This window comes from Schistocerca piceifrons, chromosome 5 (genome assembly GCF_021461385.2).
Source record: "Schistocerca piceifrons isolate TAMUIC-IGC-003096 chromosome 5, iqSchPice1.1, whole genome shotgun sequence".
NCBI lineage: Eukaryota > Metazoa > Arthropoda > Insecta > Orthoptera > Acrididae > Schistocerca > Schistocerca piceifrons.
This window is the reverse complement of record NC_060142.1, coordinates 592,239,396-592,311,484: the sequence shown is the minus strand read 5'-3', so window position 1 is coordinate 592,311,484 and position 72,089 is coordinate 592,239,396. Positions and strand designations below refer to the sequence as shown.

General features: G+C 40.7%; 1 protein-coding gene across 1 annotated transcript; it reads left to right on the top strand.

Moving 5' to 3' along the window:
* The first annotated feature begins 27,275 nt into the window (after window positions 1-27,275).
* LOC124799156 (uncharacterized protein CG45076-like) lies at window positions 27,276-71,762 on the top strand. Its single transcript, XM_047262694.1, has 4 exons — window positions 27,276-27,281; window positions 28,822-29,088; window positions 70,684-70,887; window positions 71,385-71,762. Exons 1-4 carry the CDS (start codon window positions 27,276-27,278, stop codon window positions 71,760-71,762), a joined length of 855 nt encoding a protein of 284 aa, XP_047118650.1.
* The last annotated feature ends 327 nt before the right edge of the window (window positions 71,763-72,089 follow it).

Genomic DNA, 72,089 nt, shown 5'->3' with positions numbered 1-72,089 from the left:
CTTCCAACATGATAGTAGAACAAATAGGTGTCTATTTGGAGGATATAAAGGATCCAATATTAATGTCAGAAATTGACAGGGCTTTGATCAAGCAAAACAGATGGGATCATTGACATTCCTTCAAAAGTTCTCAACTCATTGGGGAAGTGGCAGTCAAATGATTATTCACATTAGTGTGTAGAATCTGTCAGACTGGAGATATACGATGACGCTTTCAGAATAGTACTGTCCAGGCAGTCTCAAAGACAGATACGTGTGGGAACTATCACACAATCAGTTTCACAGATCATTCATAGAAGGCTGACCAGAATAATAAACAGAAGAATGCAAAAGAAAATTGAGGATGTGTTGAACGAAGAGCATTTTAGCCTCAGGAAAGTTAAGGACACCAGAGAGGCAGTTCTGACATTACACTGGCTCACAGAGGGAAGACTTCATGTGATCTGTTGACCTCAAGAAATCATTTGACAACGTAGAATAGTGGAACGTATTTGAAATCATCAGAAAAAAGGCGATATACTACTAGAAAAGAAGGATAATATACTATACGTCAAAGATAAAAGTGATTCTGTGCTGTAAGCGACACGTACTGCTCTCTTTTCATCACTCTCAAAGTTATTCAAGTAAAGTGTGCCATATTGTGTGAATGGAAGAGTGTGGGTGTTGGACTCCTTAAGGCTGAATCTGCTCAGCTGTTGTACAACATCCACTGAGTTGCGTATGTGATGTTGACATGTGCCCACATAGGTCCCTTTATACCCCAAACCAACAAACTATAGGTGCTCCACATGTTCTTGAAGTGCCTGGTAAGTATGTAGGTGGGGACACTAGTGTCACTGATAATAGGACTTAGTGGTACTCTTTCTTTGAGGACCTTGGGAACTTCATCAAGTCTTAACGGAATAAGTGCATGAGTACATAGCTTTTTTATAATCTCGTCAGACAGAGCCAAACTTTTGAGGAGAGCCACAGCCATTGTCTCTAACTTCATTCAGATCAATATCAGCCCCTTGCCATGCCTCATTCTCCTTTATTTTCTCAGTTTAGTCTTTATGGAAGTGGACCACCTTAGAATTGTGCTTGACTACCAGTAAGACCACCATAGCATTCCCTTGTATGCCAATAAGACCAACATACCTGTAGCTCTCATGTCCTAGACGCCTGCTCTTTCCTTGTTGGCGACAGTTGGTTTACTGAGTCTAATCTGTAACACCACACAGCAATTTCCAACATACTACTTCTGCTGCTTCTGGAGAAAGACGCATTGTAACTTGTTCTACTGCGCAATTGGCAGACAGTATGCTCTACTGAAGATTGCTACCAAAGGCACCAACAGCAAATTTGTGTAATGCAGCTCAACAAGTAAGAAGTGTGTGGTTTCTCAATGTAACAGGAGCAATGAGTCTGGCTACTCATATGGTCAGAAAGGTGATATCAAACTTCATAACTTATCAAATATAGTGTGATGTCCCCCAGTATGCCAGTCATATTGTAATCTTTGGTGGAGACTTTAATCATCGAACAATCAAGCGGGAGAATTACAGTTTTGTTAGTGGTGTGTGTGACAAGACATCCAATGAAATGTTACTAAATGCCTTCTCTGAAAACTACCAAGAACGTATACTGAAGAACCTCACTCATGATAGGAACATATTGGGTCTAATGACAGCAAATAGATCTGACCTCTTTGAGAAAGTCCACATCGCAACTGGTATCAGTGACCATGATGCAGTTGTGCAACAATGATTACCAAGTACAGAGGACAAATAAATAAGCAGAAAGATATATATGTTCAGTAAACTAGATAAAAAATAAATAGTGTCATATCTCTATGAAGAACTAGAAAGTTTCAGCATAGGGCAGGAGCATTAGAGGAACTTGGCTCAAGTTTAAAAGAATAGTTGACCATGCACTGGATAGTTAATGGACCTAGTAGAACAGTTCATAATGGGAGGGAATCTCCATGGTATGTAGTCTCTGTAAGGAAACTTCTAAAGAAACAGAGATTACTGCAAAATAGATGTAAAACAAAGCATAGGCCTTTAGATAGAGAGATGCTGAGTGAAACACATTTGGCTGTCAAGAGAGCAATGAGTGATGTTTCAGTGACTACCATAGCAGAATATTGTCAAATGATCTTACAAAAAAACCAAAATAAATATTTTTTTAAAGGCTGTTAATGGAACAAAAGTTGGTGTCCAGTCCCTAGCAAATGAGACAGGAACTGTAATTGAGAAGAGCTAAGTAAAAGCTGAAATGCTTAACTCTGTTTTCAAATGTTCCTTTACAAAGGGAAACCCAGGAAAATTGCCCCAGTTTGGTCCTCATACCACTGAAACAATGAATGAAATAAGTATTAGTGTCAGTGGTGTTAAGAAACAGCTGAAATCATTAAAACTGGACGGAGCTCCAGAGCCCAATGGAATCATTATCAGATTCTATACTGAATTTGCGGCTGAGTTACCTCCTTTTCTAACTGTAATCTGTTGTAGTGCTCTCGACCAAGAAACCGTGCCCAGTTCTTGGAAAAAAGCACATGTCACAACCCGTCTACAAGAAAGGTAGTAGAAGTGATCCACAAAACTACTGTCCAATATCCTTGACATTGATTTCTTGTAGAATCTTAGAACATATTCTGAGCTCAAACATAATGAGGTATCTTGAACTGAATGACCTACTCACTGGCCAACCAGCACGAATTTCGAAATACTGATCATGTGAAACCCAACTTGCATGTTTCTTAATGACATACTGAAAGCTTTGGATCAAGGCAACCAGGTAGACACCATATTTTTTGATTTCTGAAAAGCATTTGACTCATTACTGCACCTACACTTCATGTCAAAGCAGGATTGTATGGGGTATCAAGTGAAATTTGTGATTGTAGCAATATTATGAAAAGGAAAGTTGCTACTCACCATATAACAGAGATGCTGAGTCCCAGATAGGCACAACAAAAAGACTGTTCCAAATAAAGCTTTTGGCCCGTAAGGCCTTCGTCAAAAATAGATGACACACAGTGTGGCTAAAGTTACCTTGGACTGCAGTCAATTGTGTGTGAATTGCATTTGTGTGTGTGTGTGTGTGTGTGTGTGTGTGTGTGTGTGTCGTCTATTTTTGAAGAAGGCTTTATGGGCCGAAAGCTTTATTTGGAACAGTATTTTTGTTGTGCCTATCTGCGACTCAGCATATCCGCTATATGGTGAGTAGCAATATTCCTTTTCATAATATTGTTACATTACAGCCTGGATTTTACATTGTTTGAAATTTGTGATTGGCTTGAGGACTTTTTGATAGGGAGACACAGCATGTTACCTTTGATGAAGGGTCATCATCAGATGTAGAAGTATCTTCGGGTGTGTCCCAAGGAAGTGTGTTTGGACCTCTGTTGTTCATGTTGTATATTATTGACCTTCCAGACAATATTAATAAGCTTGCAGACGGTATTAATAGTAAAATCAGGTGTTTTGCAGATGATTCAGTTATCTATAATGAAGTGCTTTCTGAAAGAAGCTGCATAAATATTCAGTCAGATCTTGATAAGATTTTAAAGTGGTGAAAAGATTGGCAACTTGTTTAAGTGTTGGAAATGTAAAACTGCGCACTTCACAAAATGAAAAAACTGTAGTATCCCATGACTATAATATCAATGAGTCACTGTTGGAATTAGCCATCTTATACAAATACCTAGGTGTGGTTTCAGCTCTCTGAGACTGCAGACATGTGTGCAAGTTGCGTTTGCGTGAGTGTGTATGTGTGTCTACTGGTGACAAAGGCCTTAATGGCCAAAAGCTATAATTGTGTGAATCTTTTTGTTGTGCCTATCACAACTCAACATCTCCGCTATTTGGTGAGTAGCAACTTTCCTTCTCTGGTATTGTTACATTCCATCCTGGATTTTCCATTGTTTGATGGGTGTAACACTTTGTAGGAATATGAAATGAAACAATTACATAGGCTCAGTCATGGATAAAGTAGGTGGTAGACTTCAGTTTATTGTTAGAGTACTGAGGAAGTGCAATGACTCTACAAAGGAGATTGCTTACAAATCACTCATGCGACCTGTTCTAGAATATTGCTCCAGTATGTGGGACCTATACCAAATAGAACTAAAAGGGGATATTGAATGCATACAGAGAAGGGCAGCATGAATGGTCACAGGTTTGTTTAATGCATGGGAGTGTGTCGCAGAGATGCTGAAGGAACTTAACTTGAATACTCTTGAAGATGGATGTAAACTATTGTGAGAATGTCTATCAACAAATTTTCAAGAACTGGCTTTAAATGATGACTCTAGGAATATACTGCAACCTGCTATGTGTTGCTCACATGTGGACCATGAGGACAAGCACACACACGGGCATTTGATCAGTCATTCTTCATGTGCTCCATATGTGAACAGAATGGGAAGAAGCCCTAATAACTGGTACAACTGCCATGCACTTCACTGTGGTTTTGCAGAGTATAGATGCAGATGTAGACAAACTAATCAGTAAACCATGGGCTGTGCACATGGTTTAGTTAGGACAAAGAATGAGACATTCATCAAATATATGGAACTAACTTCTGAGGTTGAGGGAGCCACTGCTACTAACACATACTGTGTAGAGTGAACCACAGTAAAAGCTCTGACATTCATCGTATCCATGCGCTTCTGGGAGTGGATTACGTCCAGAACATGGGGTGGGAGGTGTAGTGAGGATATGTGACCCTGAGCCACTAACTGGCCAGTCCATTACCACAGCTACTGATGGCAATAGGCTTAATCACTGTAATATCATTCTTTTTGGACAGCAACGGCTGGCAATACATGGAATATGACCACACCAGAGAGATCCTTAGAATACAAAAATTATAGGTTGGAATTTACGGGAAAAATAATAAAAATGTGTGAGGTTATTAGGTACAGGTTATAATCTGATAAAAGAATATTCACATTAGATAGGAAGCCATAGCTGGCTGCATCAAACCAGTCAGAAGATTCGTGACAAGAAAGCTGTTTTTGAGATATTTGTTTATTTTTTATTAGTAAATATGAGTTTAGTCTGCATCGTGTTCCATAGTCATGCATTGAACTGTCTATGCAGCAATTATCAAGTTGTTCTTTTCCTCTCCTTTGTTTTCATATCTGATTGGTAAATGTACACACTTGATACTTAAACTCCTCAATACACTGACTAGCATGAAAAACACAGATAATAAATGATATGTAATCATGTATTTAATCAGAGTGTATCATTTTATCCTATATTTTTAAATGGAATGAGTTGGCATTGCTTTGGACCAAACGGTTGTATCAGTTCTTTATTGCAATAGCTTTAGCTGTTATTTCACACACAGCTTGAAAAACACAACACTGAATGTGAGGCAATAGTGTTTTTCTGCTCTTGTACTACTTTTTGTAGTATCTTATGTTGTTCCCCATTTTATCACATACGTTTGTAGGATATTTCTGTTGTTATCATAATATGCTTTCTGGAGTAAAAATGCCATTGTTATTGTTAGTCATATGGCAGTTACACATCACTCTAGAAATACAAATAAGTATGTACATAATTTACAAATTCACAGATATATTATTTATACAATTAACCACATCTGAATGATCTGAATGTGCAGATCAATTTCCCATGGTTTGTTGTTGACTAGGAGATGCATCCAAACTTCAAGGAGATTGAAGTTATTCTCCTCCAAGTTGATAGCTGTTTTGGGTGGGAGATACATTGAGTGGAGTCCAATGGCTTGAATAGTAGGTTATGTCCTCATGAGTTACTGGCTCCTGGTTGTTACAGATTTTCTTGATAATGAAATCTTTCACAATGGCACCGTTCTATAAAACATTCTCAGACTTCTTGCTGTGTCAGTTCAAGGTAAAACCTCAAGCTTTTGATGATTTCCACCAACATCTTAGTCAGGAGCAACTGACTGTCAAAATAGCCCAAAGACAGTTTGTAGTTGGTCGGTAGTTATGTCATACCATCGCAGATGGTATCAGTGTCTGCACTGATGATGCCCCCACTCCCACCATAGCATAAACATTGCGACAAATATCTCTGGCTCTTCTCTGCATTCAGAGCTCACTTCCATGAAATGCTAAGATTATATCTGCCATCACGGTTGAAGGTTTTCTCACAAATTCTTATTTCTGCAGCCTCTTCAATTATAGAGTCACAGTATGTGGAGTCCTGGGATAAAACTTGTTTCATCAAACAGTATTTCATGTTTGTGAGATTGTGCTCAACAGTTGCAGATTTCTCCAGTTCTCAATTTTTAATGTGCCGTTGATGTTTTGCACAACGGTCGGAAATGATGTGGATGGACTGACTGAAGTAATTGCTTCCACACTCACATAGGATGTCTTAATCCCAGGATTCATAAAGCTAAGGATGTCCTTCACAGGCCGTAGCATCTACTTTATCTTCTTAGGAGGTCAGAAAACAGATTTGACACCTTGTCTTCCCAGGACTCTGCCTATTTTGCTAGATGTACGCTGCGGAAGGGAAAGAATGCAATCAGTTGATCATCACTTGCATGATCCACATTTTCACATTTCCTTTTCTTGGAGAATGCTGATTTGATATCAGGTGACCCGTAGCTGTTCTTTCGGAACTCATGCTTCATATGATTAATTTCAGATTCCAAATGATCCTCCTCGGAAACGGTTTTTGCTCTGTGTATCAGTGTATTTAGAGCTGCTCTCTTCTGGGATGGATGGTGAAAACTCTGGAGGCTAAGGTATAAATCAGTGTGCACTGGCTTGAAGTACACTGAGTGGCCAAGACATCCAGCTGACTTTCATTGTACCTGAAGATCAAAAAAGGGCACCTTCCCTCTTTCTCTCTCTGTCAACAGTGACCTGTATGTTTGGGTGCTTACTGTTCATATTTTCCTGGAAGTGCTCAAGAGCTTCTATGCCATGTGGCCACATCACAAATGTTTCGTCAACATAGAGTTGGCCATTGCTCGAGACAATGGAGAACAAATAGCCATTCCGCCTATCATTTCATAAAATTTACTGCCAAAGAACCAGGTGGCCATCATAAAATCTCGGAACAACTTTATTGTTTCAGGAGGAAAATGCTCTGCCAAGAGTTTCACTGTGTCCTCCACAGGAACTTTTGTAAATAGTGAGACCACATCTAGGCTGACTAAAACATCGTTTCGGCCATATATAATTTGTTTTTGTTTCATGAGAAAATGCACTGCTGAGACTTTAACTGTGCCCTCCACAGGAGCTTTCGTAAACAGTGGGACGACATCCTGGCTGACTAAAATATTGTTGCGGCGAAGTATAATTTGTTTAATTTTCTCAACGAACATTTGAAAGTTTTTGATGTGATGTTCACGGTGGCCAACTACTGGAGTCATCAACTTAGTTAAATATGTGGCCAGCCTGTAGGTAGGAGAACCAATGGCACTAACAATGGGCCTCAATGGAATACCTTGCTTGTGGACTTTAGGTAATCCAGACAGGACAGAAGGGCAAGGAGCTCGTGTTCTAAGATTTTTGATGACATCCTCTTGTAGACCAGAATTGTTCAGGAGCTTGACTGTTTCTCTGCTGTGTGTCAGAGACAGGTCCCATTTTAGGTGTTTATATGTGCTATCTTCCAACAACGATGGCACTTTGCTGTGATGTTCAGTGGAATTAAGAACAGCTATAGCATTTCCCTGGTCAGCAGGAATCACCTCAAGATCTTCATTTTTCTGCAATGCATGGAGCCCCTCTCTCTCTGCTCCACTGATGTTAGACTTGGGCAGCTTGGCTGGGGCTAAAATGTGACTAGTGCTTATGTCTTTGACACTGTTTTGTAAAATGCCACACCACCTGTTCCACTCTACTAACGATCCCCACCATAAATGCAGTGCATGGTGTAGGAGGAAAATTCAGTCCTTTATTAAGGGCCAAGATGACTCCTTCATCCAGATTCTTGTCTGACAGGTTGATGACAGTGCATGCCATTCTATGGGATGACACAGATCTTTGCGTGGTTGCAAATGGCTCAGATTTCTTTTGTCTGTTTCGGTGTTGTATTACTGTGGTGTGCTTGTTGATGAGCTGCTATCAACAAATCGACCCACTCTCAGTCAACAGATGAGAGGCCTGCAGGTAAGAGATGGCAGTTATATGAACTGTGTGTATTAGTATCCACTTTGTACCTTGTATCCTTTCTTTGACAATGCTCAGGCTAGTGATTTGTAAAATATAATTCCCTCCTCCTGACCATATGTGGTGCTTTACCCCAGCAAACTTGGGCACAATATTATCCTGACAACATTGCAGAACTGCCAGATTATTCCACAACTGTGCATATTTTGCATGCAGCACCTCCAATTGATGAACCTGGCCTGCAGTGTCCTCCTCATAGAGGAAAGTTATATGAAATCTTTCACAATGGCACTGTCATATAAAACATTTTTGGGCTTCTTGCTGTGTCAACTCAGGGCAAAACTTGGAGTTTTCGATGATTTCCACCATCTTCTTCATCAGGACCAATTGACTATCAAAATTGTTGCTGTGGTGACCTTAAATAGCTCAAAGATGGCTTGCAATTGGTCGGTAATTACATCATGCTGTTTGCAGATGGTATCAACGTCTGTGCTGGTGGTGCCATCATCCTTGCTGTAGAATAAAAAATATTGAGACGAGTATCTGTGGCTCTTCTCTGCCTCAAGAGCTCACTGCCATGCAGATTATATCTGCTGTCACGGTTGAAGTTTTCTCACATGTTCTTGTTTGTACAACTTCTTTAATTACTGCATTTTATGGACTATAGGACACTGTGGACTATGAGAAGCATTTTAATTTTTAAGCAATTTAAAAAAAGAACACTTTTACCATTTTTATTGTTATATTGCAAAGACAGGTTAAAAAATTCTTAGTTTATAAAAAGAAACTGACCTTTAAAATCTGTGAAAATCATAATCTGAACTTTCTTCTTCATCTTCTTCTTCTTCCTCTTCATCATTATTGTTGCCCTCTTCATATGTATGTTTTTACTGCCATTGAGAGCACTACTTGTGCCGCACTTCTTGAAAAATTTAACAATAATGTCTTCTCTCACTCTAGACCACGACTGATTTATCCACTGGTACACTTGTTTAATTGTAGGTTGTTCCAAAACTCCCATGGTGCGAATTCATGTTGGGTTTCATCCACCATCCATTTGTCCCATTCCTCTCTCATATACAGTTTAAAGGTTTCTTTATCGAGACTTCAAGTGGTTGCAGTTGTGATGTCAGTCCTCCCAGAATAGCAGCAAGCTCTGTATTCCTCTGTTTCAATTAGTCTTTCATATAATTTTTCAGTTGACTGGTAAACTGATTAGCTCAAGATGAGAACTCTTCTTCAAAAAAGCATTTCCCCTTCTCTCCCACACTCTGTTAATCATTATTTCATACCAGCCTTGTCCATCCAATCCTTTTCATGTACGTGAACAACAACACCTGGTGGTGTTTCAGAAGGTTTTAACATTGTTTTGCACTTGAAAATGATCATTGGATTAAGTTTAATATTATCAACACAACATGAAAGGACAACACTGTAATGCATTTCTTCATGTCCACTTGTTTTTATAGTTAAAAGTTTTAGCACCTTTCATGGCAATAGTTCTGTTACTTGGCACATCAGATATCAGAGGAGTTTTGTACATTTTCACAATTTGAAGTAGTTCCACACTTGTTTTCTTTTGATGTTAAATAAAAAAGTGATGGAAAGATAATATTTTCTTTTCATAAGCTTGTAGAATTTTTTGGGTATTTTGGTTTTGATTCGCTTACTAAGCCCATGACACTTCATAAACCTGTAACACCAACCAATTCCACCCTGAAGCCTATTAAGTTCCACTGTAATGCTAACTTACAAGTGTGTATTTGAATCATTTTTATATTAATTCAAATGCCATTGTGACAGTGTCCTGGAATCCATTTCAAGCTGCCATCTTCTAGTTTTGGCCATTTTGCATTAATTCCTCTAATTGCACATTTAGTCTTCCTCATTTTTTTTCAGTTTTTCTTTACTAGCTTGTACTGTTCCCATGTTCTTCTTATTTTCATTTTATACCCCACATCATATGAATACCTTTTATTTTTTCCATTATGAAACTTGCTACTAACAAAAATATTGTACTACCAAGAACACAAATCACTTTCAGTTCAAGTTCACTGGCACCATAGACTGCAGTGACGCATCATAGGCTAGATAGTGTTCAGGTTTGTGATGGCAGGGTGGGAGGGAGAAAGAGTTAGCAAGTTTGTGAATACCCACAACTCACGTTCGTCGCATCAGTACACTGTCACTGCTGGTTAAATTCAATTTTTGAGATAGAGATAGGTTTTCTGCTACGTCAAATATATGGCTATTTTTAGACGGGTAGGAATTTTAAATCAAACACTGTGCATTTTTATACTAACTTAGAGTATAATATTCACCTGAGTTTTGGAGACAATTTTTTGAAGAAGAAAATGTATCTTATAGTTTTTAAAATATGGTATAGAGCCCCAGTATGTGGGGGGCCTGCGTCATAACTCTTGTTTCATCAAACAGTAGTTTATGTTTATTTGTGAGACTGTGCTCAGCAACTGCACATTTCTCCAGTTCTCAATTTTCAAAATGCCGTTGATGTTCTGCACAGCAATCAGAAATAGTGTGAATGGACTGACCAATGTAACTGTTTCCTCACTCACATAGGCTGTTATAAATCCCAGGAATTCTGAAGTCAAGGCTGTCCTTAACAGGGTGTAACATCTTCTTTATCTTCTTAGGAAGTTGGAAAATGGATCTAATACCTTGTCTTCCCACGACTCTGTCCATTTTGCTGGATGAAGTGCCATATGGGGAAAGGAATACAATCAGTGGCTCTCATGTGAGTGATCAATATTTTCACAATTCTTTTCTTGGACAACGTTGACTTGATATCAGGTAATCTATAGCCATTCTTTCAGAACTTATACTTCAGATGATTAATTTCAGACTCCGAGTGACCCTCATCAGAAAACGTTTTTGCTCTGTGTACCAATGTATTTTTAGTTGGTCTCTTCTGGCCTCGGTGGTAAAATCTCTGGGGGCTAAGATATAAATCAGTGTGCATTGGCTTGCAGTACTCTGGGTGGCCGAGATGTCTATCTGACTTTTGTTCTAACAGAACATCAAAAAATGGTAGCCTTCCCTCTTTTTGTGTCTCAACAGTGACATGGATGTTTGGCTGCATGCTGTTCATATGTTCCTGGAAGTGCTCAGAAGCTTCTATGCCACGTGATCAAACCATAAATTTGTCACCAGCATAAAGATAAAATTCAGATTGATGAAGGGGAGCCAAATTTAATACATGTCCCTCAAGATTGTTCCATAAAAATGTTGGCCATTGCTAGAGACAATGGAGAACCAAAAGCCATTCCATCCATCATTTCATAAAATTTACTCCCATACAAGGAGCCGGTGATAGTCATAAAATGTCGGAACAACTTTATTGTTTCAGGAGAAAAATGCTCTGCCGGGAGTTTCACTGCATCCCCCACAGAACTTTTGTAAATAGTGAGATGATATCCAGGTAGACTAAAATATCATTTGGGCCAAATCTAATTTGTTTAATTTTCTCAATGAACATATTAGAGTTTTTGATGTGATGTTCATGGCGGCCAACTATTGGAGTCATCAAATTAGTTACATATGTGGCCAACCTGTAGGTAGGAGAACCAGTGGCACCAACAGTTGGCCTCAATGGAATACCTTGCTTGTGGACTTCAGGTAATCCAGACCACCTGGGAGGTCTAGGAGCACCTGCTATAAGACTTTTGGTGACATCCTCTGGTGGACCAGAAATGTTCAGGAGCTCCACTGTTGTGTGAGAGACAGGTCCTGTTTTAGACATTTGTACATGCTTTCATTCAGCAATGACGCCTCTTTGCTGTGACATTCAGTAGTATTAAGAACAGTCATGGCATTTCCCTTGTCAGTAGGAAGTACTACAAGTTCTTCATCACTGTACATGCACAGAGACACTCTCACTCTCTTCTGCTGATGTTATATTTCAGTGGCTTGGCTGGGATAAAATGTGACTGATGGGAAGTCTTACATCATCACCATTCTCTAGTGAGATATGCCACACCATCGGTTTCGCTCCACTAATGATCTCCACCAAAGGTGCAGTGCATGGTGTAGGAGCGAAACTCAATCCTTTATTAAGGACTGAGATGGTCCCTTTGTCCAAATTCTTGTTCGACGGGTGGATGACAGTGCATGCCATTCTATGAGATGACACAGATCTTTGTGTCGTCGCAAGTCACCCAAATTTATTTGTGTGTTTTGGTGTTGTATTGTTATAGTGAGTCTTTGATGGGCTGCCATCAGCATATTGGCCTACTCCCAGTTGAGTGATGAGAGGCCTGCAGATAAAAAGAGATGGCAGTTATATAAACTGTATGTGCATTAGTATCCAGTTTGTACTGTGTATCGGTATTGTTTCTTTGACAATGACTAGGCTGGTCTTTTATAAAATATTGTTCACTGACTTTATGTGATGTTTTACCACAGCAAACTTGGGATGATATCCTTATCCTGACAGTGTTGCAGAAATGCCAAATTACTCTGCAAGCATGCATATTTCACATGCATCTCATCCAGTTGACAAACCTGGTGAGCAATGTTCTTCCCATAAGAAAAGTTACATGAAAGCGAAATCTTTTGCAATGGTACTGTCATTCTTGAACTTCTTGTTTCATCTGTTCAGGGTACAACCTCAAGCTTTCAATGATTTCCATCATCGTCTTTGGCAGGAGCAACTAACTGTCAAAATTGCGGCTGTGGTGGCCTTATATAGCCCAAACATGGAATCTAAGTGGTCGGTAGTTAAGTCATGCCGTTGCAGATGGTATCAATGTATGCTCGGTGCTGCCATCACTCCTGTCATAGCGTGAACATTGTCACGAATATCTGTCGCACCATCAAGAGCTCACTTGCATGCACTGCTAAGATTATATCAACCTTCATGGTTCAAAGTTTTCTGACACTTTCTTATTTCTACAGTCTCTTTAATTATAGTGCCCCAGTATGTGGGAGCCTGGGACAAAACTTTTATTTCATCAAACAGTATTTTATGTTTGTCTACATCTACATTGATACTCCGCAAGCCACCCAACGGTGTGTGGCGGAGGGCACTTTACGTGCCACTGTCATTACCTCCCTTTCCTGTTCCAGTCGCGTATGGTTCGCGGGAAGAACGACTGTCTGAAAGCCTCCGTGCGCGCTCTAATCTCTCTAATTTTACATTCGTGATCTCCTCGGGAGGTATAAGTAGGGGGAAGCAATATATTCGGTACCTCATCCAGAAACGCACCCTCTCGAAACCTGGACAGCAAGCTACACCGCGATGCAGAGCGCCTCTCTTGCAGAGTCTGCCACTTGAGTTTATTAAACATCTCCGTAACGCTATCACGGTTACCAAATAACCCGGTGACGAAACGCGCCGCTCTTCTTTGGATCTTTTCTATCTCCTCCGTCAACCCGACCTGGTACGGATCCCACACTGATGAGCAATACTCAAGTATAGGTCGAACGAGTGTTTTGTAAGCCACCTCCTTTGTTGATGGACTACATTTTCTAAGCACTCTCCCAATTAATCTCAACCTGGTACCCGCCTTACCAACAATTAATTTTATATGATCATTCCACTTCAAATCGTTCCGTACGCATACTCCCAGATATTTTACAGAAGTAACTGCTACCAGTCTTTGTTCCGCTATCATATAATCATACAATAAAGGATCCTTCTTTCTATGTATTCGCAATACATTACATTTGTCTATGTTAAGGGTCAGTTGCCACTCCCTGCACCAAGTGCCTATCCGCTGCAGATCTTCCTGTATTTCGCTACAATTTTCTAATGCAGCAACTTCTCTGTATACTACAGCATCATCCGCGAAAAGCCGCATGGAACTTCCGACACTATCTACTAAGTCATTTATATATATTGCGAAAAGCAATGGTCCCATAACACTCCCCTGTGGCACGCCAGAGGTTACTTTAACGTCTGTAGACGTCTCTCCATTGATAACAACATGCTGTGTTCTGTTTGCTAAAAACTCTTCAATCCAGCCACACAGCTGGTCTGATATTCCGTAGGCTCTTACTTTGTTTACCAGGCGACAGTGCGGAACTGTATCGAACGCCTTCCGGAAGTCAAGAAAAATAGCATCTACCTGGGAGCCTGTATCTAATATTTTCTGGGTCTCATGAACAAATAAGGCGAGTTGGGTCTCACACGATCGCTGTTTCCGGAATCCATGTTGATTCCTACATAGTAGATTCTGGGTTTCCAGAAATGACATGATACGCGAGCAAAAAACATGTTCTAAAATTCTACAAGAGATCGACGTAAGAGATATAGGTCTATAGTTTTGCGCATCTGCTCGACGACCCTTCTTGAAGACTGGGACTATCTGTGCTCTTTTCCAATCATTTGGAACCCTCCGTTCCTCTAGAGACTTGCGGTACACGGCTGTTAGAAGGGGGGCAAGTTCTTTCGCGTACTCTGTGTAGAATCGAATTGGTATCCCGTCAGGTCCAGTGGACTTTCCTCTATTGAGTGATTCCAGTTGCTTTTCTATTCCTTGGACACTTATTTCGATGTCAGCCATTTTTTCGTTTGTGCGAGGATTTAGAGAAGGAACTGCAGTGCGGTCTTCCTCTGTGAAACAGCTTTGGAAAAAGGTGTTTAGTATTTCAGCTTTACGCGTGTCATCCTCTGTTTCAGTGCCATCATCATCCCGTAGTGTCTGGATATGCTGTTTCGAGCCACTTACTGATTTAACGTAAGACCAGAACTTCCTAGGATTTTCTGTCAAGTCGGTACATAGAATTTTACTTTCGAATTCAATGAACGTTTCACGCATAGCCCTCCTTACGCTAACTTTGACATCGTTTAGCTTCTGTTTGTCTGAGAGGTTTTGGCTGCGATTAAACTTGGAGTGGAGCTCTCTTTGCTTTCGCAGTAGTTTCCTAACTTTGTTGTTGTACCACGGTGGGTTTTTCCCGTCCCTCACAGTTTTACTCGGCACGTACCTGTCTAAAACGCATTTTACGATTGCCTTGAACTTTTTCCATAAACACTCAACATTGCCAGTGTCAGAACAGAAATTTTCATTTTGATCTGTTAGGTAGTCTGAAATCTGCCTTCTATTACTCTTGCTAAACAGATAAACCTTCCTCCCTTTTTTTATATTCCTATTAACTTCCATATTCAGGGATGCTGCAACGGCCTTATGATCACTGATTCCCTGTTCTGTACATACAGAGTCGAAAAGTTCGGGTCTGTTTGTTATCAGTAGGTCCAAGATGTTATCTCCACGAGTCGGTTCTCTGTTTAATTGCTCGAGGTAATTTTCGGATATTGCACTCAGTATAATGTCACTCGATGCTCTGTCCCTACCAACCGTCCTAAACATCTGAGTGTCCCAGTCTATATCTGGTAAATTGAAATCTCCACCTAAGACTATAACATGCTGAGAAAATTTATGTGATATGTATTCCAAATTTTCTCTCAGTTGTTCTGCCACTAATGCTGCTGAGTCGGGAGGTCGGTAAAAGGAGCCAATTATTAGCCTAGTTCGGTTGTTTAGTGTAACCTCCACCCATAATAATTCACAGGAACTATCCACTTCTACTTCACTACAGGATAAACTACTACTAACAGCGACGAACACTCCACCACCGGTTGCATGCAATCTATCCTTTCTAAACACCGTCTGTACCTTTGTAAAAATTTCGGCAGAATTTATCTCTGGCTTAAGCCAGCTTTCTGTACCTATAACGATTTCAGCTTCGGTGCTTTCTATCAGCGCTTGAAGTTCCGGTACTTTACCAACGCAGCTTCGACAGTTGACAATTACAATACCGATTGCTGCTTGGTCCCCGCATGTCCTGACTTTGCCCCACACCCGTTGAGGCTGTTGCCCTTTCTGTACTTGCCCAAGGCCATCTAACCTAAAAAACCGCCCAGCCCACGCCACACAACCCCTGCTACCCGTGTAGCCGCTTGTTGCGTGTAGTGGACTCCTGACCTATCCAGCGGAACCCGAAACCGCTGTTTGTGAGGCTGTGCTCATAAACTGCAGTTTTCTCCAGATCTCAATTTTTAATGTGCCGTTAATGTTCTGCACAGGGGTCAGAAATGGTGCAGATAGACTGACCAAAGTAATTGCTTCCACACTCACATGGGATGCTGTAAATCCCAGGAATCCTGTTCAAGGCCACCCTTAACTGAGTGTAGCACCTGGTTTATCTTCTTAGGAGGTCTGGAAATAGGTTCTAACATTTTTGGACGATGATTTAAGTGTGAAGTAGATACCCAAACTTCCACTTCTTTTATGAGATGACTTACTTGAGATACTCGGCCAACCTTCCTTGCTGGCTAGCCTGCTGCTGCAAACTCTCTTTCACTTCTTCTCCAAAGTATTTATTTATTTATTCTTTGCCCATGGACTCCAGCTGAAAATCCAGCTGAGAGTATTGGGTGTGTCATACAATAGGCTATTAACATCAAACTTGATTTCATTATATATAAATGAAACAAATAATTAAACAGAAATAGTTTATAAGCATACAAAGGTATTACATGTTTCACATTATATATACACACAAATCCAAACAACATACAGAAATTATAATTTTTAAAGGTACATTTCAGTAATGATATAACATATTTAAACACCATCTTAGTATTCACTCACACTGTATATACATTTCTCCGTGAGACATAGTTTCAAATTATTTTTAAAACATTTTAGGTCTGTTTCTTTTTTAATGATTTTGGGGAGTTTATTAAAAAACCTTTTGCCTGCTTCTTCAGGGGCAGTCATAGACAGTTTTAGATTTCTGTTTATAATGTAGTAATTTTCATTTCCTCTTGTACCGTGTTTGTGTACAACTTTATTTAGGAGGTGTTTATCGCTTGACCTTACTGCCATTATGCTTTGGTATATGTACAGTGAATATACTGTCATAATATTATACTGTACAAAAGCTTGCCTACAGGTCTGTCTTGGTGGTATTTTTACAATGCATTTCACTGCCCTTTTCTGAATTGTGAATATTCTTTTTAAGTAGCCAGCTTGTGCATTTCCCCTTATATAGGGATCTCTTAAGACTCTTTCTGCTTATAAAAATAAGTAGACATACTAAGTTTCATTTGCTTCGACTAATGAACTTCAGACATTTTACAAATCCCACTCTTCACATAAATATATACTGTTTAGTAAGTCTCTTGTGTCTCCAAATGTAAAAAACAAACTAATTTACATATAAGAGAAAGGTGGCTTAAACGCCCTGTCCATTCTCAACATGAATTAAGATACACGTCTTCCCTTCAACAAGGCTAAGAAGAGTTTTTCTCAAGATTACCTTCTCAACTGTTCGTGTTATTCTTTTTTACATGTACTTCAGATGTTTAATTTTGGGTTGAAGCAGTCCTCATCAGAAATATATGTGTTTAGAGCTGCTCTCTTCTGGACTGGATGATGAAAACTCTGGGTGCTAAGATATAAATAATCATGCGTCAGCTTGCAGGTCACTGAGTGGCTGAGATGTCCATTTGACTTTTGTTGTACCAGAACATCTAAAAACGGCACCTTCCCTCTTTCTCTGTCTCAACGGTGAACTAGATATTTGGGTGTATACTGTTCATATGTTCCTGGAAGTGCTGAAGAGCATTTACACTATGTGCCACCATAAACTTGTCATCAGCATAATGATAAAACATAGATGGATGAAGGGAGTTGAATTTAATGCACTTTCCTCAAAATGTTCCATAAACAAGTTGGCCATTGCTGGAGACAATGGAGAACTGATAGTCATTCTGTACACCATTTCATAAAATTTACCACTTTTCAAGAAGTAGGTGGGCATTATAACATGTTGGAAGAACTTAATCGTTTCAGGTGGAAAATGCTCTGCCAAGAGTTTCAATGTGTCCTCCACAGGAACTTTTGTAAATAGTGAGACCACATCGAACTGACCAAAATATCATTTGGGCCAAGTCTTATTTGTTTAATTTTCTCAATTAACATGTTAGAGTTTTTGAAGTGAAGTTCACAGTGGCCAGCTATTGGAGTCATCAACTTAGTTAATTATTTGGTTAGCCTGTAGGTAGGAGAACCAATGACTCTGACACTTAGCCTCAAAGGAATACCTTGCTTGTGGACTTTAGGTAATCCAGACAGGCTAGGAGGTCTAGGAGCTCGTGCTCTAAGATTTTTGATGACATCCTCTGGTAGATGCGAATCGTTCAGGAGCTCCACTGTTTTTCTTCTGAGTGACAGAGTTGAGTTTCATTTTACGGATTTGTAAATGCTATCTTCCAACATTGATGCCACTTTCCTGTGGCATTCAGTGGTATTAAAAACAACTGTGGCATTTCCCTGGTCAGTAGGAAGTACCACAATATCTTCACCTTTCTGCAATGCATGGAGACCCTCTCTGTCTGCTCTGCTGATGTCAGATTTGGGCACTTTGGTTTGGCTAAAATGTGACTGGTGGGAAGCCTTACATCTTCAGCATCATCTTGTGCCACACCACCTGTTCCACTTTACTAATGATCTCTACGATAGGTACAATGCATGATGCAGGAGCAAAATTCAGTTCTTTATTAAGGTCTGAGATGGCTCCTTTGTTCGGGTTCTTGTCCAAAGGGATAGCAAGGTACAGGTGGGGGGAGACAATACACCTGTCTGGCAGAGCATGCAGGGACTAGTCAGAAGGTGCCGTAATAGAGGGGGGGGGGGGGGGGAGGGGAGGACAAGGGCACAGAAACTGTTAAATGGACAGTGTGGGGACAATATGGTACCGCATGTTGAGGCAGAGATAATTTTAGGAGTGGACAGTGAGTTGTAAGGGTAACTCCCATCTGCACTGTTTATGAAAGCTGGTGATGAAGGGAAGGATCTAGATGGCTTGCGTAGTGAAGCAGCTATTGAAATAAAGCATGTTATGTTCAACTATATCTTGTGCCACAGGGTGGTCTACTTTGCTCTAGGCCATAGTAGGTGGTAGCCATTCATCCTGGTGGACATCTGATTGGTAGTCATATCAGTATAAAAAGTTGTGCAGTGGTTGCAGCAAAGCTGTTATATGACATTGCTGCTTTCACAGGTGGTACGGCATCTGATTGGGTAGGATAAGCTTGTGACAGGACTGGAATAGGAAGTGCTGGACTGGTCAGGTCTTGCACCTGGGTCTTCCACAGGGACATGGTTCCTGTGGCAAGGGATTGGAGTTTGGAGTGGCATAGGGATGGACTAGGATGTTTTGGAGGTTGGATGGAGATGGAACACCACATTAGGAGTGGTGGGATGGATCCTGGGTAGTATGTCCCTCATTTCAGGGCATGATGATAGATAATCAAAGCCCTGACGAAGTATTTGTTCAGTTGTTCCAGTCTGTGTTAGTATTGGGTAATGAAGAGAGGGCAGTCTTTTGTAGTTGGCTCTTGGGAGTGGTGGGAGGATTGGTGGTGTGGGGGCAAAGGCACAGGAAATCTATTTGCAGGTGAGGTCAGGGGATAGTGCCTGCCTTTGAAGGCCTTGGTGAGACATTCAGTATACTGAGGAAGGAAGTGCTTGTCATTGCAGATATGCCATCCCTGGGTGGCAAGGCGCCCTATGGGAGGAATTTCTTGGCATGGGTGGGATGGCAGCTGTCAAAATGCAGTTTCTGTTGGTGGTTGGTAGGTTGAATGTGGACAAAGATGTGGATTGGGCCATCAGAGAGGAGGAAGCTAGTACACTGGTTGAGGAGGATCATGCTAAGCAGACGGGAGAGAAGGCATTGAGGTTGTGAAGGAATGAGGGTAGGGTATCTTGGCCCTGAGTCTAGATCACAAAGATATCATCAATGAACCTGAATCAGACCAGTTGTTTGGGGTTTTGAGAGGTTAGGAAGGTTTCCTCTAGATGGCCTACATAAAGGTTGACCTACTAGAGTGCCATGCAGGGGCCCATGGCTGTGCCACAGATTTGTTTGTATAGCTTCCTTTCAAAGGAGAAGTAATTATGTGTTAGGATAAAATTAGTTAGGTGAATGAGGAATGAAGTAGTGTGTTTGGAGTCTAAGGGATGTTTTGGAAGGTAGTGTTCAATTGCGGCAAGACCGTGGACATGAAGGATGTTAGTGCATAGGGATGTAGGTAACCCTGAGGTAAAGGTGTGGAGATGATGGAGAGTCATTGAAGGAAGCAGTTGTTATCTTTGACATGGGAGGCTAGATTATGGGCAGTTTGTTGGAGGTGTTGGCCAATGAGTGCCGAAATCCTTTCAGTGGGGGCACAGTAACAAACTACAATGTGGCCTCCAGGATTGTTGGGTTTGTGAATTTTGAGGGGAGTGTCATAGGGGTAAGTAGGGAAAGGGATTCAGGGGAGAGGTTCTGGGAAGGACCTAAGGCTTTAAGCAGAGACTGGAGATTATGCTGAACTTGTGGGATGGGCTCACTCTGACAGAGTTTGTAGGTAGACAAGTCAGACAGTTGGCAGAGGCCTTCCACCAAGTCATCACTCTGACAGATCCTAATCTCATCACTGTCATGATGGAGCAGTCTTCAGTCCCTGCACGCCGTGCCAGGCAGCACTCTTTTCTCCACCCACCTGTACCCTGCTGTCCCTTCCCCTTCCCCATCCCACTCCAGACTGCTATTCACATGACAGTCACATTCCAGTAGGAATAGCTGTTGGTAGCATTCATGTGTGTGTGTGAGGTGAATTTGCTTGTCTGAAAGTATGTGTGTTCTCTTTGCTGAAGAAGGCTTTGAACAAAAGCTATAATTTGTAACAGTCTTTTCATTGTACCGTTGTGAAACTCAATGAATCATGCTTACGGTGAATAGCAATCTATCAATTCAAAATATTGTTGATATTCCAATGTGGAGTTTCCATTTTTTCATACCGCCTTTGTAATTTCTACTACGATTGATTCTGTACATCTACCATTTTGGAAACCGAGCTTTGACCCACAGACATGTCTTTATTTATTCAGATAAAGTAATTTACTAATTGATTCTAAAATTTTTAAAACTAATAGCACAGAGTCTTGGCCAGCAGTTTCATATGTCTACTGTGTTACAATTCTTTAGCAGAGGCACAACTGTTGCCTCTTTTAGATGCTTTGCAAAGTATCTGATGCTCATTTACTGTGTTGTTTTAATAGACAAATTGGTACACTACTAGGCCTGTTGATTTTTTTATTTTTTGTATAGTTTTGCTGATTTTGTGCTCTGTGGTTGACAGTGGCATCACTGCACATAGTGCCTAATCATTTACAGGCATTACGTCTGTTTTTGGAAATTTTTGTTTTAATTTTTTGCAGTACTTGAAAAATGCTCATTCACGAGTCTTGTTAGCTAGGGTGGATCATTTATTACTGTATCCCTTATTTTATCACTGTTATTTTGCTTTTGTTTCTCTCTACCCATTTTCAGTTTTATAACATTGTAGAACTTTTAGTTTTATGCTCTGTGTCATGTGCTATTTTGCCACTAGATATTTTTTTTGCAGTAGTCAGTACCCTCCTGTAAATCTTGTTTGATCTGTGCTAAAAATGTAGGAGCCCAGGCTCACTGCTAAGCTCTTTTTCATGGAAGTGAGGTATTCAAGGGTCTAGGAGGACTTTCTATTATCTGCTGTTACCTTTTTCTTTTGAGACATTGCTAATGATGTTACGTGATTATTTTTGGAAATGTGTTTTCAAATTTCATTTCAAGTTTTTGTGTTACATTGAGAACTTAAGAGATTTTCATATTTATGTAAGTTTCTGTGTATGTTTAACTCCGACTTAGCTTTGGTGGTAGTACTGAAAATTTTGCATTTTGACTTTTGATAAAAATCTTTAGCAGGGCTGTAGTTTTGTTTTTCCAAACCTGATAGCATAGGAGCAAGCACACTGCTTTGGGATAGGCTGTTCATTTATTTGCATTATCTGGTCTATTTATCTCGGGGAAAGGCATGGAAGCTTCTATTCTGCAGCTGAGTACCTTTGAGGAATGTTCTACAAAGGTTATACTAAATGTTGTATTTCTGTGTTTGTGTACCAGTATTCTGTGACACATACTAAGTGCAGTTCAAAAATTGGAGTTAAACTTTAAATTGTTGTATTTTATTTTTACTTCCTGCCTGTTTTGATGAAGTTAAGTCTTTGAAGTGTCCAATTTTAATTGTCCCATTGATTAGTTTTCTTTGTGTCATCTGGTAATTGAGCATCCGATTGTTTCTTTTTTTGTATGACAGCTAATAAATGTGCATTTCTGTGTGTCAGAATCTACCTAGTGAGTGCTTGCTGCAGATGTTTTTAAACTTCTGGAGACACCATTCTTTAGGCTGGCACACCTCTTGCCTACTTCTCATATCTATCACAAATGCATTTTTGACCACATGTACCCTGAGATACACACCCCTACACTGCCATCAGTCAACTATACAAATCTCCCCTTCCCAGTTCGGTTCATGTGTAGGCTATACCTAGTGAAACTGTCTATTGATAGTTGTGAATGGCACCAATACAACAAACTTTGTCATTCATTTTTATCCCTGATAGTCCTACTTTGTGTTAAAATCTGTGAAACATGGTATATGTATGAATGAAGTAATATGTGACATCTAGTAATGCATCATCTGTAATTAATGTGTAGGAGGCAATTATTGTGATGAGGGACTGGAATTCAATAATACAAAAAGGAACAGAAGGAATAATAGTAGGTAAATATGAACTGGGGAGGAAAGAATGAAAGAGGAAGCCATTTGGTAGAATTTTGCACACTATAATTTAATCATCACTAACACTTGGTTTAAAAATCATAAAAGAAGGCTGTGTATGTGGAACAGACCTGGAGACACTATAAAGTTTCACACTGATTGTACAGGTTGTTTCACAATTCCTGCTACAGGGTTCTAGGGGTTGTAGAGGGGACTCAGTAGATGAAATTTTGATAAGAAACACATCTGAAAATTTACATTTTGGATGTGAAATCAATTTGAGTTTCGGATCACTTTCATCTCCTACTCATAGCTTTCTGACAGATGCCCTCTTCAAAGTTGAGAATGGAGCCTGTCCATGAAGCACCGCAGCCAACCCTTTTACTTTCAAAACTACCAATTTCTCATAGCCATTGTTGTAGTCAGACAAAGGTGTTATGTGATGTCATAATTACAACAGAGACTGACAACAGCACCCTCTTCTCAGCTGGTGTGTGTACAGTGAAGTGACGCCTTTGAAAGTGATCCAATCTTCAAAAGTATTTTATATCCAAATGGTACATTCCCAGACAAGGGTTTGTTATCAACTGATCACAACTTCATCTACTAAATGCCCTCTACAACCCTTAGATGTCTGCAATAGTAATTTTGAATCACCCTTTATAAGGGTAAGACAGAGGTTTTGGAACCAGGTTACTGCAAAATGGTTAAGCAGGAATGGCTACAAGACTTAGAAGCATACATGGAAAAGCAGATACCACCTACATGAAAATTAGAAAGGCCTTTGGAGGAAAGGGAAACAGCTGTATGAATATCAAGTACTCAGATGGAAAACTAAAATAATAATGAATTAAGGATGGGTCCGCCTTCTCGCAAGTAACGAATTGTTTTGTTTTGGCAGCCATGGGACACTGTCAATGTAAAATAAAAGGTAAATAAGATTTTAAAAAATCCACTGAGGATGACACAACTGTGATAAAACTAAACAATAATTTGGACTCATCCTGAATTCATGACTCATCCGGAATTCATTATTATTTTTCTGCAAGCATGGGAACTGAGGTAAAAACTCCAATATAACAGGAAAACTGGAAGTTGGAAGGAGTATGTAGAGGGTCTATACAAGGGAAATGAACTAGAAAGTAATATTATAGGAAGGAAGGAGGACATAGATGAAGATGGGAGATATGATACAGTGAGAAGAATTTGACAGAGTGCTGAAAAACGTATGTCAAAATAATTCCCCTGGTGTAGAAGACATTCTGTCAGAATTTCTGATAGCCTTGGGAGAGCCAGCCATGACAAACCTATTCCATCTGATGTACCGGATGTTTTAGACAGGCGAAATACCCTCAGATTTCAAGAAGAATGTAATAATTCCATTTCCAAATAAAGCATGTGCTGTCAGGTCTAAATATTACTAAAATTTCAGTTTAATAAGTCATTTTTGCATAATGCTAACTCACATTCTTTACAGAAGACTGGAAAAACTAAAAGAAGCTGATCTCAGGGAAAATCAGTTTTTATTCTGGAGAAATGTAGAAACACATGAGGCAATACTGATCCTATGATTTCCCTCAGAAGATGGGTTAAGGGGAGGAAGATCTATGTTTGTAGCATTTGTAGACTTAGAGAAAGCTTTTGATGATGTTGACTGGAATAATGTCATTGAAATTCTGAACGCAAAGGAGTAAAATACAGAGAGTGAAAGGCTGTTTACAACTTGTACAGAAACCAGATGGCATTTATAAGAGTCAAAGGCATGAGAGGGAAGCAGTGGTTGAGGAGGCAGTGAGACAGGGTGGTAGCCTATCCTTGATGTTATTCAATATGTACACTTGGCAAGCAGTAAAGCAAACCAAGAAACAATTTGGAGTAGGACATAAAGTTCTGAGAGAAGAAATAAAAGCTTTGAGGTCTGGTTAGAGACAGCAAAGGATAGCATCTTGAAAGGAGGTCATAAGATTAACATCAACAAATGCAAAACAGGGTAGTGGAATACAGTAAAATTAAATCAGGGAATTAGATTAGGAAATGAGACACTAAAAGCAATAGATGAGTTTTACTATATGGGAAGTGAACTAACTTATGATGAACCAGAGTAGAGAAGATATAAACTGTAGAAAGTCAATGATAAGAAAAGTGTTTCTGAAGAATAACACTGAATATAGATTTAAGTGTTAGGAAGTCTTTTCTGAAGGTATTTATCTGAAATGTGGCTATATTGAAGAGGAACACAGATGATTAACAGTTAAGACAAGAAGAGAATAGAGGCTTTTGAATGTGGTGCTACCAAAGATTGCTGAAAATTAATGGATAGATTGCATAACTAGAAGGAGCTATCAAATGGAACTGGTGAGACAACAAATTTGTGACACATCTTGACTAAAAGAAGGGGTCACTGGATAAGACACATTCTGAGATATCACGGGCTCACCAGTTTGGTATTGCCCTTGGGGGGGGGCAAAAGTCATTAACTGAGCAAAAGATGAATAAAGTAAGAAGATTTGAAAGGCTGTTGGTTTCAACAATTATTCTACATCTGCATAGATATTCCACAAGTCACCATATGGTGTGTGGTGGAGGGTACCCTGTACCACAACTAGTCTTTTCTCTTCCTATTCCACTCGCAAAGAGAGTGACGAAAAAATGACTGTCTACATGGCTCTGTATGAGTCCTAATTTTTCATATCTTATCTTTGTGGTTCTTACATGCAATGTATGTTGGCGGGAGTAGAATTGTTCGGCAGTCAGCTACAAATGCCTGTCCTGTAAATTTTCTCAATAGTGTTTCTTGAAAAGAATGTCGCCTTCCGTCCAGGGATTCTATTTGAGTTCCCGAAGCATCACCATAAAACTTACATGTTGTTTGAACCTACCGGTAACAAATCTTGCAACACGCCTCTGAATTGCTTCAGTCTCTTCCTTCAGTCTGATCTGGTATGGATCCCAAACAATCCAGCAGTACTCATGAATAGGTCACACCAGAATCCTATATGCGGTCTCCATTTTCCAAATAAACCGAAGTTGACCATTCGCCTTCCATGCCATACTTCTCACATACTCGTTCCATCTCATATTGCTTTGCAATATTACACCCAGATATTTAAATTACTTGACTGTGTCAAGCAAGACTCTAATAATACTGTATTCGAACATTACAAGTTTGATCTTCTTCGCATCCACATTAACTTACATTTTTCCACATTTAGGGCTAGCTGCCATTCATCACACCAACTGAAAATTTTGTCTACGTCATTTTGTATCTTCCTACAGTCGTTCAACTTTGAAACCTTATCGTACACCACAGCATCATCAGCAGACAAGCACAGATTGCTGCCTAGTCTGTCCATAAAATCATTTATGTATATAGAGAATGACAGCAGTCGTATCACACTTCCCTGGGTCACTCCTGATGATACTCTTGTCTCCGATGAACACTTGCCATCAAGAGAAATATACTGGGTTTTATTATTCAAGAAGTCTTCGAGTCACACACATATCTGTAAATTTATTCCATACACTCATACATACCTTTGTTAACAGCCTGCAATGGGACACTATTTCAAATTCTTTCTGGAAATCTAGTAATATGGTATCTGTCTGTTGCCCTTCATCCACAGTTCACAGTATATCATGTGAGAAAAGGGTAATCTGAGTCGAATGGAGAATATGTTCAATGATTCTGCAGAAAATAGATGTTAGGGATAGTGGTCTGTAATTTTACAGGTCCCTTCTTCTAGCCTTCTTATATACTGGAGTCACCCGCACTTTTTTCCAGGCACTTGGGACTCAGAGGAAAAGAGACATGCACAAGAGGCATGCACAGTTTAGAGTAGCATCGAGAGGTGAATCAAAGCAGTTGCCACACAAGATCACAGCAACAACAACAACAAAACCAACAAATTTCTCAGGATTAAATGGTGGATTTCTAAAAGATCATTAAAATATACAGTTTGCTTTGATTTATCCTAATTTGTTTTTAGGGTTTATTCCATCTTAAGGTCTAACAAAGAATTTTGTGTGTGTGTGTGTGTGTGGGGGGGAGGGGGGGGGGTTCTCTTTTCTGTTCATTGTTCTTATCACAATGTCACATTTCCCCTCCAACTGTGTTTCCTTTATTACTTCTTTGATGAGATACACTAATTGTGAAGTGTTCTGATACTAACCACAATCATCAGACTTACCCACAACACTGAAATCTCTCAGTAAAGATGAAGAGATTTTATTTTCAATCTGACTAGTATTAGCAGCAATTTGTCATTGCACCATTAGCTGCCAGGCTGTTATCTTTACTTTAGCTGTTAAGCATCATAATAGTTTACATAGGAAAAAGAATAACTTTTCTACTGGCTTCCCAAAACCAATAAAAATCCTTTCAATATATATTTTAAACTGAATTCGGATCTGATTGCCATGAATTACTAAAGTTTCTTGACCATACTCTAATTTAAATACATATATTTTTTAAATGCACATACAAAATTGACATGGAGATACTGATCCACAACATATTTATGCTTTAAATTTAATACAGTGGCTAACATGATGGTGAGCCATAGAAAAAAATCTTAAAATCGCACTAATGCTCCAGTCTCATCTCCAACCTACACTTTCTACTCAAAAGGAATAAAACAAAAATCAAAGCTGCTCCACCACTTTTACACTTATCATAAAAAACAGATCTATTCCCTTTTCAGGCATTGTGTCCTAAGTTGTTTTCAGCTCTCCTACTATTAATTTCAAAAATATTTTACAAATTAGACTCACAAATACCCAAGTTGTCATCTGAGATTCGAAGCACACTCCTTTGCAGTCTACTCCAGAATATAGTCTATCACCATGCTCAGTGTGCTGACTCAGGATTATCTCTCATGAGCAATGTCTCCTAACCACTAAAAAGGAGAAAGGAGCATTGATTTGATTCTTTACAACAGCTCTAACAGTAACAGCCTTCAAATTTGGCACCCAGCCCAAATTTATTTTTTCTTTCAGCACCAAACAATGGTGTTGACATCATCTTTGGTCCATTTTCTTGTTGTTTATGTTAAATGCCTCTGCCATTGGCTTAGCTGTCTCAGGCAGCATAATACACATGCTACAAAACACTATAATCTCAATTAATACACATTAAAATATACAGTTTTGTCACATACTCAACTACTCATACAAAAATACCTAGAATTGGGGCTTGACATTTTGCAGGGTGGGGAACACAACGTGGGATCTCAAATGATATCTGGAAATATTGTCATGTTTTACTTTTAGAGCAAAGTATAAGTCTCAAAACTGTGAATAGTCCTTTATCTTGGTGTTGCTTGTTATAAATTGTGTCCATGCATAATTTTTGTTTTATATTTGGGTACATACACACAAGTGACAGCTTTTGTTCAAAGTGTAGATTTTAATTCTTTCGCAGTTTTATATGTAATAAACATGAGCTCAGATGCATACCTTAAGAGCTATGAATGCTTGTTCAGTAGAAAAGATGTGTCTTACGGTAGCGAAGATGGACATATACTCATAGCTTTTAAGGTATATATTTTAGAGCCCACATTTACTGACATTTCTTTCTTGTTTTGGTCCACACTATTGCCACTGAAAGTTGCCTACCCTTCAATCTTAGCAAAAACAGTACTGGTATAGCCTACCCTTCAGTCTTAGAAAAAACAGTACTGGTACACATATTCCACTTTGAGAGGTATCAGAACAGTTTTTGCTTATAACTTTTGACTCGGTCATTTCCAGACCAGGGTCCCTCACCTCAAATGGATACATTTACCCTTCTCCATCATCCCACAAAGTTTGTAACCTTCTCATGGAATCACCCAGTAAGTATTCCATTTATGTCACTCACATGTAACACAACTCTCCATAACTTGTAAGCCTTGATTTGCCATTTGAATAACTGTTCATTTAGCTATGGGAAATATGAATGGTTTACAGTGATGCCACTCATTTTAATATGTATTCTTTGATCTGTTGTAAACTGTAACACTAGAAGCACTTGCTTAATTTTATCTGTTGTTTTACAAACTAGACTTAAACAACTACAAAGTTGGTATATGAGCACATGACTTGAAATTTTCAGATTCAGCCACAACAGCAGGAACAACAGATGGGGGGCGAACAGCCAAGTGTAGAGGACCTTCTGATGGAGCCAGGTGCACATGAGAAACGCCGACTGAGGGCAGATATAAGCTGTGCGAATGGTGCCTGTGATCATCGCGGAGGGGGTGGTGGAGGCTCAGGAGACGCGAACAAAGCCAAGGCCTCAAGCATAGCTCAGAAAGCTGCACAGGAGGCAAAGGCTGCCTCAGAGGCACAGCAGGTTGCAGCACAGCAGGCTTCACATCAGGTGAGGTGCGATCTTTTTGTCCATCACTTAACCAGTATACTAACTTTTATCTAATAGTTCTGCTAAAAGTCATTTTTGTTACACATGGCAAAAGGCAGTGCCTCAGGACTGCTTCAACCCTTTGTAACATAACTTAATTTCTTGTATCAGTTTTTTTATTTGTTGCTTTATTTATTAAGCTTGTTTCCTTGTATTTGACACAGTTTGTGTGAAAAGTTTATTTAATGACAGTTGTTTCATTAGTGCCATCAATTTACTGCTGGTAGTAGTTTAAAAACTTAAAATATTAGAGAATGATGAAAACAGAATCAGCTGTGGAAAACTAAAACCCAAATTTGATAACACAAAGAGAAGTGGCCGTCAGTAGGAAACAAAATTCAAGTACCTGTTCTATAAATTCCTGCCACTAGCCCAGTGTTTATATAAGTATCCTGGAAAAGACTTCAGGTCTTTTCACACACCGGTAGGGACCTACCGCAAGTGTTAGTAGCAGTGGCTACATCTGTTGTTAATATGAATGTCTACTACCACTGACATACTCCACCAAATCATTGTAATTACTGTAGTTTATATAGTGACATGTGATTCAAAACAGGGAACACCATCCCACTACTATTTGCCAAGTAAACAAAGATGTTACAACATATTTGCATACTAGATTACTGTCTGCTTCTGGGCATTTAGGTGAATGTTGAGATGCCATCTGCTACAGTGCTGTGGCTGCTGACACCTCAGTAAGTCAGTAGGCCACAGAAGTGGTACTATGAGATAATCACGATAATGTGGGGTTAAGGGGGCACTACTGTTATGCATCGCTCTTCCAGTGTTGCTACAGGTAGCATTTCACAGTTACACTATTACACACATTTTCACTTACACTATGTGTTTTATGTACTTGGGGCCTGTTTTACAGATTTCCGTGATGCCTGCAGAATTATTTATTGTGCAGATACTAGGAATTGGTATCTTTCATGTTATTCACAATTTCCCACAACTGTGGACCTTAACCAGTGAATATTATCAATACTCTTGTACCATCTCTCATCTGTGTGTTATGATGGACACTGTAATGCAGTGTGCTCAGGGGAATCAACAATTCTGCATTCACATTTCCTGTTGTTAGATTCTGACTAGGTGCTGAGATTAAGGGGCATGCCCAGACAGCATGTGAACAATCCCTTGAATATGAGAGGGAAGATGTATCTTTAGCCTTTATTAGGTATTCACAAGTTTTCTTAGATCTACTGACATGTACATCAAATGAATTTCAGTCATTTTGCCAGGTATCCACACACCACTGCATTAACTGGACTTTATTACAAGTAACATTAGTGGTTAACATCTGAACCTTGTCCACTATCTCCTTCTTAGACAGCATGAAGCATCAAAATACTTGTGATTATGTCTATTGGGAATATACTTTAAATCAGAAGTAATTGTTCTGATGGGGTGGCACCAAATACACCAGAATGCCTTTTGACCACACAGCCCTTCATTTTGTCATTTAGAGCCAGTCCTAAGTAAAGATGCAGAATAATTTATAGAAGGACAGTGCTTGCATGTATATCCATCTTCATCATCATCAGTGATTTGATAAAAGCTTCCTCCAGACTTGTTCGTGAATTAAGATCTGAGGCCTTATGTATCTACATTGATAATCACTTTTTCTCTTCCTTTTGTTTTCTTAATTTTCCCCTTCATGTTCCAGTTGGTTGCCTCAATTTGTTCTTCTCATACATTACCTAGCATTACTTCCGGAGTTTCAGTATTTTCATTACTTACTGCCAACACTTCAAATTCATCTCTTTAAATATACAAGCTTTTATAAAAGTCGTACACTGTGTGTGCAATTTTATAGCAATTTGAGTCACTGTACCATTTCTATAAAATTATATAAAAAGTTAAAATGATCTATCACAACTGGAGACAAGAAAAAGGCCAATCTGTCATGCCAAAATTAACATGTTAAAAATGCCCACAATGTCAATTTTAATTCAAAGGTTTGTGAATTTTGTAAAACTTACCACAAGAACTAAATTTGTATTTTATGCTGTGTGATCTTATAGTTAAATAGTTTTGTATTTGTCATTTGTAACTGTAAGTCAATTAAGCTATTATGTTTAATAATGCATGTACTTGTTGACATTGTTCGAATAATATATATGTTTCAGTTGCTATGTCTGCATGGTTAGTAATCATTACAGTTTGGGTTGTGAAATGTGAAAGTTTAGCTAAAGGTCAAAAACTTGTTGTATCACAGGTTTAGACATGAATTTAACAGTAAAAATGAAATCAAAGTTTATAAAAAAATTTCACTCTGCTGCATCTGAAATAAGTAAAAGGAATGTTGAATACAAAAGCTGACAGCATGATATATTTTGCGACAGCCTGCAGCACACATATACAAATAGGATACATTTTCTTCATGAAAATTTACTTGCTAGTTGTTTACATCATAATGCAGTTTAATATATATGTGACAGTGAAGCAATCGATTAACTGGGCTTGATCAGTGAATTATCTGGTTATATGTAAGGACTATCTTTGTGATGTTTTGTTTGGCTTTAGGAGTGTTTGCTTTGTGTATTTGCCTGTGATGAATAAAAGTGGTTTTTAGTACATCTGAAACTGGTGTACATATTTATCTGTAGATGATACTGTCTGTACAAAATTGGTGACCCTGAAGAAGAACTTCCCTTCTCATCCTGTACGGTAGGTCGCCCCTGACCCATGGTTCCTGGTGGCTTTCCCGAAACCTACCCCTTTTCATAGACCTCTCCAGTCCTTTTCCTTCACCCTTCTTCCTTCCCCTTCAACCCTTCTGCCTGAAGAAGGCGCCACTGGCTCTGAAAGCTTGCCAGTTACAACAGTCTTTTATGTGTGTGTTCTGCCACCGCTTGGTGAGTAGATATTTTATCTACCCAATTAAATAATTTTGTCAATAATTGATTGTTTTCCTTGTTATTTTCTATGATTTGCAACATTACGATTTCATCATGGAGGAAGCAAATAACATGTTGCATACCATTACCAATGAAATACAGCATATCTACCAGAAAATTGAGGTTTTAGAGCTCTTCTCACCTGTGCAATGACCATGAGATGCAGTACAATGTGCCAGTATATTGGACATCATGGTGCCATCCAAGCTGTGTGGTCACTCAATGAATACAGTGCTATTTACTCAAGACAACACTTCACATGTCCTCAATGCAACAGGTTAGAACATTAAGCTTCACATGAATAAGTTGCTGATTCTGGTGCTTTCACCCATGTCACAACTGCCTTCCAGAGCAACAGACATTCTGTCCATTAGCACTGTTGGTTTTACAGCACTGCATTTACAATTAGAGGCTCTGCTGTTCGTCCTCGCCCAGCCCAAACTATGGTTTGCAATTATGGTAAACAACTTTGCCCTTCAGCATGTTTCTGAAGACCATTTTGCAATTTAAAATGGCAATCAATACCCTGGCACAATGTGCGATGTCATTAGTGTCAGATAGTATTTTACTCCAACCACAGTACTCACTCTCAAGATGGCTCCCATTGATCATTGCACAAAATTGCCAGAACAGAAGATTACACAAGTGCTATATCATGAAAAGTGGGGTGACAAAACTCTATTGAGATTCTGGCAACATTTGCTTGCCATCACCCAATACTAGTGAGGTTTTTATCACATTGTTATTGTACATCTGGCAACAACAAACGCTCCCTGAGGTACAGGCGGCTTTAATTGCACACAAGTGGCAGTAAGATGCTCCAGGTGGCTGACAGAGTGCATGCTATGCTCGACTTGATTGCCATAGTGGCCACTGTCAATCATTGCTTCAGCTGAGGACAGCCAATACCCACAAGTCTGTCCAATGACACGATGCCTTACTGCACAGTCACTACATCCTGATGCCTCTGTGGTTGAGAAGATGACAAGACAGCTCTGAACATTACAGCCCTCAACAAATTAGGATGACAATACTCATAACTAATGAGGAGGCATTGAATAGAATTGGGGAGAAGAGGAGTTTGTGGCACAACTTGACTAGAAGAAGGGATCGGTTGGTAGGAGATGTTCTGAGGCATCAAGGGATCACCAATTTAGTATTGGAGGGCAGTGTGAAGGGTAAAAATCGTAGAGGGAGAACAAGAGATGAATACACTAAGCAGATTCAGAAGGATGTAGGTTGCAGTAGGTACTGGGAGATGAAGAAGCCTGCACAGGATAGAATAGCATGGAGAGCTGCATCAAACCAGTCTCAGGACTGAAGACCACAACAACAACAACTCATGCACAATGTGTTTTGACTCTGCACTCTCATTGTTACAGACTACCCCAAGCTACCAAAACAGGCAATTTTTGGTTTCATAAAGCCTTTGGATTTAAAGCTATGAAGTGCAGGAGTCATATTCCCTCCAAATTGGCAACTGTGATTTGCAGTAGTGCTACAAATCATGACACCTACCAACAGCACTCTTACTGGAGGTTTATCACCACATAGTGTAGTACAGGCCACAAAGCATGATAGGTCATTTATAGCAACACAACATCAACACCGCTGTCTCAATCGCTGCTACCTCCTCCAGCATACATTAGTGTGTGTCATGAGATTACACATCCTGAACAAAATGTCAGGCTTGATCTTCTCTGTTGACACAGGCTCAGATGTGAGCATCATTGCGGTCTTGTATACACCGGACATCAAGACTTGTGGACCCATACCATTAGTGGCAGTGAGCAAGTCTCATATCCTCACATACGGCTGCAAAACTCTCACAATTGATATTGGCCTTGAATCTCAGTTCGAATGGGCATTTGTGATCTTTGTTATATCTCACCCTATCTAAGCACCAAGTTTCATGGGATTTTGCATTGAAAGTGGGCTTGGAGAACTCCCAATTAACACACACAAGTGATAGTTGCACTGTGTCCAGGTTCCGTGGTCACTTTGCAGCAAACATGGCAAGTAGAGTCAACAAGATTAATACATCCAGTGATGACAGTGAGTGTGCACAGATGGAAAACACCAACTGCAGCTTGATTTACAATCTACACAACATTGAGGAGATGTATGCTGGAGTAAAGTGCAACATGTTGCGAACTGCTGCCCAGAGAAGGTGAAATACAAGTAGCCCAGGAAATGAAGAAAAAGTTAAAGGTGAATACAAAGTGTACACAGGATACAAACTATGCTTGTTCAGTGAAGGTTACTGCAGCGACGCAACAGGGTGGTGTTAAGCACTACACGGTACATCATATATTTGCCACACTGGTCCCTCCGCCCCCTCCCCCTGCCTCCCAATTAAATCAATATTTGAGGAGATACTTGAGAATGGAGTTATCCGACAGTCCATGGTCATCAACAATCCCATCTAGCGTGTAAGAAAGATGGTTTGTGGTGCACTTGTGGCGATTATCAAACGATGAATACTAGAACAATACCTGATATGTAACACATAAGCTAACATGCAGGATTTTACAAACAGTTTGGCAGGTGTGCCTGTTTTTATTTTTATGGACTGCTGCAAGGTTTGCTCTCTAATCACTATTGCACCTGGTGATATATCCAAGATGGCTGTACAGCTTTCACTACTCCTTTTGGGATATTCATGTTTTTGTTTATGGCATATGTACTTAAAAATGCTGCCCAAACTTGGCAGCATTCGTGACAAAGTTTTAAAGGGGGTTTCCCTTCTGTTTTGTACATTTAGATGACAAACTAGTATTTTCACAAGACACCCAATTGCATGAGCAGTATGACAGTACAGTACAGTGGAGTTTAGATAGAAACAACAAGCTGAATGAAGACAAGTGCGTGGTTAATAAATCAGAGGTGACTTTCCTTGGACACAATATACCAGCAAATGGCATCTCCCTGTCATCAGAGAGGATTTCCATTTTGCATAACCTCCCGATAATGAAAGATTACCACCAACTAAGACGTTTCCTTGGGATGGTGAATTTTTACCGACACCATCTTCCTGGGACTGGCACCATTCAAACACCCCTCACCAATGTCCGGTTCAGTAAAAACACCATGAGCAAACAGATACTCCAGTGGATTTCAGAAACGGGCTATGTTTTCAAGCATCTACAGAAAAGCCTCATCAAGGTAGTGCTGCTTGCTCATCCTATTATGGGCGCTCCATTGGCTATGGTAGCAGATGCAAGCCTAGGTGCTACTGGTGTGCCTCTACATCAAAAATCAAATGATCATTGGCAACTGTTAAGTTTCTTTTCTAAAAAGTTGCAGCAGAGACAAATGTATTGGAATGTGTATGACGGAGAACTTTTAGCTACTTACGATGGTGTGAAGCATTTCTATCCCCTCTTAGAGGTCTGACCAGTGACGCTCTATACAGATCACAAACCTATTGTCTCAGCATTTCAGGATGTGAATGACTCATGTTTGCCATATCAGTGCACACACTGAATACATCAGCCAGTCCACCACAAAAATTTGCCATATCAAATGTGAAAATAGTGTGGCCACCGTCTACTTTTCTTAAAATGGCAGCTTGATGAACCTTTTAGATTATACAATTCTTATAAACTGCACCTTCAGCAGATCTGTGTACTAGATGGCAACATAAAAATATGTCACGACATCTCACAACACACACCAAGACCATACATCTCACTGGCAATTCGAAAGACAGCTTTCCACAGCGCACATAATATGGCTCACCTAGGGACCAATGCCACAGTAAAATTACTTACCAAGTGGTTCATTTGACTATCAATAACGAAAGATGTGCACTCTTGGTCTGGGCGTGCATCCCGTACCTCTTCATCCTCGGTGCTCCACAAGGGAGGCTGTGTGGCAGTAAAATGATCAATTAATCAAGTTTGCTTAGTGCAGTACCTTTTTGTATATAAGGGCTATCTTTGTGCTCTTTTGTTTCATTTTTGGAGTGTTCAAATCATGTATTGTGTCTGTGATAAATGAAAGTGGTTTTTAGTACATCTCAGGTTAGTGCATGTGTTTGTATGTAGGTGATAGTGTCCCTACCCGTGTAACCCAACCAAACATATGTATTGTCAAATACAAATCAATACATGCAGTAGAGGGAGCTGTCAAGTAGAAATGGCTTCAGTTTATTTTTAAAATTAGTTTCTTTGTCTGCTATCACCTTCATTCCACAAGGGAAGTTGTAAGCAGAGACTGTTGTTCAAAAAAAGAACACAAATTCAACAGGCAAAAGTTAGTAGAAATTTTTGCATCTATAAGAAGATCAGAATGTGGAGCATACAGCAACTTCCTTTGTCATACGTTAGCCGAGTATCTTGCCAAGAATCCAAGGAAATTCTGGTTCCACATGAAATCACTAAGTGGATAGAAGGCTTCTATTCAGTCACTCACTAGTCTGGCAACGAAAGGCAACAAAAGGAAATCTTAAGTTTTAAATTTTGTGTACAGACATGCCATTATTTGACTGTTGTACAGACTCTCTCCCTTATGACGGGCATAAGAATAGGCAGAATATGATATTTTCAAAGGAAATTTTTGCATTGTAATTCAGAGTAACATAGGCACTGCGATATCCTATTTATCTGCCGACACTGGGCAAATGACTTTCAAGTAATCTGTCTCACCTGTAATGGATGTACGAGTATGGCTTGTAGACATATGGTTGACGACATATGGAAGTTAGGTCATGCATTGATGCAAATAGTAAGGCGACTGCCAGCAATAAGTTGGAAATTCAGATTTGAGTCTCGGTCTGGCACAGATTTCATTGTCATCATTCCATTCTACAGCTAATGGTGTTCATATTTGCAAGTGTGACTTCATTTAATGTGTAAGAATAAGCATACCTGGCATTGAGAAAGAGCTGAAATAGTTGAAAACAGGTCAGTCACCAGGTCTGGATGGAGTACCAATTCAGTTTTACTGTGAGTACTTTTCAGTTCTGAACCCTTACTTAGCTTGCATTTGTTGCAAAACTCCTGCCATCACAAAGTATCATGTGACTGGAAAAAAACACTGATGACTCATTTCCCACATGACTTGGTCCTACTTGACACAGCGTGCCATCTTCCTGGATGTTGACCTCTTCCTCTCTGATGGCTCCATGCACACCTCTGTCCACATTAAAACCACCAACCATACCTTCATTGCCACAGCTGTCATCCCTTCGCCACCAAAAAACTCTCTACCCCCCCCCCCCCCCCAAATACATCCTGGCCACTGAGGTATGGCATATCTGCAATGACAAGAACTCCCTTGCCTAATTTGCTGAGGCTTTCACAGAGAGGCACTATCCACAGGCTTAGTACACAATCAGATCTGTGCCATTTCTCCTCGCACCTCTAATCCTCCCACATCCCCAACAACCAGCCACAAAGGAATGCCCCCTTTGTACCCAGTATCACCCAGGACTGGAACAACTGAACCACATCCTTCGCTTAGCTGGAGCATCAGTAACCAAGACACAAAACCGATTGAATGTTTCAAGAGCAATTGTTTCAACAGTCATACCAGCCCACACAAAACATGGAAAGATGTCATTGTGTAAACATAATAGTGGGCGCAAATCAGGGAAAAAAAATGACAGAGGTCATCATTCACTAACACAAATTGCGTCAAAACAACACAAAACTACGGCGGTAATGTCACTGCAGAGCTCAATAGCCATCTTCGAGACCCAGTATCTATTGACACTGTGTGTCGAGAACTCCATAAAGCAAATATTCATGGATGAGCTGCTATACCGAAACCATTAGTCATGACAACCAATGCAAAGAAGTATAAAACATGGTGTCAGGCGCGTAAATCCTGGATGGCTGATCAATGAAACACATCCTATGGCCCGACGAGTCAACATCATTATTTCCAACATTGGGTTGGGTTTACATCTGGAGAACACCAAAAGAAGCCTACAATCCTGATTGCTTGATTCCAGCAGTTAAGCATGGAGGTGGAAGTGTGATGGTGTGGGCACCCATATCATGGTATTCTGCTAAAACTAAACTCCATCCGAACAGGCCTTGAAGGGCCTATGGTACCGATCAGTCACCATGTCATCCTCAGCCTACAGTCGTCACTGGATGCAGATATGGTGGTCAGCACACCGCTCTCCCAGCCTTATGTCAGTTTACGAGATCGATGGTATTCTGGTGGTCCTATCATTACTCCCAAAGGCTGTGTTACAGCCAATGATTGTCTGATCATTTTAGGTGATCAGGTGCACCCCATGATTCAAATGTTGTTCCTCAACAATGATGCCATATTTCAGGATGATGATGCACCCATTCACACAGACAGGACGGTACAATCGTAGTACGAGGAGCATACATATGAACTGCAGCATCTTCCCTGGTCAGCACAGTCCCCAGACTTGAACATTATTGAACCCTTGTGAGCGGTATTGGAGTACAGACTCTGGAGCAGTTTTCTGCCTCCCTCGCCCCTACAGAAGTTAGAAGAGGTTCTGATTGAAGAGTGGCATAACATTCCACTGGAGACTATACAATCATTATATGCTGGTATTCCGAGAAGGATCACAGCTGTATTATGGGCAAATGGGGGTCCAACCCTTAATTAATAAACCATTCCCAAATAAGTACAGGTGTTCACATTATTTTGACTATCCCCTGTATAAACTCGGCTGCAATCGTTGCACAGCATTCGTTGCACAGCATTTTATATTAGTATGACTACAAACAAGTTGTCCACGAGGTTGAACGGCCACCGCCAAACTGTGACCAAGAGCAAAGTACACCACATTGTGGTACAACACGCAGCTTAACATAACATGCTTGATTTCAGTGGCTGCTTCACTGCCTGAGACATCTAGATCCTCCCCTCCACCACTAGCTTTTCTGTACTGCACAGTTAAGAGTTATCCATACAGCACATTCCCTTGTCCTGGAATTATCCTGACCTCAGCGTATGGTAATATATTGTCACCACACCTCCACCCAACAGTTTTCACCCTCTCTGTGCTACCATCTCCTCCTTATTCTCATATCCCACTCTGTTTGGGTGCCATCCTCTGCCAATGCACCCACCCCTCTTTCCCTTCCCCTTCCCTGCTCCTCTTCTTTCTCACTCCTTGCCCCCCCCCCCCCCCCCCCCCTCCTCTCAGCCCTCACCACTTTCCTGCCCCACAGACTCTCGACGCTGCACCTTTTGACTCTCTAGTCCCTTCATGCTCCACCAGACAGCACTCTTCTCTCCCTCCCGCCCCTACACTGCTTCCCCATCCTCTCCAGGTCGCTGCTTGCATTCCACATGACAGTTGCATTCTGGTTTGAGCTGCCAGGGATGGTGGTCATATGCGTATGTGCATATGAGGTGTGCTTGGTTGTGTGATGAATGTGTGTGTGTTATTCCTTTTCCAGTGAAGGCAATGGCTGAAAGCTTATGTCTAAGTGTCTGTTTGTTGTGCCTGTGTGCAACTGAACTTGTCATCTTTATGGGAAGTGGCAATCTACCTTTTCCTTATATTGTTGATATTCCAACCTCATGTTTATATTGTTTTATTTTGCCTAACAGCTTTCTTTCCATCCCACTGCCATGTGATGTTTTCCTTTGTTGCTATTCTCTGTAGCATTACTCTTCTCATTGTCCATTCTTTTTCTTGTTTGTGTTACTCGCTGCCTTCCAAACAGCATATACTTCTCAGCCACATCGTCTCGTCCATGCACAACACACGGCTATGTGGCTGCATAGATTGTTGATGGACCATCTGATGCCCCAAATTCTTCCCATTGATAATTATATTTATTCCTATCGATCCCACTTCCTCCTTCAGCTTCATATATTTTAATTTCCACACTTACCTGTGCCACACACACATGTGATCCTTGACCTAACCGATCTTCCCTCACCCTTTCTCTCCTTATCCCAAGACCAGCAGTCTCCTGTACCTCACCTGTTCCTTTCTCCCACATTTCTGTAAGTTTTTAACGCATTTGTGCATATTTTATGTGGCTTCACACATTTTTGTGTACTTTTATGTATTGGTCTTATTTTTACATATTTATGTGTGTTTTTGAGTGTCTCTGTGTGTGTCCCTGCATATCCATACACACATTTTACATGTCTTTTCTTGTAGCCAGCAACCCTCACACCCATGTCACATCTTCTTTCCCATTTCTTTGTCATTTCCATTTGCCATGTGCCATCCCTGGGACAATGGGCCGCTGCTCCATTTTTTTGCACCAGTTCAGAAAAGTATCCCTTTCCCTGGCTAAAATCCAGTTCCACATCATGTTTCTTAAATGCTGCCTAAATCGTGGAATCCTACCTCCCCCCCCCCCCCCCCCCCAACAATTTAACATAAAAATCTCTTTTCTCAATATCCCAGTCCTCCTTTCACAATGGCATTCATCTTGTCAGATTCCAGCAGTCCCTGGCTCTCAAAACCTGGTACTGCAAAAACATATCCCAATGGCACAGACATCCCAGGAACACCTCTGCTCCTTCTGCAAGATACTGCTACTGTACAATCCCTGCCGCATAGAACACATTCAGAAACTGAATCCCTTGCTCTCTAGCATCTGGAGGAGCATTCTAGACATCACCTTGATAAGTTACCCAACCTTCTGATATCCTACTGCTGCCTTGGGACACTACTATCCAACCCCTATCCTACCAAAAGTGTTCCTCCTCATCAACCCCTCCTAGCATCCAGACCCTTCCTAGCTGATCATTTCAAATTGCCGCATCCCCCAAAACTCCCTACTAACATTCCACCAAATCCAGAGTTGAAACATTCCCATAACACTGTTGGTATCCTTTCCAACAGAATCTTCAGCCCCACAGAAGTTTCAGTACTATCCAAAGGCCTCACCTTTAGCCCTGCACCAAAATTTAACCATCTTGGACTTGTCAAAAAGTACTCTCCTTCTCCCAAACTCTCCAATGGAACCACTTCTTTGCCACCAGTCCCACCAACCAAAACCAACTTAATCTCAACATTGAACCCTGGCTCTCCCAGTTCATACCAGTGCCCTCCTAACCACCCACTGGTCACCTTCCAGGAATCCCTTACTTCTAACTTGGCCTCACTGTCTTTCCCTGGTCCCTTCCTCAAAACACCAACTTTTTGTCAGATAAAGGACAACCATACACAACTTCAAAATAAATCCTGACCTAGTCATCCTAGCTGGAGACAAAGGTTCCACCACTGCTGTTATGAATCACAGTGATTACCTTTTGGAAGACCTTTGCCAATTATCTGACTCCTCCACCTATAAACTGTGCCAGAATGATCCCATCCCAGAAGCTCATTATCACCTCCAATCCCTGCTTAAAGCCTTAGGCCCTTCCCAGACCCATTAGCCTCCTCCCTCCTATGACACCCCACACGTTTACCTTCTACATGCTCCCCAAAATCCACAAAACCATCAATCCTGGATGCCCCATTATAGCTGGCTATTGAATACCCACTGAAAGAATTTCAGCCCTCATTGACCACCATCTCCAACCAATTGCCCGTAATCTAGCCTCCCACATTAAATACACCAACCACTTCCTTTACTGTCTCTTCACCATCCCCAGCCCTTTACATCCTGGAACCCTACTCATCACTACTGATGCCACCTTTCTATACACAAAAATCCTTCATGCCTATGGTCTTACTGTGAACACTATCTTTCCCAAGTCCTATGGACTTCAAAACCACTACCTCATTCCTCATATACCTTACTAACTTTACCCTAACTCACAATTACATTTTCTTTGAAGGGAAGATATACAAACAAATCTGCAGCTCTTCAGTGAGCACCTGCTTGGCACCCTCCTATGCCACGCTGTTTATTGGCCATCTAAAGAAGACCTTCCTAGCCTCCCAAAATGTCAAACCTCTTTTCTGGTCCAGGTTCACTTATGGTATCTCCATGATACAGACTCAGGGCCAAGACATCCTATCCTCTTTCCTTAACAACCTCAACACCTTCTCTCCCATCTGCTTCACTTGGTCCTACTCAACCCAGTGTGCCACCTTCCTGGATGTTGACCTCCTCTCTCGTGTCCCCATCCACATCTCTGTTCACATCAGACTGACCAACTACAATCAGTATCTGTATTTATTTGGTTAGCTGTCATTGTGCCCTGAAATGAGGGACATCATACCCTTACCACTCCTCCTAAAGTGGTGTTCCATTGTCCATCCAACCTCCAAAACATGCTAGTCCATTCCTATGCCACATCCAGTTCCAACCTCTTGCCACAGGGATCATATCCCTATGAAAGACCCAAGTGAAACCCACCCAGCACTTCCTATTCCAGTCCATTCATAGACTTACCCTGTTAGATGGCAGGTCGCTTATGAAAGCAGCCATGTCATACATCATTTCTGCTGCAATCATTGCACAGCTTTTTACATTGGTATGACTACCAACCAGTCCCTGTTAGATGGCAGGTCGCTTGTGAAAGCAGTCATGTCATATATCATTTCTGCTGCAATCATTGCACAGCTTTTTACATTGGTATGACTACCAACCAGTCCACCAGGATGAATGGCCATCACCAAAATGTGACCAAGAGCAAAGTAGATCAATCTGTGGCACAACGTGCAACTGAACATAATGTGTTTGATTTCTATGGTTGCTTCATTACCTAACCCATTTGGATCCTCCCATCCACCACCAGCTTTTCTGAACCGTGCAGATGGAAGTTATCCATACAACACATTCTCTGCTCCCAAAATTGTCCCGGCCTCAACCTACTAGAACATAATGTCACCATACCCTCCAGCCAACAGTTTCCACCCCCTCTGTCCTATCAACTCCTCCATATTCTTGTTTCCCACCCTGTTTCTGTACCACCCTCTGCCAATGCACCCACCCATCTCTCCTTTCGGTATCCGTTCTCTCCTCCTCCTCCTCCTCCTCCCTGCATGCTCCCACCAGACCCCCCCCCCCCCCCCCGCCCTACATTGCTATCCCTTCCCCTTCGCAGCCCTCTCAAAATTGCTGCATCCATTCTACATGACAAGTGCCTTCTGGTCTGAGCTGGCGATCGGCTGTGGCTGAAAGCTTATGTGTGTCTTTCTGCTGTGTCTGTGTGCAACTTAACATGTCATCTTTATGGGAAGTAGAAATCTACCTTTTCCTTATATTGTTAGTATTGATTGTGCGATTATTGTGGAAGATAATGAAGATGATTTTATTTGATACTAGCGATCCTGACAATGCTTTGCAATTGCTAAATATCTTTGAGAACTGGTGTCCCTCCTAATCTACTTCCCTTCCCTCTCTCTCTGATCATCTCCACCTCACCTATTCTTTTTACATCTCCTACTTCTCTCCCTCCTCTCTGTCCATCACCTCCTCCACCCTCTAACTGTATCTCCTCCTACCCCTGTCCCACTCGATCTCCTCCTCCCACCTCTCTCTGTCCATTCCACCACCATCCCCTATCCCCTCCTCCATCCATCTTATCTTCCCTCCTCTCTCCGACAGTGAGGCTCATTTATTGTTACTGTAAATTCATATTCTGTAGTAGTATTCTAAGCATAAGCAAATAAGCATTAAACACAACTTTTCTGTTTTCAGAAAAAACTGATTGCAAGGAATAAATCAAATCAGCACATTGTTGTGTATGCAGATATTTTTAATTATGTATGATGAGTAAGCATATGTATGGGAGAAAGTTTTTCTGCTTGCAAGAAAGCAAATGAAGTCACACTTTTTCACAGAACAGCACTACACAGAATTTTATTGCTCAAATTAGGTTTTAACAGGAAACCCGAACATTGTTGCTTAAAAAAATATTTGGTCCATGTACATCTGAATGTATTGGTAAAAACATTTCCCCTTTATGTCTTACATGTATACTTGTATATTAAAAACACGTAGCCTATGCCCATCTGATTGTTCATTAGAGTATCATGTAAAAATTTGAAGTAAATCTCGGTTAGGGACTTGTGTTCAAACAAATTTCAGGTTTGCAACTGGATTTAAGCCTGAAATTTGTTTTAACATTCAATTCACTGAAAAAATATTTTTAAACTCACAAGAACTTTGCGATTGTTGCTATCAGTGTTTCCTCTTGATATCTGAACCCTTATTATATTATCGTGTAAAAATTTGAAATAAATCAGTCCAGCACTTTTCAAGGTTTTTGGTGAAATGTTATTCATTGACTTGTCATTATGTAGGCATATAGATTTTAAATATTTATTTATATGCTATACATATTTAAAAAATATAAAAAATATGTTGCCTACGTCTGTTCGAAGGTTTATTAGAGTATCATTGAAAAAAAAAAAAATTTGATCAAGAAGGTGCCCTTTTTCTAGCATATACATATTTACATACTACATATATTTCAACAATATGTAGCCTTTGTCCGTCTGACCATTTATTGGAGTATTGTGTAAATATTTGAAGTAAGTCAGTGTAGAACTTTTCGAGATTTCAGGTAACAACATTAAAAGACAGTTTGCCTTTATATAGTAGTATAGATATTAATGTCTCATAAGTTTTCAAATATACAATAAATAATTTAGGAGAAAAAGAGACCACTCACCAAATAACAGAAGTGTACATGTGTGTGTGTGTGTGTGTGTGTGTGTACTGTAACACAATAAAGGATTTTATTTCAGAAATTAGCAAGTTTTCTTTATCTTGTGTGTGTGCCTGTTGATGACTCATTGATCATGCTATTCAGTGAGTGGTCTCCTGTACTTCTAATTTATTTACATTCTACTGCAGCTTTTTAAAATAAATATAAAATGAAACATATGGTTTAGTGTCTTTTACATAATTGTCTTTCCTTTGGATAATCCTTCAAAAACAATAGTAGCTATTTGAAGTATACAAAGCTTTGAAATATGGATTAAATATGCAAGGCTTTGAAAGGAATTTCATGTTGCCAATAACTGAAGACTAATAGTAAGTCTCTACTTCATAGGAACGGCTTTTTTTTATTTGTGCTCTTCCTTTGAAACAAATGGCTCTATCAGATTCATTAGAATTTCAAAATTCAACAGTGATGTCCTAGTGAAGTTACGAAAACAAATGCAATGTTCCACATTCAGCTCACAGAGCAAGTCATTCCAGCCACAACTTGTAGAATATGTTTCCAACTAAGACGATGACTACACTTTTGTCTTTACTTACATTTTCAGGTACTATTAATGCAGCACTTCATATCACTAACTCATCCTCTTTGCTGGACATAGCATAGTACTCACTGCCAATACACAATATGAAATGTTTGCTGCTGACTTCAGTGTTGCAGATGATGTGAGTGAACATATAGAAATATATGTTCACCAGCAGAAATGTGTTTTTACAACAGTGTAAAGGTTTATGCATTTAATTTTAGAGGACTGTAGACCCTGGCACCCCTGGACTGGTGATCTGGCCATAAATGTTTTTTTTTTTTGCCACAAAGGGATCCAGCAAGATATTTACAGGATCTTTTGAGCTCTAACAGCTACATGGCACATTCACTTCAGTTGGACATTGGTATCTACACTGTCCTCCCACTATTTAGTATGTGAACCTTCTTCTTGTGTATTACATGAGTCATTTAAGTAAAAGCTGAGACTCTGCAGCTGACTGATTTAAAATAATACAATATGGTATGAAGAATCTGTTAATTGCATAAACATATCTATAAAACAAATTCTCCTGTACCTTGCTTCTTTTCCATGTGTAGGTGATAACTATAAAATAGAAGAAACTGCCAAATAATGGAAAGTCCAAGAAGGAATAACTACAATATGGAAAGGGTAGATTGCTACTCACATAGTGGATGAATTGAGTCGCAGATGGGGATAATGAATCATTGTTTATACGTAGATATTTTAAGATAAATAAGCATGACATGTCAAATAACATTGTATAGAATGATCCATGGACAAATAAAACAATGAGTAGCAACCTATCCTTTCCATATTGTTATACCTTTGTGGACTTTCCCTGCCTATTGGGTTCCCTTCTGTCCCACAATCCAGTGCTGTTTCCCCTGTTACTCAGTGTCCATCCTTCCCTGTCACTGCTTTCCTATATTGAACTGTCACCTTCCAAACTGCACATACTCTCTACTGTTTACCACACATCTTTTGAAGCTCTGACTTCCGAACCAATCTGTATCAACAGTCATGTCAACACACAACACATGGCTATGTGATCCCACAGGTTATACATGCAGTGCCCTCATGTCCCACATTCTTCCTACCGAGATAATTATTCCTGGACTTCCAATTTGATTCTTCCTGCGTTCATTTCCCCTCGTATTTTTGCAGCATATTTACTATACTTCATCTGTTTCACCTTTTTTGTGATTTTCCCTTGCATTTTTATGTTTTTTTATACATTTTTCATTCTCCACTGTGGATTCATGCTACTTTTGTCTGTGCCAATACAGAAAAGTTTCTCTATCCCTAGCCAGAACCATGTCTCACATAATTTTCCTGTAATGTTGCCTAACTCACAGGATCCTCCCAAATGGCCCGACCATCAAATTTCATGTCTCCAGCTGCAACCCCTCCTTCCACAATGAGACCTAACTTTTCAAATTCTGTCATTCCACAGCTGTCACCAACTTAATCCTGCAAAACCACATAAATCAGGCCCAAACCTTTTTTACCTCCTCTCCATCTGTAAAAGTCTCCTGCTCTGTAATCCCAAATTACTGCATCACATCTGCCAGATTGAAACCCTTGACCTCCAGGAGCTAGAGCAGTATGTACAACATCACTTCAAAAAACTTCCCAATCTATTTACCTAATACTACTACCTTCGACTACCACTATCTGCCACCTCTACCAGGGCCTCTCTCAACCCTCCCCAGAATATCCTCATAATCAGTAAACTCTGCCTTGCAGATATACTACATTTGCCACACAGTCAGAAACTCCTTCTCACCACCTTATGGAACCAAGAGCCTAAACAGACCCACAACTTGGTCATGAAACTACTCCAAAAGCCCCAGTCCCACAGACATATCAGTCCTTTCCAATGGTCTTATTTTTTCCCACACTCCTAAATTCAATTACACAGGGCTTGTTAAAGACCTTCTCTTCTTCTCCCAGTCCCTACAGTGGACATACTTTTCCTCTGCTAACCCTACCAATCAGACTCAATCCAAAACCAATACTGAACCCTTCCTGCCTCAGTTTACTCCTCTATCTAACTGTGATCTGCCCCCAAATCATCCCATGTTAACTTTCGAGAATTTAGAATTTCCTAACCTCAAACCTTGCCTCCCTATCATTCACCAAATCACTCAACATGGAAACTAACCTCACATCTGCAGAAATAATCATAATCCACCATCTAAAAACGGATCCCAACCTTATAATCTACCTGCCAGCAAAGGTACCACCACTGTAGTTATGAACTGCAGGGATTATCTTGTGGAGGGACTCTACCAACTGTCAGATTTTTCCACCAACAGGCCCTGCCACAGTGACCCCATTTCCTAAATGTGGCAGGATCTCTAGTCCCTCTTCAAATCCATCCCAGAACATCACCCTTGAGGCTCTCTCCGTCGTTACCCACACCACTCTCTACCCTCCTCTCTTCTACATGCTTCCCAAAGTATAAATACTCAACCATTCAGGACATCCCATTGTGGCTGGTTACTGTGCCCTCACAGAGAGAATCTCTGCCCTTGTGGACCAACACCTTCATATTCCCCATAATCTACCCTCCTACATAAAAGACACCATCCACTTCCCTCCCCACTGACTGTCCAGAGTTCCCGTTCCTCTATCATCCAGCACCCTGCTTGTCACTGTTAATGCCACCTACTTCAACATTAAGATCTCCAATGCCCATGGGCTTGCCACTGTTGAACACTATTTTTCCCCATCTACCTTTCCCAATTACCTTTGACAGCTGCCTTTCCAAACCTGCTACCATTTTCCTAGTCGCTGTGACCAAACCTATCTTCACCCACAATTACTTCTCCTTCGAAAGCTTCATCGACTCTCTCCAGTTCATGTTCCTTTATCATCCAGCACGCTGCTCATCACTGTTAAATGCCACCTATTTCGACATTAAGGTCTCCAATTCCCATGGCCTTGCTGCTGTTGAACACTATCTTTCCCAGTCTACCTCTCCCAATTGCCTATGACAAATACCTTTCCAAACCTACCACCTTTTTACTGGTCACTATGTCCAAGCACATCTTCACCCACAATTACTTCTTCTCTGAAAGCTTCACCTACAGACACATCCCTGGTACAGCAACTGGCACTCACATGGCAGCATCCTATGCTGCCCTATTCGTGGGCCAACTAGAGGAATTCTTCCTAACTACACAGAATCCCAAGCCCCTCATCTGATTCAGATTCACTGATGAGATCTTCATAATCTGAACTGAGGGTAAGACACCCAATTCACATCATTCTAGAAACTCAAAACCTTCTGCCCCATTTCCTTCACCAGGTCCTCCTGGGCCTAACAAACCACCTTCCTTATTGCAAACCTCCATCTCAAGGATGGCTTCATCAGTATCTCAGCCCACATCAGATCTGCCAACCACCATCAATACTTCCACTTTGACAGCTGCCACCCATTTGACACCAAGCAGTCCCTTCTACTCAACCTAGCCACAATTGGTTGCCACATCTGTGGAGACGAGCAGTCCCTCTGAAAATATCATGCCAAGAGTCTCATTGAGGCCTTCACGGATAGGAATTACCCTCCGCACTTTGTCCCAAAACAGTTCTCCTGTTCATTACCTCTTGTCACCTGCTATCCCTCACATACCCACGAACTGGCACAAAGAAGCAACCCCCTCATGAATCAGTACCACCTAGGACTGTAGGACTGGAGTAACTGAATTACATTCTCTGTCCAGGTTTTAACTACCTCTCACTGTGCAATGAAATGAGAAATATCCTGCTTACACCCCCCCCCCTTCCCTGCCCCATTGTGATATTCTGCTGCCCAACCAACCTAAACAATATCCTTGTCTGTTACTATTCTGCTCCTGCTCCTAACCTCTTGCCCCATGGCTCAGAGCTCTGCAATAGATCTTAATGCAAAACCTTTCCCATACATCCTCCTACCACCACCTACTCAGACTTATCTCTGGCATCCCCTATTCCATCAAAGTCAGGGTCACCTGTGAAAGCAGCCATGTGACTTAGCTGCCTCCAATGTGCCTCATTCTACATGGGGAGGACAACTAACAAATTATTTGACTGCCTGAATGGCCATTGCCAAAATGTGGACAAAAGACAGCTGGACCGCATAGTTGCTGGGCATACTGCCCAATATGATTTGCTTAACTTTAATGACTGTTTCACTGCCTGTGTCACCTGGATGCTTACTATCAACACCTCCTTTTCTGAACTGTACAGATGGGAACTCTCCCTACAACATATCCTTTGTTGTCTTGAGGCACGTGTCCTCAACCTTTGTTAGTCTTTGTTCTGCACCTGCCTGTCTCCTTCCATGCTTCCACTCCAATACTACACATGTCTTCTGCCCCACCAGTACACCTACATAATCCTTTGCTTTTTCCTATTTCTCTACTCTCTCCTTCTTGCCTTTCCCTGCAAATCCTCCCAATGCTGCACCTAGCAGATCTATCCTACCCACAACTCATTTCTGCATGCTCCTACAACCAGCACTAGCACTTCCCCCACACCTACCCTGTTATCCTTCCCCCAGAAGCCACACCTCTTCTCTTCCCCTACTAACCAAACAGCTAGATTGCTGCTCACCTCTGTCACGGTTGCAGTCAGGCCTTAATGCCCAGAGATGACACTGGCCACATGTGTGTGTGTGTGTGTGTGTGTGTGTGTGTGGACTTCCCTAGTTGTAACCATATATGCACAAGCAACAGCATACCTTTAATCATTATAATTATCTTCTACTTTCCTTTTATACTTTTGTTTTATTGTGTGATTCTTTTTACCTTCATTTTGCAACTGAAAAGTAAATTCTAGTACAAAAATATCTTCTTGTGTATACTGCTGCCAACCAGATCTCATATTATCGTTTCTTGAAATATATATTATTTTATTTTATTCATGATTTTTTGAGATCACTGTAATGTGGTTGTTTATGTAAATAACACTGAAGAAAGAACTACTACCAGCCACACTTTTTGATAAATTATTTATTTTGCCACAACTGAAGACACGATGGTGGACCAATGTGTGCACATCTGACATCATGTCATGGTTGTATCAAGATGGAGATGGTGCAGCAATGGGATACTTCTACACTTCTGATCTATTTACTCTGCAAAAAGAAGTTGAAGGGTCACTCTTTTGTAGCCTTATTGTGTTCTCCCTTGTGATGCAGAAGTTCTAAATTTAGCTCTGTGGGTTTTCTGGCTGTAGTGGCTGACAGCACACAGAAAACACCAACCAATTATGATCAGCACTTTTATTAAATTTTTGTAATTTAACAAAACACAAGAAAGACACTACAGAAACTCACAACATGCACATTACAACCTCAGTACACAAGACCGAACCAAAGAACTCCGTGTCCCCAAAGACTGTTTACGCTGCACTTCGTAGGTGGCAGTTACTCGTGGTCGAAGGTCGCCACAGAGGCCCCCCCCCCCCCCCCCCCTCCTCACTACCCTGCTGCCCCCTGCCCGGGAGTGCGGAGCACTGGGGGAAGGATGTGGGCTTCTTCCTGTGTAGTGGTGTTGTAGGATGCTCGCTGGTTGGTAGAGGCGTGTGTGAAGAGTCCATGCTGTCTGTGCAGGGTAGACTAGTGCTGGTATAATCCACTGTCCAGTGGGGGGGGGGGGGGGGGACAGACTGGTCGACCTGCACGTATGAACTAGTCTGGCACAGAAGATGTTGGTGTTGCAGTACAGGCAGAGAAGGGGATGCGAATCTTGAGCATCCCGTCGGTGCTGTATGTTGCAGCTATGCCAGCCATATCCACCCCGTTTGGGATGGGTACTGTGTGCAGGATGGTGATATGTGACATGGGGGTTGCAAGGAAAGCTCATCGCGTGGCCACTCAGAGACGTTGATTGAGATGCAGATTTCCTCAACAGTGGACATAGGGGGCACTAGGGGAGGTGGAGGGGAAAAATAAGGTAGTTCAGGGGAAGCACTGGAACAGTCTGTGGGGGCACTGGCTGCCGACACTTGCGACGGCGTGATGTCACATGCAACATGTGGTTGGGCCTGAGTGAAATGAGAGTGGAGTACCGCCACACGCAACAACTGAGCTGCCCACAGGTGTAGGCTTGGTGCACATATGATCATGGTGGGGGGCAGGGGAGTGGGGGTTCTGTGTGAGCTGGGAGTCGTCACCTGATGGAGGAACACTCAACTCAAGAGGGTGTGGTACAGATTCCTCGATCATCCAGGCTGGTTTCACGCACTGAAGGGAAACTGACTTCCGACAGCCACTGACGAGAATGTCCATAGTATTATCCGTGCGAGCCACTACTCGATGCGGGCCAGCAGAGTAAGGTGGCTGTAATGCCGGTTTAACTGTGTCATCTTGTAACATAATGAACTCGCAAGGGTCCAGTGCCAAATGCAGGAAGACACGAGGGCGGGTGTGTGGTCGTGGAGGGGGCATGCGGATCACACTTATGTGCGTCTGGACACGTTCAACTAGGGCGGGGAGGTCAGACAGGGCAATGATTGCTTCGCCGTTGATGAACTCTGTGGGGAGAACTAGGGTCTCACCATACAGGACCTCTGCAAGTGAAGCCTGGAGGTCTGTCTTGTAAGCCGTGCATATTCCCAACATAACCCAGGGAAGGGCGTCGGACCACTCACCGCCATGGCACATGAGGGCCGATTTCAGAGTCCTGTGCCGCCGCTCGACTAGTCTGTTGCTCTGTGGATGGTGGTAAGCTGTAGTGTGGAATCCATCCACCCCACAGAGTATACAGAGTTTGTTAAACAGCAGGGATTCAAACTGCCTTCCCTGGTAGGTGATGGTGGATCTGGGGTAGCCGAATCGAGCTATCCAAGATGATAGAAATGCACGTGCTACGGATTCCGCTGTGATGTGCTGCAGGGGTATTTGCCTCCACCCAATGTGTAACACGGTCATTGACAGACAGGATATACCTGAAACCATCAGACATGGGTAACGGTACTACAAGGTCCAAATGCACATGTCGGAAGCGGCCTTTCGGGATGTTGAATTTACCAAGACGGGGTAATGGATCTCTGTGGTGTATTGCTAAATTAAGTGAATTCCTATGGGCCATTTTGACCTCAGACTTTATATACAGGGTGCCTAGAAACAGCCCGATAAGCTGGTAAGTGTGTTGCAGGGGAGGTTGTGCTGAGAAATAGCTGTTAAGGGAAAAAGTTAATACAGTGTATTATTTCTGAGTCGTTTAGCTTTGAAGTTACAAAGTCTGGTCATTGCTCATGCAAATTCAAGCACCTGCACACGCTAAAATGCTAAATAGCTTGGAAACTCCACAATAAATGGATTTGTTTCTTAACAATTATTTCTCAGCCCAACCAACCCTACAACACCCTTCCAAGCATTTCAGTCCATTTCCGACCACACTGTACGTGTGGCCAGATAAGTATGGCTCCAAAGCCACAAGCCTTTGTTTGGCATAGCTGACCATTAGAATGGACCCAAGAGGTATGTCACTTACTTCTTTCCTTACTGTGTTTCTGAAAATTAGGTTCCCTGCACTTTCAGCATCTCCAGGTTGCTTTTGAGTAAAAATTCGAGAAGGTATAGCTCTTGGTGTTGTTGCCTCCCCAAACCAGGTTGTCGGCATTGGCATCACAACCAACCAGCAGTTGATAATTCAGCTGTGAGAAGCTGCCTACTGGTCTTCTCATTTCCTGGGAAGGAGGAGTACTGTCTCTGTAAGGAAGGTAGCTGAGACTAGTCCAAGGTCCCTCATGCTTCCTTCCTCACACTGTTCCATTCAGATGGTCACTAAGTCTGCTGTTGTGATGAATGAAATTCCATTTTTTACGTAAGTGCATGTTTTGGAGTTCCTTAGCTTTCTAGCATAAATCAGCTTACATCCAGTTCCTGCGAGGCATGAAATTTCCCCTTCCTGGATCAGGGCTACATCCACCTCTGTCTTCCCAGAAGACAACTCAAAGTGGCAGTTACTCCTTGTAGACTCCATTTTGTCGCCATTGTCACTACCACTATCCTTGAATACCCTTACAGTAAGTAACCTTTGAGAACCGTAAGTACAATCTCAGGTCCTTTGGCCACATTGTCAACAGAGATTTTTCACTGACTTTACCACTAGAGTTTGACATCCAGTAGAATCTTTTCGTTGATTGCCCTACAATCCTCTGTCAAGACTTTCTGGTTCTGTGCCATTATCTTATTGAACAGAGTATTTGAGGAGTGTCCTTGAGAATTTTTGGTAGCCAGATTGATACCTTTGTGGTCTTGAAGAGCTCAGCTGCTGTCCTGACAAGCGCTTTCCCCTCATTCCACATTGAGAGGGGTGTAATGACCTTCCATTTGTATGACACCCACAGTGACTTTGGGTCCAATTATGTTGAAATTTATTGCCAGTGTGACAGCATTACCTCACCTTTCACGTGACATGATGTTCTGAGCTCAGCCTTTCTTTTGCAAGTGTCGACACCTGTTGTTTTGAAACCTGAGGGTGATGTTGCAGGGTGCCTTGCTTTTGCACCTTTACAAAGGAAGGTTGTAAGGAACTGTGAGACAAATTTCTCATATCCGCAAGTGATGCCAGGGTTTCAAAAAAGTGATACTTTAATTCTTTTGCAAATTAATTAATTTATTTGTTTATTTACCTAAATAACCTTTTGGAATATATGATAAATCAGTTTTTACTTTGCTTCTTGATGTTTAATTTTCTTTGCTCCCATATTTCCTTCATCCTTCAAGAGTGTAATTCCTTTTCTTCCTGGGTCCACTTCCTTCAGTTTGCTGACTTATTTCTTTCCTGAAACTGTGCTTTCCTGTTGCTTTTCTAAAAAATGTTTTGTTATTTATTATGCCCCTTCTGATTCCATTACTTAACGTATCTTTGCCAGTAACAGTGAATCATGTGGGTCTGGATTTTTAACGGTGTAGTAAAATCTACTTGGTTAGTGTGTTATCATCCACTAAGTATATGCGCACATAAAAGTGTTGTCTTCTTTTCTTTATTACCTCAGTTAGTGTCTCTATTTTCAAAAGAGTGCTCTGTTTGATCTTAACTTGTGTTCAGAATTGCTATTATTGTTAGGTCCCAGCATTTTTCTTAGAATTCTTCTTTCAGCTTTTATTATGTGTGTTTTTTGCCATATGAAATGTCCTTTACATTTAATGTACTCTATTTTCTACTGTTATTTTATCTTTTGTATTGTTTGTTATCCATTCTCATAGGTATTTAACATGATTTGTGTTAGATATTGTGTTGTTATTAATTTTATAATTTTTGGGGGCATCTGTGATATATGTCATCAACTGTGTTTTTCAAACAATACTGTAGTCCTATTTTCGCTGATTTGTTCCTTGCAACTATGTAGCGAGTTAGTAATTAACACTGTGCTCTCTGCAAAAGCTAGATCATCTATGGTGATTTTATTTGGATTTCTGGCTAGTTGAACACCCCTAGTATTGGCTGATTTCTCCCAGTCTTTCTCTGCCTTCTCTAACACATAACTGAAAAGTAGAGAAGACAAACCACCTCCTTGTCTTCCAGCTGAGTTTATTTTAAAAGGTTTTGATAGTTTCCCATAAAATTTAATTTCTGTATTGCATTTGTTAAAGTTCCTTGTCCACCATCTTTAGTCAAGTTGATGTTCAGCATGCTCCTCAGCAATGAAACCTTTGCTCAAATTAATGAAATTTAAAAACATTACATACATCAAAAAAGCTTTTTTAACTATATAATCATGAATATTCTGTTATATTGTAAGATCAAAATAATGTGAAATTAGATCTGTAAATCCTCCCTGCAATCTGAAGATAAGCTCAGTCCAGAAACAAGTTATGGTGAAATCAAATATTTATTTAAAAGTATAGCAGGTTGCCATTTTTTCTTCAGTGATATATTTTTTTCTCTGCTTACAGAAATATTTCAGACTTCATATGAATCATCCCACAGAAATTTCTTCAAAATGAGATTATACACTAAATTCCAATGGCTAACACATATTCCTGACAGTCTGTATCATTTCCAAAGTGCAGAACAAATATTGTACCACTTGGATAGTATATTTATATTTACTACTGCAGCATACATTCCTGCTTTGGATTGAAATGTCTACCTCACTCTTTTTCTTAATTATGTGTGAATAAATTATAATTGTATTAAAAGGAAAATTAACTTGAAGAAACTATAAAATTACAAAGCGACAGTATGTGCTTGGCCATAATTTATCTTCGGGAGGCGAAATTTTAGTACTGTCGATATATACATTTAAAAGTGAAAAAACCAATCCTAGCTTTTGGAACTATTAGTTCCTTCCTCAAGCAGGAAAGAGGGATGGGTTGGGGAAGTTTAGAAAGGGGTGACAGGTTACTCTGCCCACAGGATAAGAGGAACCCACCTGTTGGGAGGACGAGAGGAAACAAACTTGAAGAGGAAGTATCAGAACCTGCTCTTTGTTGCTCTCACCCTGAGGTGTGACTGACCTGCCACTCCTTTCTAACCTTCCCATTCCCCAACCTATACCTCTTTCTTTCAGGATGAAGGATCTAGTAGTTCCAGAAGTTAGGGTAGCGTTTTCACTTTTAAATGTGTCCATCACTAATTTGGAATTTTATCTCATGAAAGTTAATAATTTTAGAATAAGTTAATACTATCAAATATTTATGATGATGTACAAGTTATCTTGATACTTACGATCTTTCTCAGAAATAGATTTTTCTGTGCTTCTAATTAAGTGTTGTGTGGAAATATGTGAGGAAAAATATCAAAGAGATAAAAACTGTTATGTGCATGAAAATAATACCAGGCAAAAAGACAAAATCCATTTTCAGTAAGTAAGGACAACAGCCTTTAAAACCTCCAGCACAAATAGCAAAAAACAAATGTACTATAGTCTGCCACATAAAATTAAAGTTATTTCTTCATTTTCTCTGTTTCACCAACCCTTAATGGCATTCTTATTAGATCACTGCTTCTATTCAGTGGCAGAATTCTTAAACCATGTGAAGTTCAACAGACATGAAGCACGAATATGTAAAAACTACTACTGATGCTAAAGCAAGATCAAATACACTCCTGGAAATGGAAAAAAGAACACATTGACACCGGTGTGTCAGACCCACCATACTTGCTCCGGACACTGCGAGAGGGCTGTACAAGCAATGATCACACGCACGGCACATTGGACACACCAGGAACCGCGGTGTTGGCCGTCGAATGGCGCTAGCTGCGCAGCATTTGTGCACCGCCGCCGTCAGTGTCAGCCAGTTTGCCGTGGCATACGGAGCTCCATCGCAGTCTTTAACACTGGTAGCATGCCGCGACAGCGTGGACGTGAACCGTGTGTGCAGTTGACGGACTTTGAGCGAGGGCGTATAGTGGGCATGCGGGAGGCCGGGTGGACGTACCGCCGAATTGCTCAACACGTGGGGCGTGAGGTCTCCACAGTACATCGATGTTGTCGCCAGTGGTCGGCGGAAGGTGCACGTGCCCGTCGACCTGGGACCGGACCGCAGCGACGCACGGATGCACGCCAAGACCGTAGGATCCTACGCAGTGCCGTAGGGGACTGCACCGCCACTTCCCAGCAAATTAGGGACACTGTTGCTCCTGGGGTATCGGCGAGGACGATTCGCAACTGTCTCCATGAAGCTGGGCTACGGTCCCGCACACCGTTAGGCCGTCTTCCGCTCACGCCCCAACATCGTGCAGCCCGCCTCCAGTGGTGTCGCAACAGGCGTGAATGGAGGGACGAATGGAGACGTGTCGTCTTCAGCGATGAGAGTCGCTTCTACCTTGGTGCCAATGATGGTCGTATGCGTGTTTGGCGCCATGCAGGTGAGCGCCACAATCAGGACTGCATACGACCAAGGCACACAGGGCCAACACCCGGCATCATGGTGTGGGGAGCTATCTCCTACACTGGCCGTACACCACTGGTGATCGTCGAGGGGACACTGAATAGTGCACGGTACATCCAAACCGTCATCGAACCCATCGTTCTACCATTCCTAGACCGGCAAGGGAACTTGCTGTTCCAACAGGACAATGCACGTCCGCATGTATCCCGTGCCACCCAACGTGCTCTAGAAGGTGTAAGTCAACTACCCTGGCCAGCAAGATCTCCGGATCTGTCCCCCATTGAGCATGTTTGGGACGGATGAAGCGTCGTCTCACGCGGTCTGCACGTCCAGCGCGAACGCTGGTCCAACTGAGGCGCCAGGTGGAAATGGCATGGCAAGCCGTTCCACAGGACTACATCCAGCATCTCTACGATCGTCTCCATGGGAGAATAGCAGCCTGCATTGCTGCGAAAGGTGGATATACACTGTACTAGTGCCGACATTGTGCATGCTCTGTTGCCTGTGTCTATGTGCCTGTGGTTCTGTCAGTGTGATCATGTGATGTATCTGACCCCAGGAATGTGTCAATAAAGTTTCCCCTTCCTGGGACAATGAATTCACGGTGTTCTTATTTCAATTTCCAGGAGTGTATAATGAGTTTAGTACTATTGCACTATTAAAACAAATTTTGAAGTTATATGTAACCTCTCTCTCTCTCTCTCTGTGTGTGTGTGTGTGTGTGTGTGTGTGTGTGTGTGTGTGTTTGTGTGAGAGATGCAAATGACTTCCCACAATCTGTAGAGATTTACTGGATGAATAAATAAATAAATATGAAAAGAACTGAAGCAGATCTAAAGAAACATCAAGAAATTATATACTGTTGTAGACAGAAGATTTCTTCAGTGATAACGATGTATAATTGTGTCTGTAGGTACCTTTATATGAAATTGTGTTCAATAATTTGGTTAACCTTATTTGCTAAGCCTTAATGCCAGGTCAGTCTTACAAATGTGACATTGTATGAGGCATGTAAAGTGATGATTAACATTTCAGTTGTCCGATTGCTGTATCCAACTTCTCAATGAGAGTGTAATAGAGGCCTGACAAAAGAGTGTTCTGCAGGTTCATGTATTGCAGGCATGCTCCTGCTGAGCACTATGAAGGCAGAGGAAAGTGAGGCAGAGGGGTTGGAAGGGAAAGGAAGGTTGTAGCTTGGTACTACAATGTGCAGTGGCAAGGTTCATTGGAAATACTGTCATTTGTAGCAGTAATGACGCAAGAGATGTGTTCACTCATCTCAACAAGCTCCACACATTCCACTGGCAGATCTAGGGTGATACACTTAAGTTATTCAGCCAAGAAAAAATGTGAAAAATTAAGACTGAATTGTATGTGTTCCTAAACTGCATCATATGTACTTTGAAATATCTGAAAGTACATGTTACTTTCTGGAAGTAAGTTTTCTAATACTTGAAAAACATGTTTTAAATAATAAATGACATATATTCTCAGAATAGCCAGCTCACAGAACTGCTTCAAAGTTAATGCTCTAATAGCAACTAAAAGTCTCTTGTGTACTATTCAAGAATTTCTATTTAAAATTTAGCAGTAATTTCACATATTACATTCACACTAACAGTCCATAGTTACAGCAAAATCATGATATTCTGTCACTAAATGCCTACATAGGCAGTTTATAAACAAACTCCATTTGACTCAATGTTCAACTTAAAGTGATGCTCACCAAAAATACCACACAGTCTTTTAGTTCATAAGCGACTTTTATGTAATATTCTGTGTGGAGTTAATGGCAAAGAATAAGAAAGACCTGTTTCACATCATCAAAATACCTTATCTAAACTATCCTTAAAATCTGATATCATAAATAACTCCATTTTTAACTGCCCATGATCTCATAGTTACCAGTAAAACACATTTCAGCAACATTTTGGATAAGTCAACAGATCCACCATGTACACGACCTTACACACTGGTGATTTAGTTGCAACACCTTGACTGTAGCCCACACAATACATCTCCTAACCTGAAAATGCAAGAAAGCAAACTTTTCTGATTGGCTATGAGCATGTGAGAGTTACACTAGTTCTCATATCATTAAGAAAAACCCCCTTTACTGACCAACCAATTTTTTAATTGCCAAAAAATCATTTCTAAGCCTCTAAATGAACATTGAATAATTATATATTTATTCATCTTAAGGACCAGATTAAAGATAGTGCTTCTCCAACACAATTACCAGCTGTCTTCACATTTTTCCATTCACTCAGTGATGTGAGTCACTTCACTATTGCACAATGTTATTTCAAACACTGAGCCTTTCATAATTGGATACAAATTCAAGAACATATGCTTCCTGTTCACTCTGAACACATTCTAATAATATACAAAGTTTTATTTGTTTTTAACTACTGAAAAGTTTTGTGTGTTAAGTAAATTTTTATAACTTCAAAACTATGGAAGATATTCACTTTAAATTTATATGGCAAATTCATACTTTTATATAATTGCACAGGAAAACATTTCATGTATATTAAACAATGGAAACAATTTAAAGTAAAATCAACAATTTGGCTTTTCTCATTTGTAGTTGAATGCACAAGCACCAGTAAATCCATCAGAATTCATGAGAGAAAGAAACCAAGTGTGATGGCACATCCATTATCTGTTGTAACTTGGACACACAACACAACCAAGAATGTTAATACAACTTTATTGGACTGTGGCATGTACACCAATCACCATAACATATACTGAATAAAATAAGATACGACAAATGTATGTGAGCAGTAATAACATGATAACTAAGTATGAGTATAGCATGGCAGGGTGTAAATAGGCACTCGCCCGTGGTGTGCTCTATCGGAAGTTCACAGTATGGGTGTAAATAGGCAATTGTCCGTGGTGTGCTCTATCGGAAGTTCACAGTATTGCTCTTTCATGGCACACTCTCTTGGATGACAACACACTGCTAATGCACACAGCTTTGCACACATTACTTCATTCCTCTTCCCTTGGGGAACAGCTCAGATTCGTGAGGTGTCCATGCCAAGTTCCTCTGCGAGACTCTGACAGAGTTGTGCTGACACTGGAGCATATGGTCAGAAGTACTTGGAGCATGGGCAGCATTGCAGTCCCCTTCTCATGTCAGCCCATACAGTAGGATGGGTGATGTTACTGTGAGCCCCATGTTCACATCAGGTCCAGAACCTGGTGACCGAGATGGAGGAGATGGCTCCAATGTAAAAGACGGCTGCATCTGTACTGGTAGCAGTATTGGAGAAGCTGTGCCAGGTTCATCCACTAGTGATGGGAGACCCTGCATATGTTGAGGCAGGCACCCACCCACATCAGGTGATCCATCAAGTGACACAGACTGGCATGGTGATGTCAGTGTCCTGGCCGGGGTTATCGGTCATCCATTCGCAGGCCCAACTGGTTGTGATGACATGCACAGAGGCCCTCCTCCATATGGATGTCACAAGGACAATGGTTGCGGCATCAGGGGATGATGACAGGAATCCATTTTGGGCGACGACCAAACCCACATGCCCAGACAGCCACCCCGGAATGGAAATGGGACGATGGCTGCGTGGGTTGGTGTCCTTGGCAAAGCTGTAAGAAATGGAGGAGTGTCCAGGGCTGATGCCCCTGGAGCCATTCAGCGGGGCTGTTGTCGCCAAACAGCATGAACTGATAGGAAGACAGAAATCGGTCCATGGCAGTGTTGGATGGGGAGTGAGTCATTTACTTTTGCATTTTGAATGTTCTAACTAACCTTTCAGCCTCACTGTTGGACTGCAGGTGGAAGGGCAAAGTGAAAATGTGGTGAATCCTACAAGTTTTGCAGAAGGAGGCAAACTCCTGCGACAGAAACTGAGGGCCCTTATCAGAGACCAATGTTGCTGGAAGTTCTTTGATGGAAAAAATTTTTGACAAGGCTGCCACGGGGGCAGAGGTTAAGTTGATGGGCAATGAACAACATATGGGAATAGAAAGAATGCATCAATTACTATTAGCCAGTATGCATTAGAAAATGGCCAGGGAAATCGATGTGGAGGTGGTCCCAGTTCTGCGATGGTCTACGGAGACTACATTGGCTGCAGGGCAGCTTCTTGCGATGCGCATTGAGAACATGCTGCAACCAAGTGTGTGATGTTGCCATCCAAACCAGATCAAAAAACATGACTGTGGGCTAACACCTTTGTGAGTGATCCCCCCCCCCCGTGATCAGCATGCAGCAATTGCAGGATCTCTGACCATAGAGCAGAGCGAACCACTACGTGATAAGCTGAATAGTCCATATCAAGGAACAGAACACTATCAATGACAGAGTAATGATGCCAAAATACATAGTAATTATGGAGGGGGTCAGATGCCCATGGAGGCACCTCAGGCCAGTTATGTTGTATGCAATATGTCACTTTCCACACAATCGGATCAGTAATGTGTTAGTGACTGGAAAACCATTGACAGTTTGTTGAGCACATTCATCAGTGTGGAAACAGAGTAACTCCATCCAATCAAAAGCAGGGTCCGGATTGGCTGGAAGATGGCAGAGCTCTGCTTCATCTGGCTAAGGGGCTGCGGGTTTAAACAGTGAAACTAACAGCTTGTGATCCATGATTAGACGGAATTTTATATTGTACAGGAAAACATGAAACATCTTTAAGGCATGAACAATGGTGAGGGCGCCTTTCTCTATTTGTGAATATCTAGTCGGAGTCGACATCTGTGATGCTTATGCAATAGGCTGCTCAGAGCCATCAGAATACTTATGAGCTAACACCACCCCAAGCCCATGCTAGGATTCATCTGTTGATAACACTCAATTTTGACCCGGTTTGTAGGTTATGAGGCAAGGTGCAGACTTCAACATAAAATTCAGTTTGGGAAACGCTGTTTCACATGGCTGCGACCAGTGGAAAGACGTCCCCTTATTCAGCATGGCATGTAATGATTGTGCAACTGACACTGCTCCCGGCAAAAACTGATAATACTAAGCAATCTTGCTTAAAAAAATGTGGAGCTCCTTGAGTGACATAGGACGCAGAAGAGCCACAATGGCAGAGACATTCTGAGAAAGGGTTCAATCCCAGCCCTACAGACCTTGAACCAAGATAAACAATAGAGAGCTGAAAGAGGTGGCACTTTCCCAAATTGTTTTAACCTGGCAGTCTGTAATACTGAAAAGAGTGTACATTAGTGTTTAGATGTTCAGCAGGGAAGAAGCTGGAGACCACAATATCATCAAGATAATTGGCACAGACCTTGTTAGTTGTCAAGAAACCACTGAAAAATTGGTGGGGCACTGGCACGCTAAATGGTAACTGCAAGTATTGATACAAGTCAAAAGGTGTATTAATGACCAAGAGCTGTTGAGAGTCGGGAAGCTGCAAATATGTATCAGTGAGGTCGATCTTGGAAAAATACTGGCCATCAGCGAGCTTCCCAAAAGTTCTTCATGGAGTGGCAAGGGATACATGTCAATGATAGACTGAGAATTAATAGAAATTTTGAAATTGCCGCAAAGGTTTCTTGACAGTGACTAAAAGGGTAGTACATTCACTTGATATGATCGGTTGGATGATCCCAGGGGTCATGAGGCTTTTGAGCTAAACCTTGACTTGGTCACAGAGCACTATCAGCACCGTGCATGCCTGAAAGAAATAGAGTGTGGCCGAAGGTTTCATAGTGATGTTGGATTTGAAATTATTGGCAAAACCCACACCTGCAGAAAACAAGGCAGAAAATTCAGAGCATAAAGAGTCAAGCTGTGTCCAAGCCAATTGTTTGGAGACAAGATATAACTTCATCAGGAATGGTAAACTCGTTAAAGTTAAAGATGTCCAAACCAAACAAATTTTCGGTGTATGCATTTTTCACCACCAGAAAGGTCAGCGGATAAACCACAGATTTATATGTAACTGGGGCCGAGTAACTACCCAGGATTGGAATGCTGTGTTTATTGTAGGTGCCTAATGTACATGATACTAGCGCTAAGGGTGGAGAGGAGGGGGGAGGGGGAGGGGGCGAGATCCCAAATCCATGTATGTTTTGCAAGTTGAGTAATGACATGGCAGTACCAGTATCAACTCTCATGTGCAAAACCTTCTGATAAATCTTGACATCAATAAAAAGCTTATTGGATGCAACAGAGATTTCCGATACACAATTGACATATATGTCTGTATCTGTAATGGCCTGTTGGAATTTTGTGTTACAGGCAGGAGTAATATGGCCCATTTTGTAGCACTGGTGGCAAATGGCTTACTGCTTAGGACAATTTGGACTATCGAGAGTTACAGAACATGACAGACAAGAGGGAAGCATGGAGGGCTTGCGTTGTTGTTCAGTTATCAGGCTTGCTGAGCAGTTGCTGTGGCCGTGGCTGCCACAGTGAGTTGAGCCAGCCACCATGATGTTTTGCTCTCATGCAGACTGCTATCATCATATCATCCTCCTGTGAACCTTCCAACAAACGGCTTTGGAGAGTGGTCTGAACTTCTGCAACCTCATACCACAATTCAATTTGAGCATCCACAGCCCTCAAAATCTCAAACGACTGTGCAGTAGTCAAAATGTCAGAGAGGGGTTTTCATATTGATGGACCCAGTCATGAACCTCATGATAGGGGTCCAGCTGAATGATTGCATCATGAACCATTAAGTTGGCATACGACTCCTTATGTACATCAATGACAAAGTAACGACAACTGCTTAAGCCATGAAGCTCAGCTGCCCAAGTCTTATAGAAATGTTCTGGTTTCTTGTGCCACCGATAGAACTCAACTCGAGCGGCAATGATGTGCGTCCAGTTACAGTAGTATTTTGAAAGAAGGTCACACATGCTATCAAAAGAGAGCGAAGACAGATCCTGTAGAGGAGACAGTTGGCAAAAGAGTTGATAAATGTGAGGCAAAAACTAAGACTAAAAGAAATCATGGCATAAGGTAACATCAGTCAATCGAAATGCATGAAAATGTTGCCGCAGCTGTTTTTTGTAGGCTTCCCATTCTTCAACAGACTCATTGTAAGCTGGAAACAGCGGAAAGATAAATGACCAGGGTAGCAACAGGCAAAACAGGAGGTGCAAAGAGTGACACAGCAGGCAAAGTAGATTGAGACAGACCCGAACTGGCCAAAACAGATGCAAGGATTTGCAATACCTTAGTTTGATTGTGTTGCACTGTGGCGAATGCCTCCTGCTGTTGAATAAGATGCTGCAATGTCACAGTAAGAATCCCTTGCTGATCAACCAGCCGGTGTAAAATCTCATCAGTAGCACTGTCAGACATCGTAGACACCACAGAGGACCAACCGGAGACTGAAAACAGCATGGAGAAAAATTCCATACGCATCGGCACTTGTGTTGTAACTTGGACACACAGGACAACCAAGAATGTTAGAACAGGTTTATTAGACTGTGGCATGTACACCTATCGCCATAACATACATTGAACACGATAAGATAAGGGAAGTGTATGCGAGCAGTAATAACATGATAATAGCATGAGTGCAGTGTGGCAGAGTTTAAAGGCACTCGCCCATGGCAGGCTCTATTGAAAGTTCACAGTATTGCTCTTTCGCAGCACACTCTTGCTGATGACAACACACTGCTAATGTGCACGCGGCTTTCAAGTGTGCATGCATTACTTCATTGTCATTGAATCCATCTATCAGATTGGGATGGTAAACAGCACAAGCATAGCACCATGAGAGCATTTATCTTGCCTTAGTGTTCCCCCCTTTATTCCAGGTACAAGGTGATTGGTCACTATCTTACAACACAGTGTGGTCTATGATGCCACTGTTGCAGTCTTGGGTGGTAATGTGTGGCCTCTTGATGAGAGACTTTCAACAGCTGCTTCGCAGTCTCTGGCACATCTGTATTGACAGCATTGTCGAATATTAAAAACCTGAATGTTGGTTTGAACTCCACAGTTCATTACTAGGAAGGGTTCTATTGGGAACGGTATGCCCATACCTTCCTCTGACCTTTGAACAGAGGTACCTGGCCAGTTATAAGGGGACCTACAGTTAAATGTGAACTCCAAGCCATGGTGCAAGTCAGCATTTTTCACACTAATAAATATTGCCACAGGTGAAAGAAGTAATTGTGAAAGGTAAATATTCTTGGACTGCCTGGGAATTGAACTCAAGACCTTTGAACCCGTGGTCTGTCACTTAACCACTTCTTTCCCAAGAAGTTGTTTGCAATGGGGTACACAGCTTTATAAATGAAGATACAAAGCTTAGCCATTATTAACACATCCTTCATTTATTTTTATTTATTTATTTTCGAGTTCCGTGAATCCTTGACGCGAATGTATCACTAGGATGTAGAATGCGTCAGGTTATTACAGTAATAGCCACATGTAGATGATCATGAGGCAACCAATTTAACATATATAAGCAGATACATGAAAAAGGACATCCACATGTCAAATAATTACACAAAAAAATTCAGATAACAACACAGATAATAGTACAGTAATGACATAGATGATTGCATAAATAATAGTGCAGTAATGACATAGATGATTACTTTAACAAATTTAAAGTAATTCATCTAAAAAATATTCTGCCAACAAGTGATATGCTAATCTACATCTACATCAACGCAGATGAGTCAAGGGATACCTCCGCTCAGTCTGAATGGACTTCTATTAGTTGTGGTGTGCCTCAAGGCTCAATTCTGGGGTCACTGTTGTTTTTGATGTTTATAAATGATTTACCATTGTGTGCAGGCCTGCCTTGCAAGTTTACTCTTTTTGCTGACGATACCACCATCTTCATGAGTGGAAAATCAGATGCTAATTTCGAGGAGTCAGTTAACAGGATACTCTCTGAAGTGATTAACTGGTTCAGTGTTAATGGTCTCTCTCTCTCTAAACTCAAGTAAGACAAATTTTATCCAGTTCCATACAAAAAACAAAAAAAGTGAGAGAAATAAATGTAACATGTGGAAATCAACCAATAGAAAGAATGGGTGTGTCTAAATTTCTTGGAGTACATATTGATAGCAAAATGAACTGGTCCTTCCATATACAACAGAACCTAAAAAAATTGAGCTCGGCTATGTATGCTATCAGAATGATGTCTTCCATTGGAGATTGAACCACTATGAAGTCCGCATACTATGGGTATCTTCACTCCGTTATGTGTTACGGAATTATCTTCTGGGGAAATTTAGCTTTGGCAAAGAAAATTTTTGTGGCCCAGAAAAGGGCTATTAGAATTATGTGCAGAGTACCCCCTAGGACATCATGTTGTAACCTTTTCAAAAAGCTGCAAATAATGACCACTGTATCCCAGTACATATATTCGCTGATGTGTTTTGTAATTAAGAACCCTGCACAATTTCCATCAAATAAGAACTATCACAAATGTAATACAAGAGGGAAAGAAAATCCTCATTGTGAACTTAAGAACCTGACAGTTGTTCAGAGAGGTGTCAAATGGTCAGGAACAAAAAATTTTAACCATCTCCCTGACCAGATAAAATGTTTAAGAGAACATGAATCTCTTTTTAAAGCAAAACTAAAGGAATATTTGTTAAATATGTCTGTTTATACGTTAGAAGAGTTTTATGATGCAAAAAGGGAAATAGCATTTAGATAGAATTATCCATCTTGTTAACAAAGAAATGTGCTTGCAATTTTTCTCCAAATTAAAACATGAAATTTTGTATTAACACTCAAAGAAATCTGCTGTTATATGTACAATATCTGTTTTTCCTCTAAACTTTGTATTAACTATATCCAGTTATGTAGAACATTTTTTATATATTTAATGAAGACTTATGTATCTTTTTGTATGTTTGTTGTTTTGTATGTTTGACTCGTTCCACATCTCATGTGACGTGCTCACAATACAAGGTCTACAGAACATGAAATAAATAAATAAATAAAATAAAAGTTCTATTAGAAATGCATGAAATTAAACACAAATTCAAGAAGTATTACACATTATCAAAGAATTCCTGTAAAGAATAGAAAGAATTTTCCAAAAGATAAAGTTTTAGCTCTGTTTTGAATTTAGTAAGATCCCTAATGACTGATTTGATATGTACAGGAAGTTTATTGAACACTTTTATACTTGAATAATGAACTCCTTTCTGTACCATGCTGAGTTTTTTTAAATCTTTGTGAAGATCATGTTTTCTTCTTGTGTTGTGATCATGGTACGTGCTACTCATTTTTGTAAATTGCATAATTTTTGTTCACGAAGAACAGTAGTGACAAGATGTATTGACAAGGCATGGTGAGGATCCCCAGCTTTTTGAATAAATTTGTGAGAAGATCTAGGATTCACTCTACTCATAATCCTGATAACTGTCTTCTGTGCAACAAAGACTTTATTTGCTTGTGGTTCATTTCCCTAGAATATGATGCCATATGTCATAAGTGAATGGAAATAACCAACATATGCAGTTTTGATTTTTCCATGCCACAAACAGATGCAATTGAGAGAATGGCAAATGCTGCTGAATTCAGTCTTTTACATAGGTCAGTGATGTGGACAGACCAGTTTAACTTGTTATCAATATGTAAACCCAGAAATTTGGAAGATACAACTTTCACTATTTCTTTGTTCCCACATTTTATTTCAGCATTTTCCAATATTTTGTTTACTGTTTGAAACTGAATGAAATGAGTCTTATTAACATTGAGGGACAGACCATTTGCAGTGAACCAATATAGAACTTCTTAGAATATAGTGGTCGCAGTGTTCTCTAGACTGTAGTTGGTTCCTTATCAATCATAATGGTTGTGTCATCTGCAAATAGGGTGAAGTGTGCTTCTTGGGTCACACACCATGGGAGGTCATTTACAAAGATTAAGAAAAATAAGGGACCAAGCTCCGAGCCCTGCGGCACTCCTCATTTTAATGTATCCCAATCAAAGCTGACAGGCGCCTTTGCACAATTGTTTAATACTACCTTTTGATTTCTGTCATCTAGATACGACTCAAGCCACTTCCCTACTTTATCTTTTAAGCCATAGTGCTCAGCCTGTCTTAGTAGAATCTTGTGATCTACACAGTCAAATGCTTTTGACAGATAACAAAAGATTCCAACTGGTGACATTTTCTTGTTTATTGATTCAAGAAGTTGGTTGACAAATGAGAAAATGGCTTGTTCAGTTGAAACACCCTTTTGGAATCCAAACTGATTTTTATTAAGGATGTTATATTTATTATGGTGAGCCATGATTCTATTGTACATAAGTTTCTCAAGGATTTTTGAAAGACTTGTTAACAATGGAATTGGGCGGTAGTTAGAAACCTCTGCTTTATCACCCTTTTTGAAGAGTGGTTTAACAACTGCAAATTTTAGTCTGTTAGGGACAGTACCTTGATTTAGAGATTCATTGAATATTTGACACAGAACTTTAAGAATATATTTGTGGCAATGTTTCAGTACTTCGATAGATATATTGACCACACCAGTGGAATTTTTTTTTTTTTTTCTTTTCATTTGGCATATCCCCTTCTCAATCTCATCTGCTGTGATGTTTAGGGTACATACATCAGGCTAATTTTTCTCTGCACTGTTTTTTGTAGAAGGTTCATGACTTCATCCATAGACCCATTAAATCCAATTTGATCCGATGCTGTCAGAAAATGATTGTTGAAGATATTGGCAACTATTTCCCCTTCATCTACCATGCTTCCATTGTGACACACTTGGATACTGTCTGTATCCTCTGAAACTTTTCCTGTCTCCCTTTCTACCACCTTCCAGATTGTTTTTATTTTATTATTTGATCTGTCAGTTTCAGATTTGATAAACATACTCTTGGATTTCTTAATAACACTCTTTAGGATGTTACAGTACAACTGTAGTGTTCCCTATCCTGAGGTTTATCAGAATTTCTGAGTGAAAAATAAAGCATTCTCTTTTTTCTACATGAAGTTTTTATTCCCTTAGTGAGCCACTGCCTCCTACAATCATTCCGGTTTGTGCTTTTTGAAATTTTCTTAGGAAATACAGCTTCAAAAAGGGTGACAAATTCATTTAGGAAAAGGTTGAATTCATCATTTACATTTTTAGCCTGGTATACTGTCTCTCAATCTAAAGCCTGGTATACTGTCTCTCAATCTAACTGCTCCAACTGCCTACTGAAGGTTTACAGATTCTCACTGTTGATTAACCTGTATGGTCTACTGATAGAACTGCTATTGTTAGCAGGGCTTACATCGTGTATTTCCAACAGCTCCCCATTATGGTCAGAGAGACCATTTAAGATTTTTGTTACAAATATATTTTCGATTCTATTATTATCTACAAAAATATTGTCAATCAGACTTGTACAGTTCTTTGTTACCCTAGTGGGAAAGTCAAAAACTGCCCTCATATTGAAAGAATTCATTTCATTCTCAAACTCTGTTCTATCATTGTTACAGGCAAGAAGATGTACATTAAAATCACCAAGCATAATTATTTCTTTGGGTTTTGAATACAAGTAAGTTAAAAGTGGTTCTAGTTGCCTGAGGAATACACTGACCTTTCCTGAGGGAGCTCTGTAGACAGCAATAATATAAATAGGCAGTGTATTGACAAGGACTTCAATGCAACAAGCCTCAAAATGCTGGTCAACACAATATTTTTTTTACATCTATAGATTTGTACACTATATTATTTCTAACATACATTATCACTCCTCTTTTGTGCATTTTACTTCTAATATAAAAAGTTGCTAAGGTGTACTTGTCTAGTTGTAGCATTTCAATCCTTTCCTTCATATTATGTTCAGTAAAACATAAAATATGGGCATTGTTTATTGCTGTTTACATTTGATAGATATAAAAAACGTGACAATATCAGTGTACATTTTTATGCACAAAAATACGTTATTTTTAAACTATGTAAATACATTTTAATCTCTTCTTGGACAACATTTCTCTATGTTACATTGATATGCAGCAATCTATGAACTAGTTTCAGATGTACATACAGACCTACATACCCAGAGATCACAGGCCCTGCAGACCACATGCTGTTTCCGCAAACTGCCTCCATTCCTTTCCTTTTTGTGCGCAGTTCCTCCAGGAGCCTTCCACCCCAAGGAATCCCACATCCTTCACTGGGTTGTCCATCCAGGACCGCCTTGGTCATCCTATGGGGCACCTGGTGTTTAGTTTCTTATCAACTGCTTTCTTTACCTCTCTTTCTTCTGGTTTCATTTACTCTTCTGCTTCTGTATGATTGTTGGTTGTTGAATCAAGACGTACATCCTCCTCATTCATTCTCCTTTATCAAAGTTTGGTCCCTGTATATTCCTCATTATTCTTCTTTCAAATACGAATTGTTTTTCCTTTACTCATTGTGCCATGCTCCAGGTTTCTGAAATGTACATGACTGCAAAGCATATCACAGTGTTACATATTTTCATCTTAGAGTTTTTTGATTTTGAACTGAGCATTCTCCCCGAGGGAACACATGCCTTTCAATTTCTTTTTTATTTTATTTTTTTAGCTGTACATTAGGGAAGGTAGAAAGCAATAATAGCCACAAAATATTTTGTTAAAAAGTTTTAAGAAGTGTGCTATAACAAAGTGAACAAAAACCTCTGAGCCAGTGACAACAGTCTTTTGCTGAAATGAGTAACAATTATGGTTACATGCCCATACTGCTGAGATTTTAGTATAGTTTACTTTATCATTCCTTTTTTGTCTGTGTTCTTGTTTGTAAGTCAAGTATAACATGTGCAGGTGAAAGTTCAATTAGCTGAGAAAGCACAGGAGGCAGCTGAGGCGGCAATGGCAGCTTTGGCAGGAAAACAACAACTTGTTGATGAACTTGAAAGTGAAGTGCGCGAAGCACAAGAAATTCTGCAAGAAGAAAATGCAGCTTTGCAAGCCGCTCAGCAAGAAGCACAGTCAGCTATGACTTCTGCTCAACAAGCTGAACAGGAAGTACGTATGATTGTTTCAGCATCATCTGTATTTTGTTTCATTATCAGTGTTGTGCAATGAGAGAGCTGTGGAAGTGTCCTCTATTTCGGGGGCTGTGAGGTGTGTTAAACACCTCTTAAATTTGTTTGTCTAGTTATTTCCCACCAGTAGTGGTATAGAAGAGCACTCGACATACTCATTGGGATTCCTCCAAAGCCTATTATAAAATAACTATTTTTTTAACATTTTTACTATCCCTGAAGTACTCAGTCCACACTTCCTACAGATGTTAAGGCTACATCTTCCAGTTGCAGTACCACTGACAGGTTCTGTACAGTCACAGTCGATTTAAAACTGATTCACAAGTTCTGGCAGTTTAGTTGCTGTTTAAATACATGCATTCACTCTTGTCATCATTGCCCCCCCCCCCTTTCCTGTTCCATTTGTCCCCCCCCCCCCCCAAAGCTAAGGTAGATTTATCATTTATGTTAGTTTCGCATTCCTTTTTCATGTTGCAGCTCAAAGTGCTGAACTCCGCTATCCAGCTGGAAAAGAGTGCTGTGTCGAATGCTGAAACAACTGCCCAAGGAGCACAGCAGGAAGTGGTCGAGAAGACTCAGGTCCTGGATGCAGCTAAACGCCGAATTGAAGCACTCACAAATGACTTGAATAGTGCCCGTGCAGACCTGGCTAATACCAAGCAAGCAGCAAATAAAGCAGCGCAGGCCGCCCAAGCTGCCCGTACCAATGCTGCCAGAAACCGACGTAGATTGAGAGGAAGCCAAACGGCTGACTCCATTAATGGCCCAGCAGTTTTACAGGTTCAAGGCACTCCACAACAAATAAGAAGACATCGAAGGCACTTTTATCCAGCAAGGGTCTCATCTGCAGCTTAAGTCATACTGTACACTATTTCTTTGTTACATTATGGAACTTCATGCATGGAGATTGTCTTTTCTCTGAAAAGTTGAAAACGATCAGAGATCTTTACCTTAATTTTATACCGTATATATTTGCTACACTTTTAATGGTACAGGAATGGTTCTCTTATCAAGAGGACATATCATATTTATCCTGCCTCGTACTTGGAAATGCATAAAGAACAACTGATATGACTCCAAACTGAGACAGCCAAGCAGTGAACTGGCAGTCTTGGTTTCAGTTGCATACCAAAGGTGGTGTGTATATAATGATTGGATAGAGATAAAAAAGACATGTTGTAC

Coding starts and splice junctions, on each gene's coding strand:
- LOC124799156 (XM_047262694.1), top strand. Junction 29,089..70,683: donor CACAGCAGGCTTCACATCAG/GTGAGGTGCGAT, acceptor TAACATGTGCAG/GTGAAAGTTCAATTAGCTGA. Junction 70,888..71,384: donor CTCAACAAGCTGAACAGGAA/GTACGTATGATT, acceptor TTCATGTTGCAG/CTCAAAGTGCTGAACTCCGC.